This window comes from Poecile atricapillus, chromosome 6 (assembly GCF_030490865.1).
Source record: "Poecile atricapillus isolate bPoeAtr1 chromosome 6, bPoeAtr1.hap1, whole genome shotgun sequence".
In the NCBI taxonomy this organism is placed as follows: domain Eukaryota; kingdom Metazoa; phylum Chordata; class Aves; order Passeriformes; family Paridae; genus Poecile; species Poecile atricapillus.
Genome location: NC_081254.1, coordinates 34,333,314 through 34,400,335, shown reverse-complemented (window position 1 = coordinate 34,400,335; position 67,022 = coordinate 34,333,314). Strand labels below are relative to the sequence as shown.

The 67,022-nt window shown below is 41.5% G+C and overlaps 5 protein-coding genes across 10 annotated transcripts; 2 read left to right on the top strand and 3 right to left on the bottom strand.

Annotated features, from left to right (window-relative positions):
• Window positions 1-10,201: 10,201 nt before the first annotated feature.
• ACADSB (acyl-CoA dehydrogenase short/branched chain) lies at window positions 10,202-25,591 on the bottom strand. The gene is made up of 11 exons (XM_058841346.1): window positions 25,472-25,591; window positions 21,527-21,686; window positions 21,159-21,259; window positions 20,482-20,688; window positions 19,870-20,040; window positions 19,256-19,381; window positions 18,796-18,888; window positions 16,654-16,743; window positions 15,043-15,180; window positions 14,144-14,243; window positions 10,202-13,456 (listed from the first exon to the last, which is right to left on the bottom strand). The coding sequence occupies exons 1-11, from the start codon at window positions 25,511-25,513 to the stop codon at window positions 13,386-13,388; spliced, it is 1,299 nt and encodes a 432-aa protein (XP_058697329.1). The 5' UTR covers window positions 25,514-25,591; the 3' UTR covers window positions 10,202-13,385.
• Window positions 25,592-25,649: 58 nt separating this feature from the next.
• On the top strand, window positions 25,650-34,067 carry IKZF5 (IKAROS family zinc finger 5). 5 transcript variants are annotated; one of them, XM_058841115.1, is made up of 6 exons: window positions 25,650-25,727; window positions 28,140-28,199; window positions 29,053-29,144; window positions 29,442-29,604; window positions 29,884-30,066; window positions 32,815-34,067. In XM_058841115.1, the coding sequence occupies exons 4-6, from the start codon at window positions 29,472-29,474 to the stop codon at window positions 33,756-33,758; spliced, it is 1,260 nt and encodes a 419-aa protein (XP_058697098.1). In that variant the 5' UTR covers window positions 25,650-25,727; window positions 28,140-28,199; window positions 29,053-29,144; window positions 29,442-29,471; the 3' UTR covers window positions 33,759-34,067. The 5 variants fall into 5 exon arrangements, with proteins under 5 accessions (XP_058697098.1, XP_058697101.1, XP_058697099.1 ...); XM_058841118.1 differs by having other exon boundaries at window positions 25,664-25,727; window positions 28,140-28,195; XM_058841116.1 differs by lacking the exon at window positions 25,650-25,727 and adding an exon at window positions 25,754-26,774 and having other exon boundaries at window positions 28,140-28,195.
• Window positions 34,068-37,291: 3,224 nt separating this feature from the next.
• Window positions 37,292-41,760, bottom strand: PSTK (phosphoseryl-tRNA kinase). The gene is made up of 6 exons (XM_058841113.1): window positions 41,260-41,760; window positions 40,818-41,076; window positions 39,891-40,089; window positions 39,417-39,492; window positions 39,184-39,277; window positions 37,292-38,515 (listed from the first exon to the last, which is right to left on the bottom strand). Exons 1-6 carry the CDS (start codon window positions 41,758-41,760, stop codon window positions 38,328-38,330), a joined length of 1,317 nt encoding a protein of 438 aa, XP_058697096.1. The 3' UTR covers window positions 37,292-38,327.
• A 1,257-nt stretch (window positions 41,761-43,017) lies between these two features.
• Window positions 43,018-57,714, bottom strand: LOC131580190 (disintegrin and metalloproteinase domain-containing protein 9-like). The gene is made up of 22 exons (XM_058841112.1): window positions 57,577-57,714; window positions 55,847-55,944; window positions 54,895-54,971; window positions 54,127-54,205; window positions 53,364-53,440; window positions 52,358-52,565; window positions 51,878-51,943; window positions 51,726-51,797; window positions 51,215-51,387; window positions 50,673-50,757; window positions 49,686-49,807; window positions 48,624-48,795; window positions 47,321-47,410; window positions 46,894-47,089; window positions 46,683-46,788; window positions 46,328-46,502; window positions 45,823-45,903; window positions 45,053-45,158; window positions 44,308-44,440; window positions 43,832-43,895; window positions 43,438-43,490; window positions 43,018-43,143 (listed from the first exon to the last, which is right to left on the bottom strand). Exons 1-22 carry the CDS (start codon window positions 57,644-57,646, stop codon window positions 43,065-43,067), a joined length of 2,382 nt encoding a protein of 793 aa, XP_058697095.1. The 5' UTR covers window positions 57,647-57,714; the 3' UTR covers window positions 43,018-43,064.
• A 2,062-nt stretch (window positions 57,715-59,776) lies between these two features.
• Window positions 59,777-66,340, top strand: C6H10orf88 (chromosome 6 C10orf88 homolog). Of its 2 annotated transcripts, none has more exons than XM_058841686.1 (6): window positions 59,777-60,023; window positions 60,117-60,305; window positions 61,335-61,407; window positions 61,961-62,167; window positions 62,843-63,312; window positions 64,247-66,340. In XM_058841686.1, exons 1-6 carry the CDS (start codon window positions 59,869-59,871, stop codon window positions 64,473-64,475), a joined length of 1,323 nt encoding a protein of 440 aa, XP_058697669.1. In that variant the 5' UTR covers window positions 59,777-59,868; the 3' UTR covers window positions 64,476-66,340. The 2 variants fall into 2 exon arrangements, with proteins under 2 accessions (XP_058697669.1, XP_058697668.1); XM_058841685.1 differs by having other exon boundaries at window positions 60,114-60,305.
• Window positions 66,341-67,022: the final 682 nt, after the last annotated feature.

Below are 67,022 nucleotides of genomic sequence, written 5' to 3'. Positions count from 1 at the left end.
GCCAAGGAATGCTCTTTGGCTTTTCCAGACTGGTAAAAGAGGTTAAAGATGGATGCACTGGATATGTCCCTTCGTGCAGCAAGAAGGGACATTTTCACTTTTGTCCAGGTGAAAATAAAGGCTGGAGAATGTGGAGCATTTGTGGGGTTAATTGTAAAATTCCTTTCAGGAAAACATCTGTGAATGTCTCTTTCACCCAAGAGTGGCAGTCAGACATCCTCAGACAGACCCAGGGGGAGGAAGGCAGCAAGGAGGGGCAGGAGCTGACTGCAGAGGATCAGAATTATCCAGAAAATAGGGTGGAAGTGCCACTGGGACATGTGGTCCCATTTCCAAGGGCAGACCCAGCTCACTCCACCAGCAGCCTCGTGCTTTGGGTCGTGGTCACAGCCACAGCTTCTGCCTCAAATCCCATCTGGGATGGATGGGCTCACCACAAGAGCAGGTGACAAAGCAGAATGGCAAAAACTGAAGTGAGGGCATTTTCCAGGGCATTGCACAGCAAGCAAACATTCCTGACATATGAAACCTGGATTATTGTGCTAACTTTCAAAAAGAAACAAACCCACCAAAGGTCTGCTACTGTGCTCTTCCCACTGCTCAGTCCTACTCACCTGTTCTGTTCCAGAGTCATCAAGGATCGCCAGGAAATCTTCTGAAATTCCTCAGCTGCAGTCAAAATTTTGGAGGAGCCTTCCTAAAATGTCCCAGGAATCTTATAAGGAAGCAAAGACGCGCTGCAAGAGAGAAGCTGCAAGAGAGAGCCTGAAAAGCATCCTTTTTATTATTCCCACAGCCTCCACTCCAGCTTTGCTGAACAGAATCCCATCATCAAACAACACAACTTTCTTCTTCCTTAAAGCCCCAGGGATGGTGAAATTGCTCACCCTCCTCTAGCTGGCAGCAGATTTGGGCACTTGCTGGCTGTGGGGACCCTGCAGCTCCTGGGTTTGGTGGCCAGGCCTCCAGGCTGTCCTGTGCTCCCAGGACCTTGCTGGTGGCCTGGTGAGCCCATGGGGCACAGAGCCCCTACAGCAGGATCCCCTGTGTCAGTTTTTGGCCAGCTCAGTCCCAGGATGGATGGGGATGGTGACAGAAGGATTTCTGCCTCCTCTCCAATCTGCCATTCAGATCTACTTGACAACTGGCTGCAAGCCACTATTCCCCCAACTGTTGCTGCTTTCTAAGCCCTACAGCTGCTTTGTGCCATCCTAACCACCTCTCTGATTGCTCATTAGAGACCTGCAATACTCCTGGTTTATTCCATTTACACCTGGATTTAACTAACAGTGGTTTTGTGCCCCATCACCTCTTCATTACGGGGCTGAATCGCTTCCTGAGGACCAAACCATGCAGAGTCTCAGGCGCCTTCTCTTCCCATCCATTTCACTTAGGCACCTGCTCTCTGTGGAAACTGATGCCAGCTCGGGCTGGGTGAGTCCTGAGCTCAGGTTCTGCTCTCAGAATCTTCATTTGCAGCTAACAATGCTGCACGTGGCTGTGTAGGATGCGAGGAAACGCGTGCGTGGCCATCGAGGACCGAAGGGCTAATCAAGGATCAATAATCGCAATGATCGAGGTGACTGCTCTGGAATATTTAATCAGGGGCAACAATTAAGGTTCTTTTAGATGTTGCAGATTCAAAGCCTTGAATCCAAGTCAAGTGTTTACCCTTAAGGATTGCACAAATTTCCCCAAATGATGCCTCCTCCCGCCCCAGCTCAGCTCAGCCGCCTGCAGAGCCAGCACAGAAGCAAAGATCACATGAAATTGAAATGAACTTTTCCTCCTCTGCCAGTTCCTCATCACTTTTAAATAATTCCCAGCTAAGGATAAAATTTATAATTTAACTGGCATGATAGCCAGGCATGAAGTGCTTCCCAAGGAAATTTTTGGATTTTATAAAGCATAAAGGTCTGCCAGAATTCCTCAGTTGAAGTGCTATTGGGTTTTGTGGCTTTATTTCTCTAGATGATATTCACAGTTTGGAAGTGAAGAAGAATATTTGCTTCCTGGTAGCCTGAATTCCACCAAGATACAAATCTGTGTCTCTTTGAGAATGATAAAAGAAGTCAGGCAGGGTATTGTGTACCATCCTGCATTAAGAAAAACTCGGAGGTTTAAGGCCATCTGTATTTAGATCCAAGGACAGATGAGACATTTAAATTTTAGTAGCACTCAGTTATACACCTGACATAGAGAAATGGCTGCAATCCTTTTTATCAGGCTGGAGAATAGGCATTAAATGACAAAATATTAGTCAGGCCATAGATCCCCGAAATGTATAAGATCTGCAGCGGCTTCATTAAATCTGTTTTTTATCAGAGAGGAGAGAAGGGTCTGCTACAACATTGCCAGCATTTGAGGCATTGGGCTTTTAGAGAATCACCACCAGATACTTCATCCATCTGTCTATTTTCATATTTATTGTTTTACCAATCACTTTATTCATCCATCTGTTCATCTGTGTAAACCCATTTTTTTAAATTTTAATTTTTATTTATGGACTGACCTTAATAAACTCCCCTCAAGTACCGCGTGTTTATCACTGTCACGGATGAAAACGTTATTAATGACAGCAGGGCCGCGCAGGGAGGACGGGCGCCCTTTAAATTCCTTTTCAGCTGACTGGGCTGCAGCCACTCAGCTGGGAGGGGGTGGCTGGATCGATAAGGTCAGAGTTCAGGCTCTGGTCCCATCTCCTCCATCATCCCCATCACCGCCAGCTGACGATGCCTGCAGGTGGAGCGGGGACACCTCGGCAGCAAAGGCTTTCCCGCCCCGTAGGAAAAGCTGGGATGGTTATTTTGGAATGTGTGTGAGGGAACACGTGGATGTCAATGCCAGGGAGCAGCCCAGGCTGTTTGGAGGCCGAGGGGTTCAGCTCTTGCAGGGAAATTCCGGCTGAGCGTAAATTAGGGGTGCGCCGGTCGTTAAACGCTCTCCGCAGCCCACGAAGGAACGGGAGCTGAGCTGGTTTTCAGCAGTCTCCAGGGCTGTACTTTCAATCCAGCCACTCAAAACTTCCTCACACCCAGGGCTGATCACCACCACAGGGGCACCTGCAGCAGCCAGGGCTCCGGCACCACACCTGGTTTGGGCACGAGCCACGTGCTGCTCTTCCCAGCGCCGTTCAGAAAGTGCTGCTTGTTACCGCTAATCGTGCCCATCCCTAATTTCCCCCAGCAATGGGGGAGATAATTACATGAAAGGTGCTGAGAGTGCCTCGAGTGCCTCGAAATTACGCACCTATGGATTAAGAGCGTTTCAAATTTATGACAGGCAATAGTCACGAGGTGGCTATAAATGCTTTACGGGTTCACTTGGTTGACATAAAGCCTAACCTTGCCACAAAAATACATTTTTATTCCTCTGGCTTAAAGCAGGTTTGACAAATACTCTCCAGGATAACTCAACCCTCGCGTTTTATCTTTGCTTGGCCCAGGCGCCGGCTGCGACAGAGTTTTGTCATGAAAGATGGAGCTCTGAGGCTGGGGACATTCCCCTCATGGCTTCATCTCACCTCCCAGCTCATTAGAAACCTTGGGCTCCTGCCTGGCATTTTATTTTGACATCAGAGGTGTAAATCAAGTCATAAACATATTTAAACTAATGTTGTCGAAAATCCGTAATTCTGACAGCGAAATGAGCGGCAAAAAGTGAATATAATATTTGGTGACATGTAATTTTAACTTCATCCCGTCCCTTTGCTTTTGAGACATTGTTACCTGCAGGATAAGGCAATAAAATAAGGATGTACAAGAATGTGTCAAATGTAGGGCTTCCCTAAATTACACTCTCAGGCACAGATTAATACATTTAATACATTCCAGTCATGAGTGAAGTACTTATAGCAGAACAACTGCTCCTTCAGTGATATCATTCACTGGAATGAACTACAGCTAACAGTGACAAGCTGGAAAAATGCCCCCACTTTTCAAACTGTACAAATGGCATTTGGACACAGTAACTCAAAACTGGACACTTCATTTCAAGTTTAAAGCTAGTGGTCCAGTCAAAAGCTATTACTCCATCTTCTTTATTTGTAGTCCATGCTTTTGTGCTCTTTAAGAATCAAATAAATACTGGTGTAATGGTTAGCAACTGCCAGTTCAACGAAAAATACTGCTAAATTCGCCAATAAGTCTTTTTTCTACACACACAAATTTATGACATAAGAACTGAACCCATTCCTGTTACAATGTCTGGATAGTTTTTTAATGTAGAGGGGGACTCACTTTAGTGATAAGAGTTTAAACCTCAACTCCTTTTTCCTTCTCTCTGGATCATACATCTGGATAGAGAAGAGCCTGAGACAAACAGTGCCTGTGTGCCAGCTGAGGTGCACTGAGCTGGCCTGTGCTCAGCTCCAGCACAGCTGAGGAAGGAGCTCCCCATGGCTCTGCACTGACTCTTTCCCTTTTAAACCTCCACTGGGATTATTTAAAAGCAAAGAGATCATTTGCACTGAGATTATTTAATTACAGATTTAATTTAAATCTGCCCCCTGTTCCATGTTATTTTAGGAACTGGATGGAGAAGGGAAGGAGACTGAGGAGGGTAAAACCCCACTAAAGCCCTTTCCTTTTCAGTTCTTTATCATCCTCTTTGGTCCACTGTTGACTCTTCCCACCCTGCCCCACCACTGGCTGATGATAATTAGATCCCAGTTTGTGATCAGCACCAGTGTCCTGTTTCTGTGCAAGGGGAGGGAGCAGCACTTCCCTGTGACCGAGGAGGGCTCTGCACAGAAACCAGAGCTTGCCCAAGCACTGGGGCTGCTCCTTTCCATTCACTGTAGCACCATGTGCAGCAGATTTTTGGTTTCTGGTTGATGTACCTATGCAAAATAAGCAATCCTCCACAGGGATCAGGGGCATCACACCTCCAGAGAAATCTCTGCTGCGTCCCCACACAGCCCCTGCACCAGGGGTCATGGGGGGCTGGTGAATTAATGGTTATTCCAGACTATGGCTGTGATAAAAAAATGCATTATTAGGTGCTACATCACACCTAGAAAAGCACTTATAGACTTGGGGGTTACACAGGAACTGTGCTAAACTTCTGCATTTGGCTGATGCGAGACCCAAGTGGGGACAGTGTGATGAAGGGATAAATATTCCCAGTGCCACTGGAATGGTTCCAAGCTCCCCAGCCAGCTTTCTTTACAGTGTGTGGCAGTAAATGCTACATTAGAACAAGAGATGAACAATGGATTTGTCTCTAAAAAGAGAAAAACTCACACCCTGGCACTTTCTCAGAAAAGTACACAAAGGTGCTGCCCCAGACTCGTGAGATTACTTTCAACTTGTTTGAAGGGAGACAAGGAACTAAACCACAAGTTGCTCTGGAATTTGTGAATCTTCTCCAGCTTCCCCAGGTAGTAATTACAGGCCTGCTCTGTTTTGTCACAAATATTTGCAGCCAGAGCCCTCAAAAACGTGGGGCTGTTCTCATGGCTTTTTTCCACCAGTGCAGGCTCTGTGGTGTCCCATCAGTATCTGAAACACTCAAGAAAAACTGTCTGGAAACAGAAATTATTTTCATTTCTAAGAAATGTCTTACATTGTCTTTTATTCAGTTTCTTAAAGCTGGTGAAGAAGGATTTTATGTTCCAAGTAATTTCATTTAGTGTCATAATTACATCTTGATTAATTCTATCCACATTTAAAATTAGGAGGGGTTTTGATTTTGGTTTTATTTTTCTGATCTGCAGAGTAGATTTTAAAGATTTTATATGACTACAAGTAATGTGAACTGGGAAGAACTGTGAAAACCAGTAAACAAAGCACCTTTTGGGACTGAGGGGTAAGTGACAGGTGTGACAGGGGCAGGATTGTCCCTGGGATCTCTCCAGTGACTTTTTGAGGACACAAAGGCTCCGGCAGTTCTTGTGCAGAGAAAAGCATGCTGCTGTTACACACACCTCTGCCACTGCTGGCACCAAAACCACCATGCCTGCTATTATTTCCTTCTAGGAGAGAAGCTCACCAATTTTCCTTAAAAGATAATCTAGACCCTGGTTTGCATTAGTTCATGCCCAGTCCTAACCCAGCTTGGAAACACCTTGGAGCAGAATTCTTTAATTTTTTGGCTTTTACCCACCTGATGGTGGTTTATATGCATCCTATACCACAGCTAGGAATCCTGGATCAATACAAGTAGGAATGAAAAATAACACTGTGTTCTAAGCTGCTGTGACTAATTCCTTGTATTAGAAATATCAAAAAACAATTCAATCCATATTGCAGGATTTTATCTGAGGCCAAGTACTAATTCAAAATTTTACCTGCTTTTCCATGGAATAATAACAAAATGTATCCCCAGATCTGGTTTTGACTCATTAAACCCTGTTGACAAAATGATTTGTTTTGAGAATTAAATGAAAGCCTTTTCAGAAGAACTCTCCTCAAATGGGAACAAGGAAATGAGCCCTCAAATGTGTCACCCTTGCAAAACCCAACAGGACATGGGGAGACCTGGTTCTCCTGCTGCAGTGCCTGTGCAGAACACGGAGCACAGAGTAAACTGACAAAATAATTGGATTATACATGCACAATTCAGACTTTCAGTTACTGGGTGCTTTCTTGCTCCTGGTTTCCACAGAAAAGTCAGGTTTTTGTTCCTTAAGTCCTTGTGCTGCTTATTTACATATGAAAAGGTAAGTTTATAAAAGAGCTTTCCTATTTTACTACACCTAATAGTTAATAATTTAAATCTGTAGCCATTATCATCATATAGATTGACACAAATGGCATATGGATCATTCTGGGGATGAGGGTTAGTTTCTTTTAAGAGAGAATTGTTTTAGTTTTTGCAGGAAATTAATCAGGGGAATGGGCTTTGTGGAGCATGGAGCAAATCTAATCTGTTCTTTGTTCAAATTTGCCTTGCTCCAATTCCTAGCAATTGTAGACAACATGCTCTTTTGTTCAGGAGCCACTTGTTACATGCATAATTAGAGACTGCAGTAGCTGTGTTTAAAGAAAAACTGTTTTCCAATGTAATGTGTGATCTTGATAATAGTATTTTCATCAAAGGTAGCAATTACATTCATTAAGCTGGGACTGGCAAGGCAGCAAGGAAATTAAGTGGAAGGTGAATAAAAAGCTCCCCGTTTCTTTTTAAAATCTCTGCCTCTTTATAAGTTGAAATGCACCACGTTGAGCTGGAAACTGGAAAATACATACTGAATATAAGGGGGAAAAAGAAAGAAAGAATGAAAGGAAAAAATAAAGTCCTCCTTAACCTTTCTAAATAATGATCCAGAAGATATCCTAGGGACACCTACTATAGATGCACTTTTCAAATTAAAGGGCTTTATTCTACATTAATTTCTTATGCAAGTTTTAAACGAGCTCAACATATGATTCAGGTCTTTAAAGGCTCCAGGGCTCTCTAGGATTAATTCACTGTTCTTTTCACACATGAATTAATTGTTTTGTGTTCTCAAAAACAGCAAACAGCACATAAATCAACCAGTTTGCAAAAAGGCACAAGGCTGGTGCCTTTTGCAAATCACTGAAGTTTACTCTTTACACTCCATTATTATAATATGCAACTTTTAAAGGAAAAGCTGGAAAAGTAGGACATATGTTCTTAATTCTAAGTGGATTTCTTGAATGCGAAACTCATTTCAGCAGTCTGATTCCTTGAAAGACCAAAGTTGTGGGGCACTGAAAAGCGGTTCTTCCTGCACGCTAATTGTATTTTCCCCAATTAATAAATCAATTACACGTCACTAATATATTTGCAAACATTCCCACATAAAAAGAGCTAGTTGTGAGGGGTTAATTTTACCCTCTTTTTGCCTTAAGCTTTGGAAGAGTGAAATTTTCAGTTGGAAAAAGGTGAAAATCTAAAGATGCGAGCGCAGAGCCCTGCGAGGGCCGTGCCCAGCCCGTGGGCTCCCCCAGACACTCCTGCTGAGCACACACACAGCAAGCTCATTTTTAACCTCCAAAATCCAATCCTGAGTTTATTCCAGGCACTGTGGGGTTATCCAGTTTTTATCTCAGGCTATTTATCCCAGGCTAAGTGGGGGAAGTGGCTGTCCCCTCATAGCTTTGCCCTGTGTTAACAGCAAGGGCAGGGCACTGCTGCTGGCACTGCTGCTGGCACTGCTGCTTCAGATCAGGGCTGAGGCACGATTTTGCAGGAAAATCCCCCAATTCAGGGTCTCAGGCAGCACCAAGCAAAGCAGGTGACACCTGCAGCAAGGTCAAGTTTAATTTACCAGCACTCAGGACAGGTACTGAGGAGGGTGGGGGCAGGAGCTGTGCTCCCTCCTCAGCAGGGATGTCCCAGCCCAAGGTAAGAGAGAAAACCACAGCCAGAACCCAGCTGCCCATGACTCCAAAAATAACTGTTTCTCCTTCTGCCCTTCCCAGAAATAGAATCTGAAACCACAGCATCTTGGCCAAATTGGAATTTGCATAGTTCTGCGAAGCATTTCCTTCAGTTAGGAATGATTTAATTATTCTTCACTTCCTCTTCTAGAAATCATTCCTGGATAATGAGGTTAGCATAGAGCAGATATGTTTCAGTCAAGGGATAGATGTAATTTAGTGCCAGAAGGCTTTTACAGTTGAAAAAAAAAAGAAAAAAAAAAAGATTTTTGGACACTTCTAAATAGAAGCAGCAGGATAAAGAAGGTTTGCTATTAAATTAGAACAGTCTGAGACACAAGACCATCGGGTGCTTTATCCCAGTGCTGTGTCAGCCCCTGAAGAATCAGAGCACAACCAGCATGCCCCTGCAGCCCAGATTCTTACACAAGGGTAACAAGGCACATTTTAAATAATTATTAAATAATGGCAAGCTGCATTACTGCCAGAGAATTGTTTATCTCTGCAAATTGGATCGCTGAAGTCAAGGCACAGTAGAGCGAAAATTCTTCTAGCATTAAATGGAAGATTCGTTGCTGCACCTTCCTTTGGTCCTTGGAAACTGAATCCTGTGTGGCACTAAAATGTGTTTCATGACAAATATCCTGCTGAATCCAGCTTTTATTATTCAAGCAACAGTCAAAATATGACCTGCCTTATCAATCAAATGTTGGCACTGCTGCAATTAAACCTGGAAAATTATTTTCCTTCTGAAGCCTGGTTGGACAGACATTGAGGGCCAACTTTATCTTCAGCAGTTCCATTGAGCAAACAAGTTCTCTGGAGCTTTTCACTATTTAACTATGCTTCCAGAACCTTAACTTTTATTTGTTAATTATTCCTGGATTATTTTTATGTCAGTTTAGCAAATTTCTTCTACAGAAAACCAAGAAACATCCAGAGAAGCTAATGTCAAACATGTAATTATCATGTCTTTGGGTATGAGCTAAACAAAAGCAGAAAACCTCAGCAAAACAGTATTAAATTAAACCTGCTCTGCTTATACTGAAAAAAAGTGCATTTAATTTGCATATTTAATGCAAATTAGGGAACAGAAGAATTTTACAGGGTGTCCTTGAAAACAATTCAGGCCAAAAACATCCAAGACAATTGCAGCAAACTCAGTGTGATGAGGAGGATCAGAAAATGATCCTGTCATTGTTTGAGACTTGGCTGAATATTCCTGACTGAAGGCATCAAACAGCCCCTCTTTAGCCTCACTAAAGAAGTCACTAAAAACTTGTTTTTAGTTTGTCTAAGTCCTTCAGTGTTAGCAGCTCTACAGTTACTGAGAGAGAATAGTTTCAGAAAGATGTAAATCCAAATGATCTCGAAAGACAAAATATATAAAAATGCTATTACTGTCTAGTGAGACTGCACATATTTTTGATTTATATTTCTAAATATTTCACCAGAAAAAAAATGTTACAGCATACACTGCATGTTCCTTTGAACATTAAACAAGCTATTAGGAAACACACTGGTTATTTCTAGTTACCCTGAATACATTCTGGGGGCTGAGGAAAAGCATTTCTTCAGCTTTTCGTGTATCCAGCACCAGCTCAGGGAAGTCAGACAGCTGCTTTCAAAGCAGACTGGGCTTCCAAGTGAGCTTAGCTTGGTAGAAGAACTTGAAATGTGTCTCACACCAAAACATTTTCAAGTGGAAATGCAATAACATGTTAATTAGAAAAGTCTTTACACAGCAAAAGGCTCCTAAAGAACAATAACTCTGTAGTTCATGTAAGCCTTTTCTAACACAATCTTTACACGGGGAAAAGAAAATATGAAAGAAAGAACAACAGCATAGAAAAGATGATATAAAATGTTGTATTTGAGTATTTCCCGAGTAGTGATGAAACCCTTCAGCTGAAATCTGCTTTGATCACCAACCAGAACAGAACTAGAGACACCTGACATGAAATGACAGAGTCATTCTCCCCTGGTACAAAACCTGCAAGATCTGGTATCCATTTTAAATGACAGATTATTATAGAACCATGAACTGATACACAAGATTAGCATTGTATCTAGTCAAAAATTAAATTCAGGCACTTTTTAATACATTCTCAATACATGTCTTTTCTTCAGGGAAGCTCATATGCAACATTTGATACTGAAGTTGTTGTTCCAGAACAGACGGGATGGACTAAGAGCATAAAAAGGGGAAAGCCACTTAAAAATACATATTGAGTACATAAAGCAGCTTAAAAGCTCAGAAAGCCTCACACTGAGGCTTTGAGCATTGCCCACACCAGCTCTGCAGCCTGTGCCCACAGTGCCTAATGCAGAATTGCCATTTATGACCTTCCACAAATGCCTGTCCCAAACCAGAACAAGAGCTGGGGAGCACAGGCAGCTCTGAACAGCTCCTGGAAAACAGCACAGCACTTCTCATTCCTAACCAAACATCTGAGTTCAGAGCAGCAATGGAGTCAGGCTTGAGGGGAGGAAATAATGCAAGGCTGGATGGGGCTTGGAGCAGCCAGGGACAGGGGAAGGTGTCCCTGCCCATGGCAGGGGTGGCACTGGATGGGCTTTAAGGTCCCTTCCAACCCAAATCATTCTGTGACTCTAAGTTAACTCTCCACAGAATCAGTGTCCAGAGTAGGCAATGCTCCCCACACAGGTACCTGTCCTCTTAAAACAACAAGGAAAGTTGCTCAGGGGTTGTAATTGATTTGTGCACATATTCCTCCACAGAATTTTGTATACAAATACAATACATGATTTATTTCTTTCAAAACTCTGTACAAAATACAGCATAAATAACAAAGACATTAAATATTTACAGCTGTAACATTAGTTAAAGGCTTGAGCTTTCTTTATTGAGAAAAAAAGCTCATCAGCTACTGTTGAATAGCTGATGAGGATGTTCAGGTTGTTTCCTGGACTCAGGCATCCCATATCAGACTGTGAGGAATCACATTCATCTCATTTTCTCCTGGTTATTTTTTCAAATGGATACCTGACACGATTCTACACAAAGAGAGAGTCTTTTTACATAATCCTGGATATCCAGCCCTTAACAGTCCTTCAAAGAGCTCTGCACTTTCCTCCACAAAGGGTTTGCTTCTGGCACTGTATTGAATCAGTTAAGTATTGCCAGTCCTCAGCCTCACACAAAACTGCAGATGCCAAGCTGAGAGTGTCTCAAACCAGATTATAAAACCAAAACTAAACCCTGTTTTCTGTGGACACTCACGTGAGCAAAGCAGATTAAACCTCAGCAGCCAAGGACACGGTGACCAATATTAACTCAAGCATTTTGCAGTGTGGTTATGATTGTTTTTGATTCACAAACAAACTGTGCTGAGAAGAACAACTGTAGTTAAATGTTGTGGTGTCTGTAGTTTTAATTCTAATCTAAATTACCCCAGCTGTTTTAATTCAGCTGAAAGAAAGCCTGCAAGCAAATATGAAATGTATTAATAATGATAATAATTAATAATAATATTGCTAGAAGAAAACTTCAGAAACCATCTAGTCTACCTTCCTACTCTTGTATTTTTGAAAATCCCAAAGCTCTTGCTCAAACTGATATGGGAGGGGCTTTTTTATTGGCATAAGGATAATCACCACAATAATTCTTTGCCCATTAACAGGCAAAGCGTGTATATAGAGGGATTAATTCACTAAAGCAGTTACTTCCCTTTGAAGTCAGAGAACTTTTTAATAGTGCTTTTCATCCTTGCTTGTTTCTTTGTCTAAGGCACTGCTTGTTTTACAAATCCCACTTGTTAAGTGTCACTTGCCCTGGTTTTGCTAGGAAATCCTCTGGGAGTCTCAGCCTATAACATTCTAAGCTCCACTCAGAGTGAATCATCAGTGAAAGGCAAGCTTTAAAAATGAGATTCTTCCAAGTCAGCCAAAACCAGAAAACCAATCCTTCCCTCCCCAAAACACTTGAAACAGATTGCCAATTACAGCAATTAGGATGATTTTTCATATATTAAGCTTCCTGTCTCTTGATTATTAGTTAATTAGCTCTCCAGCACTGAAGAGGTTTCTGCTGTAAATAAAATGTCTAATTTTAGAGTAAACAGAGACAAATAAAAAAAGCAAATACTTCCCAACCCCCTGCCCTTTTTTTCTCTCTTAAAAAAGGAAAAAAACTGTGCTAGAGAACCACTAAGTTCCAGAAGCAAGGAATTCTAGGCTTTAACAGTTGTAACAGTTTAACAGTACCTCCCTTTAAAGTTTGTGAAATGCATTGAATGTGGAAAGGCCACTGTGAGGTAGTATCACACACTCCCATTATCCAGCTTCTATCTGTCCTTTTGCAGAACTACTAGAGCTTTTTTAACCCCATTTCAGAAAGATTTCAACTCAACCTTTTATGAAAGGAGAACTATAAATAGGCTCTTAGATTAAAACCCTTAACAGCTGAGAAGGGAGGTGGATATTATCCACCTTTCAGGAGTACAAATTGGGGCTGCAAGGGCTTAATTACAAAGATATCCTTAAGAACACACTGAGGGCTGCTATAAAAATGACTCCAATTACAGCAGCTCCACAGACATCACTCCACCTGGGAGAGAGGAAACCACCACTTCCCTCTCTTTGCACCCCATGCTAATAATGCAGGCAGCACATCCCAACTGCAGCTCCACGCCACACACCAGCTCTGCTGCACGTGGAGAGTCCCTTCTCCCAGGTGGATTATCGGGAATGCCAGGGATTTGGATTCCTTTGTTTTCACTTCCAAGTCTCCAAGTGGAGATGAACTGCTGGCATGACCTAAGGGAGCTAAATCCACTGCTGGGAAATCTCTCAGGCAGAAAGATGTTTGGATTTGAATGTGGAATTCATGGTTTCACATGAATTACTCACTCTCCTGAAACGGGGAATTCATGGTTTTCCCTATCATTTCACTGTGACGATGTATTCTTATTTATGATGTCATCAATGCCTTCTGTAATTACAAATAAATGGGAAATTCACAATCAGTGTTCAGGGAAATAATTTTCATATAGCATCAAGAAAGTCCTTATGGTTTCAGTACTCCTGTGCTAAGAATTTTGCAATTGTGCTCAACTGGATATTTGAAGTTCCTTCATATATTGTACCTGAAATCAGAAGAAAACAAAAAAAAAACCAAAACAGTGAATTTATGAAGAGAGACCAAAATATCATCCTAAAGTCCAGTTAGAACCTTTACAATTATGAAATGAAGCTTTACTGTGCAAGTGCTAGCACACCACTGTAATTATTTATATAGTATTATAAGCATTCATATTTTATTGCCTGTAACAATTAAAGCACTTTTCTGGCTGGCACCACATAATGCAAAGACATTTTACTGAAAAGCAATTCCTAAATAGCCAACAAAAATGAAGAAGTTCCAAATGCTATTATAAATAAAAACCAAAGGAGAATATTGTAAAAAATATCAAACTGTTGTGTCCAAGGATTATCCTGATAAACAAGAAATCCTTGAAAAGAAAACTCCACATGGATTCAGATCTTAAAGTCAATTGAGGTATTTTCAATTATTTTATTTCTTTTTACAGAAATTTTCTTAACAGAATGGGACACAGCATTTGTGTCTGCATTTTGTTGGTATCTAATGAAATATTTTAACTAGCCTTGCATGTACATACATTTATACCTAAAGTTTTATATCTGAGCCTTTGAGTTAGTGTTGATACAAGTCTCAAGGAAAAAACATCTGGAAAAAAAAAGCCAGCCCTTCTCCTTCAAACTTTATCAGCACTAAAGCTCCAAGAGATACTTGGTAAGAAAGTGTCACTCACCTATCTTGCAGTCACGGTAGTACTTCTCTATTGGGTAATTTTTGGTGAATCCAACACCTCCCATCCATTCAATGCATTTACTGGTTGTCAGTGTTGCAACCTAAGGAGAGAGTTTCAGAGTTACAGCATTCAACTTCATGGCAATGGTGGTGAAACTTAAACTTTGTACCTAACTATTAACAAAACAGGGAATAAAGCAGTGACTTAGAACAAGAAGGAAGAAGGATGGGTGTTTTGGTATTCATCTTCAGCAAGCCATTTTGGAATAAAAACAACAAATCAGAGGACATCAGGAGTTTACTAATTGTTACAGCAACAGTTTCTATGCTGCCCTGTACAAAAGTCCAGCAGTGGTATCCAACACAGCAATTGCAAAGAGGGAGAAGTTATCCAGTTTTGAGTCATTTTAAGACTCACAAATGTGACCAGCAGAGCTGAAATGGTCACAAATGAACTCTTTACAGTGCCATTTCTCATGCCACAATAAGATTTCTGAGAAAATTAAATCTTTCTAGATAAGTGAAAATATTAATTCACTTTCCTCTTTTAGTGTTGCTGGTTGGTTTTAAAAATTTTATTTAGGGGCATGAGCAGCTTATTCACTGGTGACTTACTTTAGATTCTGTGCATTGGACTAAGAAACACAGAATGGTTTGGGCTGGAGGAAATCTTAAAAATTATCTCATTCCACCCCCCCTGCCATGGGCAGGGACATCCTCCACTAGCCCAGGTTGCTCCAAGCCCCATCTGACTTGGCCTTGAACACCTCTAAGGATGTGGCATCCGAGATAAAAGTACATGCAGAGATTTCACAGCAAAGATGAATTAGGAGTTACAGAGTGGGTAACAGGAGCAGCTTCAGCAGCAGTGGAATGAAGGAGTGAGGGAGCTGCAGGTACCTCAGCAGTGAAGTATTTGGCCATGCTGGCCTCCTTGATGGCCGGCCTGCCCGCCTCTGCCAGCCGTGCCGCGTTGTAGGTCAGCAGCCTGGCTGCCTCCAGCTGCGTGGCCACCTGGGCAATCTGGTGCTGCATCCCCTGCAACAGCACCACAGCACTCAGACACAGCCACAGCCCCACTGGAGCAACCAGCAACAGCCACTCTGCTCACCACGGAATGGACCTGCACTCTAAAATAAAAATGTGAAATCCAGGTGGGAGGTAATTCCTTGTTCCTTCTGTGTTTATTGCCAGAGGTTGGGAAAACTCCTGGGACACTCAAGTGCTTCCAGGAACTGCAGTCCCATTTTCCCCTTTCCTGTTCTTGGATTCAGGAGCCCTGGGGTTCCTTTTGCCTGACTGGCTGGAGAGAGGGTTACCTATTTAAACCCAGGAGTATAAAGGAAAATTTTATCTCCATCTCAGCATCCTCCTCAGGATTATAAAGGCATGAGGAAGTCAGAGCTGCGTTTGCATTTTGCAGGTTTGGCTCCCTAAGGAGCTTAACCAAGGAAGACTTGTAAACAAGTATTTCTTGAATAAAGTGGAGAACTAGCAAGGTGACAACTCCTTTCTTTGTCCCAGAGGCACAAGACAAGATTTAGAAGCAGCTTAAAGGTACAGAGGACACGACTGAGGAATGGATTCAAGGGGAAGGAAAGAGGTGATGGAGCTCATATCTGAATGGTATTACAGAAGAATGGGTTTATTTAAGAACACCCAAATATTATGATCATTGAAAATGAACATTTAGTAGTCTAAAACACAATGAAATCTTTCATCTTATTAGAACATTAACACCATTCCCTCAGATCTGCAGAAATATATAGGCAGGTCAAAATACCAAAATGATTTGGCAATTATAAATTCCATTTCCCATTCAAAAGACGTAGTTCCAATCATTTCCTAGGTATCTATGAGTGCTTCCTAAAATTTGCATAAATTATGAGTAGTGCTAATGTTCCTTCTCTTCAGCTGAGATGTAGGTTTCTTTTAACAAGAAAATTACTATAGTAATTACAATTATGTAGCTCCCTTATTAAACTATACATCATTTTTGCAACAAAGAGTCCTTTTTGCTGTAAGAAACAGATATTATAATGAAAACTAAATGTCTTTGTACAACACAGGAAATCTAATAATTCAATCAGTTTTCCTCATCTTTTTATCATTTTTAGTGTCTCCAGAAAAAGCCCTTCCCCTACACCTCATGAAAGAGTATAAAAACTGGAGCACATTCAGTATAATGTGATATTAAAACCAGAAGGGAGTTCCATGTGTATTATTTTCAAAGATGAGTTATCAAGCAAAAGGAATATGTTAATATTTTAAATTTTTCAGTTATCTGTGTGGCACTTGCATAGGCACACAGCACCGAATTGATGGATTTTAAGTGGCAGATGAACGTTCATCCAGAATTTTTTTTTTAAAAATTCTTCTCAAATATTGAGGAGGAGTGACAAGACATGAAGTGGAACATGAATTATGCAAATCATAATACTAATTTTACTCTTTTTTTGTGGTCACTGTTCTTTCCTGGAGGAAACACCCCTTGTGCCCATTAACAAGTACCTGGAAATCAAACACGCTTTTCCCAAACTGGACTCTCTCCTTTGTGTAGGGAACTGTACGGTCAAAACACCCCTGGGCCAGTCCCAACATCTGTGAGGAAAAATAAGGATATGGTCAGAAAAAATGGATTCTTTGAATGCACCTAATGAGATGATAATAACTGGTCATTTTCTGGTCAGGTAGATTGATATCCAAGAGAAAAGTTGTTTTCTTCCTACCCAGATATTGCTAAAACTTCTATAGAGAATTATAGGAGCCAGAATTTTACAGCTATCAGACAAACTGAGGCGAGTTATAATAAAGAAAAGTTTGAGGGAAAAAAAAAATCTATTACATGCCCATTTTTTACCATAGGCAAGTATTTGTGAAAACACTACCACTCATTTTTTGAGCAAAACTTACGGGTCAACTGTAATTGCAAAAATATTAAGCAGGTTTTTTTTGGAATATTCGTAATTGCATAAGAAAATGACTGTAAACTGAAGATCTATAGATCTACATTACCCTATTAAAGGAAAAATAATCTGAATTATTAATCAAAACTATTTTCATAATCAAAATAATTACTCATTTTCTAGAGGACACCAGACTGCCAGAATTAGCAATTTATTTCAGAAGTTAGAAACTTAGTGGAGTGGAAGCAGAGATAACAGTTCTTGCACTATCTTCCAACTCTGCAGAACAATTGTACAAGAATTTAGATCAATTTTGTCTTTCCACAAAGGCACAAGCAGTAGAATGTCACATCAGGCAGCTGAGAAAAACTGCCTTTAATGATGTAGAACAGAAACAAACTGATATATAGGAAAACAATAAAAGAAAATATTGCATTCTGCTGCTAATCAGCCCCATTACCAGATTTGTCATCTCCTCATAGAAATTATAAGGACCAAGCACATCAACTTCAGCACCTGTAATAATATTGCAGCTGCCTTGCACTAAAACCATCTGAAACTCTTTTCAAAGCCACAATTACATTTTATAAGATCTTCATTATCTTTTAAAACTATTACTGCTGCAAAACTAAACTCAATACCACAGGGCTTTAGAGCTGCTGTTCTTGTCAAGTCCATTTCTCTTAATTTGAAGGTGCCAAGAAAGCAGTAACTAAGATATAACAACTACCTGACCTTAACTTTTAATTAAGGTGTAACTTGGAGTAATTAAGAGTAAAATCCAGACCATGTATTTTACTGCCAGAGCCTTTATATTATTTATATCTCTGGGAACAATGGGGCCCACAGCCCTTTTTAAATGCCATATCAGACCAAGTTTAATCAGAGGTAATCTTTAGAAATGACTGAAAAGCCAGCCCAATTATCAGCACAGTGTACTGCCATGTGGAAAATCTCGGCTTCATGAAGATCATTTCTTCTGGTCTGTATGCAAACCAAGGCAAAAGATAAAGGAGATTGGTAGTACAGAAATATGGCACAATAAAGTATAAACAAAGAAAAGATGACTTTCAAAAGTAAATTAAAAATATAAAAACTTATCACAAGTTATTTTATTCTGGGGCTGAACCTGATTTCCACTGAGATCAGCAGCATTCTGACATCCAAACTGACTACAGCAAAATACAACATTTTGAAATAATTTCAAGGTCAGTAAATATTTTCTCTTAAGATGCCATACAGTGCAATTTTCAAACACAACAATGAACTGGATCTGCTAGAGAAAACATTAATTTTAAAAATAAGTTGATTTTTAAAAATAAGTTGTTGGGAAAACATCAGTTAACACTAGGTTACATTTGCCAGCCCCATACAATCTCAGCTGGAAGCATTAATATTATACATTTCAGTGTGTTTAATTTTCCAAAGTTAGTTTTCTTTGTAAAATAAATTTTCATACTGGAAGACAAGAATGTGGACATAATTCAGTATCAAAAAGTTAACGACCAATGACGAGCTAATTGCCATTTAATGTTTTTTTAAGTCTGTTACTTATGTCACTCCAGGAGAATTTTCCCACTGGCAGTTGTTCCCATCCTCACCGTGATTTTGCTACGGGAACAGTGACATCTAGTGGCAGTTGAGCTTTTAATAAAGTATTTTCTAAACTGCTTTAAATATTCCACAAATTTCAGTCCAAACTCAAATTATATCCTGGCTGTGCTCAGTAATAAAGCAAATCACTCACCTGGGCAGCAATCCCTATCCTGCCAGTATTGAGCATTCCAATGGCATATTTATAGCCTTGTCCAACTTGTCCCAGGATATTGCTCTCAGGAACCTAAAAAATAAAACCACCCAATTATTCCTGCTCTATTCTGCTTTGCAAGTACTGAAAGGGTTCACAAGTTTTATCAATTGCTCCTCAAAAGTGAAGGCATAAGACATAAACCACAATTTGATTCCTAGGATACCTGATTAGAGCATTCCCAGATTCACATGGCTATAAACTGATGATTGAGAAAAACATCAAAATTTAAGAAATCCAACCCCTCTCTAGACTTGTATGTGAGGAAAATGTTAAAATATGCCCAACAATCAGTGTGTCTAAGGGAAAAATATAGGGAATTTAGTTAATATTATTTCCTTATGTGTGGTCAGGTTCCAGCTGTGCACAAATTATGCTTCAATAGCTGAACTTTCAATACCTTCACGTTGTCAAAGGTGACTGGGCAGGTGGAAGATGCTCGGATTCCCAGCTTGTCCTCCTTTTTCCCCACGTGAAGCCCCTCTGTGTTGCGATCCACTATGAAGCATGTAATTCCTCTGTATCCCTGGGGGGAATTAAAAACAACCAAAAACTGGTTTTCATACTAATATCACTCAAAATCTACTACCTACATCCAGATTAGGGACAAATCTGATACTTGCCTATTCAGCTGTGCCATTTTTTCCTGGACATACTTTACTATAGAATACTTTCTAGTTTTCCATTTTGCCTTTTAGCAACAGGAACTTGCCAGCTAAGTTAGAAAGGTTGGAAAAACCTAAGTCTGTGAGTCCTGTTACTCAGAGCACCACCAGTGCTCTGCTCTCCATCTAAGCAACCATGATCCTGACATTTTTATTTGCCCTGGTTGGAGGAATTTATTAAATTGCTCACCAAGTTCTCAAGTTTGGTTGGGAAATATTTTTAAAGGTTTGCAGTCAGCTAGGAAAAGGTGCACAGAGTATTAACCTCTACCATCAGATTATTAATATAAAATCCAGTTTCATGTATCAGCAGCTGTCACTGAAATGCAAGAATTCTGTAGCAACTTACTAAGGATGGGTCTGTATTTGCCATGACAAAGAAAACTCCTGCATCTTCTGCTAAGCTAATCCACATCTTTGAGCCATTGATAATGTAGTAGTCTCCTTTCTTTTCAGCTCGAGTCTTCAAGGAAAAAGCATCACTGCCAGACCCAGCCTCCGAAAGACAGAAACTCCCTAGCTGTCAAGGGAAGGGAAAAAGCCAATTTAATTTTCACAAATATAAATAAATCCTACAAGGAAAATACTTGTAAGCCAGCACAAGTCTCTGAAATTCAAACATTTTAACCTATTGCATTAAAGTAACTGAGCTTCAGCTGTGGAGATTAAGAATAGAAACACTGTGTAATTACACATCTCTCAAAGTCAACTGCTTTACAGTTCTTTTCCACAGTAAATTAAATTTTAATGAAACTAATAAGTGCCCTTCCACTTTTACCTCTCAGCTACTGATGACAGGATGTATCTATATCACCACAGATCTCAGCTCTAACCAGAAAGTTCAACACATATTTTCCAGAGCTGCAGACACACATTAGTCACTGAAAAAAAAAAAATCCCTCTAACATTACTAAAAAAAAATATAGTTTTAATAGTTAAGTAAAGTAAGACTTTGACTCACTGTATCTTTAGACACCCTGGGCAGGTAAGTTCTCTTTTGTTCTTCTGTTCCATAGGTGGTAAACAACTTATTTGTTAGGGTGTTTTGGAGTTCACACACAAGAGCCACAGCTGGATCAACTTTGGCCAATTCTTCCACTGCCAATATGATTGAAAAAAATGAAGCTCCAGTTCCTCCATATTCTTCCCCAAGCTCAATACTCATCAGCTGAAATGGAAAAGGTGCAAATATATAAATTTGTTGGTCCTGATAGCTGGAAAGGCTAATTGAATCAAGGAATGAACACCAGCATGTTGGCAATGTAAATCCTCACAGCTGCACAGAGGACTCCTGATTCTCTCCTCCATCAGCACTTGAAGTCATGACCTTTCCAGCATCCAATTATGCTTATCCAACTAAAAAAAAAAAGTGAGGGAGGGAAGACAAGGAACTAAAAGATAAGGTGAAGTATGTGGTACGGGGGAGATTGAAAAAAAAATTACAGTAAAAGATGAAGAGTGATAATGTTGTAAGGAAAGTTGTCATGTGATCGACAACTCCAAAATTTTTAATGATTCATTAGGTCATTTGAATTATATCCCTCAATCTTTTCATCTAAAAATATGAACAAGGCACAGATAGAGATTCATAAAATTATATTACTTTCCAAATAAAAGATTAGGTAAAAGAGTGCAGACCCCTTGCTCAAACAATCCCTGTACAACGGAGTCTTCCATTTTCGCATTCTCGTCCATTTTTTGCACAAAAGGCGCAACTCGTTCCTGGGCAAATTTGGTCACTGCAATGAAGAGAAGAAAGAAAATGTGTAAATATTCCAACAGTCTCCTTGGGGATCAGTATAACAGGAATGTGGTGTTTATGACAGGTTGTGCACATGTTCTGGCTCTCCCAGAAAAGTAAGTAGCCCAAGTAACGCGAGGTGTAAAGCACAACTCCCCCAAAAAATCTCAACATTTGACTAGAAATAATTAAAACAAAATTTTAAGCGAAAATATCCCTTCTACTTAAAACATTTCTGAATTTTAACAACAGAGATAATAGCTACCCATGTCTTTGAGCATGGCCTCCTCCTCAGTGAATGTTTGAAGTGGAGCACAGACAAGCCCATCACTGGCTATGTTTGGCTTAAGTTCTGATTTGGAGGATCTAAAAACACAGGGAGAAACCCTCCAAGGAGCCAAGTGTGCTGGCATGTGTCTTCTCAGCTGTTGGAAACAAACACAGAACATGCAAACAGTTAGATCTGTATGCACACAGCAATATACAACTTCATATTATATAGAGTGCTTTTATTCAGTAAATGATGAGGAGATAAAACTTGCATCTAATGTTCAGCTTGAAAGCTTTGGAGAAAATATAACCTCCCCCTCCCCTGTGTCCTAAAAGAAACATCTTTTAATTACTTCCAGTTTTCTTTCTGGAAGTTTACTAACACAAGGTTATCCTAAAAAGTATAAACAAACCTTTTTTTTTAGTCAATTTTAATGTTTACAGCAAATAAACCCTGCTGACAATATTTATTTTTATAATGATTTTTTGTTGATAGTGTAACTAATAATTAATGTGTCTTATTTGGTTGATTTATTTTAAAAGCATGGGAAGGAACTTAGTGATTTATGCTTATGTTCCCCACTTGTCCACAATATACAACAATGATTCCAAGAAGCATTTGCTATCCAATCAAAAGAGCAGAGGCTGAGCATTTTACTATGGGGAATAATATTAAGAATATGTGGCAAAAGTCACAAAAATAAACAGAACAGTGGCTTTTGGGAAGAAGCTATACACAGTGATTATCAGGACATAGATAATGTGACAGCTTTGTCCCCCAGAGACCTAAAAACTTTTGTGTTCAAAGACTTAATTGTCTCCTATCAGGCTTTAGAAAGTTAAGTTTGGTATGAAGGCCAATACGCTTTCCAAACACAGAATAATTTCTTAGTTTTTTAAAGGAAGCTGGCATAAAGGATCTGGCTCAAAAAGTAATGAGCCAGCAGTAGCTAAAATGTATTCCTGAAAAGCAGCACAGTTTGACTGTGTCTCAAAATCAGCAGGACAGAACAATGGTTCTGCTCTCACAGCTCCCCAAACTGGGGCTGATGTCCACAGATCTGATCTTTGCTACAGATTTCTGTCACTTTTGCTATGCCAGTCTCAAGTGTGGAGACACAAATATCTCACCATGACAACTGCTGACAGAAACCCCCAGGAGAGATACAGCTATGCCATAAAGTATATGAAAACACATGTCTGCCAACACACATTTTTGGCAGCACTCACTCTTAACCCCAGAGTGAGGAAGAGACTGGCTGTGCCCTAAGCAGGCGCCTGTTTAGCTCCCAGAACACAGGGCAATTCCACAACGCACATTGTGATGGCAGCATTCCTCAAAAAACAGCAGAAACTCTGGGGTCAGGAAGTAAAAATTCCTTTGATCCTTCTAATAATTCCCCCTCTTTCATGTTGGCTTTCAACACTTGTCATCTCCCTGGCTGAAGAACTGATGTAAAACACATGGATGAACTCTCGGAGACAACAAGCAGAAGTCTACTGTGATAAGGAAACTCTGATTTTGGCACAAACAGCTGTGTATAAAATAAAAACCAACAACAACAACCAGCCAGAAGTGGTAACAGAGAAGATAAATATTGCTGTGAACATTCAGTGTTTATTCACATTCAATACCCCTGGTGACATAAACAACTACTGGTGAGCTGGGCTAAATTCTGAATTTTTTTGGATGGTCAGCAATAGCTGCAACACTTTCAAATGATGATGGAGTTAATGGAGTCACTGTGGTTCTTCACAGAATAAAGAAAACATTGTTTGAATAGAGATTAAACCCCAGGCAACCATGTTCTGGAAGCAGTCAGCCAGGAATGGATTATTTGCAGAACATGCAGCCATGCTGGGATCACCTGACACTCAGGTGTGCAAACATCCACCTGTGCAAGTCTGTCCTTGGCAAGGTGTGGGAAGGAAAAACCCGAGTATAAACATGCACATTTCTATTTAACACCGTGCTGCTTGCTGAGCAGTGACAGGGCTACAAACCACACAGGCTTCCTGCTCCCTCCACTACTTCATTTCTGAGTACAAAGAAAAGAGGTTTTCCTCCATAATAAATAAGGCATAAATAAGGTGAATCAATGGGAATATAAAGCATAAAATCATAGAGTAGTCTGGGTTGGAAGAGACCTTAAAGCCCATCCAGTGCCACCCCCTGCCATGGGCAGGGACACCTTCCACTATCCCAGGCTGCTCCAAGCCCCATCCAGCCTGGCCTTGGGCACTTCCAGGGATGGGGTGGTCAGAGATTGAGCCCCTGGGAAATCTGTGCCAGGGCCTCCCCACCCTCACAGCAATCTGGGATTACCCGTCCTGAAATCATCCCAGGCTTTCCCTCCTTCCCATCACTTTCCCTGAGAGTGGCAGGGAAAGGTATCCTACCCCAGCAGGGGAAACAAAGGTTCAGACATTGATCAACCATGCTTTGGCACATACTTGTTTGAGACATGGCTGAAACAGTGCTGCAGGAGCAAAGGAATATTCCTAAAAAGGTCCTTGGAAAGTTTTAGAAGCAGTGGGATGCATCCAAAGGATGGGATTAAAGCTGGCAACAGCCACACAAAGAGCAGCAACTCACAGGGGAATTTCCAGTGTGGAAATTATGTTTTAGCTCAACATTTAGATTTAAAAACTAAATAAATAATCAATGTCACTACATTATTGTGGAACTTTTTTTTTTTTTTTAGAGGCCATGTAGTAAGACTAATTTCAAGCAGTTATTTAAAGAGAATGTGCATTACCTAAATCCTTGGATGCTGTTTCCCTGCCTTTTTTTCCTGCTCTTCCTCTGTAGCTAGTGATTTATGCTCCTACCTGATTCGGACTGCTTGCCCTACTAAACACACGTTTTTGAGATTTGGTTGCTGATAACATTGATTTTTCTGTTTATCTCAATTCTTACTTCCACCTCAGCTCTTTAAAAGATCAGTTCTCCTGGCTTCCTCCTGTTTGTTTTACAATCTAAAACAAGATTTTAATGCTGTACCTGGCAGGAGCATTAAGATAAAAACAGAAAAAAAAACAAAAACAAAAACAAAGCAATGTTTTCCTCAGCACACTTTGCTTGCCTTGGTGACTTCTGTATGTATATGGATGTATACTCCTGTATATATCCCAGCTGGTTTCCACACCGCTCTTATTTCCCAGCAGAGCAGCTTCCCAATGGGAAGCCTGCTTTCATTTCTGGGGTTGCTTTTCATTATTTCAATTTATTTCCAGAACCACAACACACCCATGAGCTGCATGAGAAGGTCCCGTGCTCAGCCAAGGCACGTGTGGCAAAACCACGGGGTCTCTGCACGTCTTGATCACACCTCCAGTGCCACAAGCGTGTTGAGAAAAACAAAGAATATTCCGAATTTAAAGGGACTCACAGGATCCTCCAGGGCAGCTCCTGGCCCCAACAATCCCACCTGGGCATCCCTGGGAGTGTTATCCAAACTCCAGGAGCTCCGGCAGCCTCGGGGCTGTGCCCATTCCCTGGGGAGCCTGGGCAGTGCCAGCCCCCTCTGGGCTGAGATCAGCTTTGATCGGCTTTGATCAGCTTTGATCGGCTTTGATCACCTCTGATCACCTTTGATCACCTCTGATCAGCTTCACCTGATACAGAACTGAAGGAGACCTCAAAGCGCCTCTGTTGCCAGGACGGTGCTGCCTCCCCGCAACCATTTCTAAGACTCACAAGAACTTTTCTTAGCACGGACTTGCCCAACACCGCCCCTCCACACACACATTAACAGGGCAGAAGGAGAAAAGGACTTTCCCCCATCACCCCTCACGCCTCGCAGCTGCCCCTGCAGCCTGACAGCTCGCGGCCCCACCGCTGGCACCCGCACCCGACACCAGCAGGCTCGGGAGCGCAGCAGAACTCGGTGTAGTTCTGCCATGCCCCCATTCACCCCGTCCCGCCCTGAAGCGTCACCTTCGCACAGCCCCTCAGCCAAGCTCCCGCCGCCGCCGCCATTTTAGCGCCCGCCCCGTGACGTCAGGACCACCGCCCGCGTGACGTCAGAATCTCCGTCTCGGTGACGTCAGAGACAACACCCCCCTCCAGCGCTCCCGCCGGCGCACGCGGGTCTCGCGAGACTGCGGTGGGCGGGGCCGGGCCGGGCTGGGCCGGGGGGGGGCACAACAAACATGGCGGCGGCGGGAGGCGGGAGCGGCGCGGGGCGGCGGCGGTGAGTGCTGCCTGTCCTCCTCTTCCCCCTTCCCTTTTCTCTTCTACCCTTCCGTCTGTTTCCCTCTCCCTTTCGCTCCTTCCCTCTCCTTCTGGGGCTTCCATATGCCGTGACGGAGCCGGGCGGCGGGGGCGCGGGGCAGCGCTTGGGGAGGGCCGCGCCGCCCCGCCGGCAGCGGGGCCGGGGCAGCGGCGCAGCACCGAGGCTGCTCCCTGGATGTGAAGCCAGGGGACCCAGAAATCAGAGGAAACACAGAAATTACAGAATCACAGAAGTCACGGAATTACTGAAGTCGCAGGATCACTGTAATCATAGAATCACAGAGTGGGTGAGGTTGGAAGGAATCAATCCGGTCCCACCTCCCTGCTCAGGCAGAGCCGCCTCAGAATGCATGGCACAGGTTCTGGGGTATCTCCAGTGAGGGAGACTCCTTCTCTGGGCAGTCTGTTCCAACGCTGTCACCCGCACTGTAAAGAAGTTCTTGCTCATGTTCAGGTGGAACTTGTGCAACAGTCCCTGCCCGTTGCTCTGGTGCCCTGCCCGTTGCTGGGCCCCGCAGCAGAGCCCGGACCCTGCTCTGCCCCTCCCGGCGCCCAGGGACACCCAGGGCCCCTCTCAGCTGAGGCTCCTCTCGAGGCTGAACAGCTCCCTCAGCCTTTCCTGGGCACCGAGATGCGCCAGTCCTTTCAGCATCTTTGCTGCCCTTCACTGGCTGCTCTCCAGAAGCTCCGTGTCTCTTGTCCTGAGGAGCCCAGAACGGGACCCGCGGGTTGCTCGGAGGTTTCCCGTGGCCGTGTCGCTTCCCACTCTGCCGTGGGCCGGGGAAGGAGGTGTGGGATCCACCGGGGGTGTTTGGGGCTCATGACAGGTTATGGGTGGCCACCGACGCTGTGCTTCACTCCCTCTTCCCACCGTCAAACCTCCTTCAGGAGGACCGAGAAGGGCTTGGATGGAGCTTGGAATCCTTCCTGCTTTAATTTATTTGCTACAGAAAAGATTGAGCAGAGAACATCCCCCTTTTTTCCCCCATGGATTCCTTAAAAGAAGGTGGGATGCATACAAATGCTCACAGTTATTTTGTTCTCTTACTGCATACATGTCCTCATGGATATTTTATTCTCTTATAATTACTGCAGGATTAGTTCTGACTGTGTGTGTGTGAAACTGCTGGGTGTACTCTATGAACTACTTTCTTTAGCAACATTATTTAGGCAGAATATTTCATCCTGGCACATTCTTTGACAGCAAACTTAGCTCACCTCAGTGCTGTGACCACTGTTCAGTCCAGCGGTTGTGCCTGGGTAGAAAACGAGTAACCAGTCTTCTGCTCCTGGTTGTGTGAAGCAGGAGAAGGTGTGGTTGTGTCAGCAGAGCTCGGGTAACACCCGGTGTGATCAGCCCATCCCTGGTGTGTGAAACACGAGCTGGGCTGCTCAGTTTCTGATAATTAGAATTGCATTTTCTGGTTTGCAGGAGTGACACAGCAAGGATCAGATGTGCGTTGTTCTCCCCTGAGAAGGAGCGCTGCTGGCTGTATAGCTCTAAAAAATACCACATAAAATCACAGAAGTGTTTGAGCGCACAAATGGGAGCTTTGGGTCATGTTTAAATTGTGGTGACATCCCTACACTGGTGTAAAGAAAAGGATGAGTGTTTTCATGATAAATGAATGAGGTAGAGAAAGGAAGTTTTATGCAGTTGATCCCTAACCTGTTTATGAAATTTTATGTAATTTTCTTTCAAAATTAAATGCTTTTTAAAAGAAATCAGTGCAATCAAGTAAGGCTGAGAGAATTGGGATTGTTCAGCGTGGAGCAGGGAAGGCTTTGAGGTGACCTAATTGTGGCCTTTCAGTACATGAAAGGACACAAAAGAAGGAGAGGGAGAGAGACTATTTACAAGAGCCTGGTGTGACAGGACAAGAGGAATTGGCTTTAAACTCAGAGAGCAGGGTTAGATGGGACATTGAGAAGGAATTCCTCCCTGTGAGGGTGAGGAGGCCCTGGCACAGGTGCCCAGAGCAGCTGTGGCTGCCCCTGGATCCCTGGCAGTGCCCAAGGCCAGGTTGGACGGGGCTTGGAGCAGCCTGGGACAGGGGAAGATGTCCCTGCCCAAGGCAGGGGGTGGCACTGGATGGGATTTAAGGTCCCTTCCAATCCAAACTGATCTGTCATTCTATGAAATAAGTTTTAGTGCCTTACCCAAAGGCACACACAGATTCCCTGATAACACGAACCTTTGATGTTGTTTCAAATGGTTTAATTTCAAATTGTTATTCCTTATTATAATTCATGGAAAGTTAGTGTGGTCGGGACTCTGTGTTACATTGCCCTGTTTTTCTCTTCATATCTTCAATATTAGAGATATCTTTAATATTATAATTCATATCTTGATGTCGTTGTTTTATTGCAGGAGACACCAACAAATGGAACACAAATTAACTTAAGCCTACAGGAGGCTGGAAGAGGGTAGGTAGGTAGATACATAAAGATGTGTTCCAAACTAACTGCATGGTGCTAATTAATGCTGGGAGTTGAGCACACTCAGGTAAACTATGAAAGAACATCCTCATCTGGATGCCAAAAATGAACAAACATCTGTAAGTAGCTTTGGATATGCAGAAGAAGATATTTAAATATGGTCTGTAACTCAGAAATTGAGTTTCTGCAGGTCACCTAAGTACCTATTAAAAATAAAGAATATTCTTATTGAAATGGTAGCATTGTAGATTATTTCTGATTATAATCTGCAGAAATAACGTGACAGACTTGTCTCCTGTCAAATGTATCCCAAGCTCTGTCTTCCCAAATTCATTGTGAATTGAGACTTTATAGAGATTTGTTATTTATACTCTCCAAAACAAGCCTGACCACTATTTTCTGAGGAATATTTTAATCATTTCAGTGCAAAGTAATGGATGGGATTAAGACTTTTACTCAGGATAGGAAAGTAAAATTTTGGGAGAACTTCCCACTGTGAAACAGTCTAAGGCTTCTTTCTAGCTTTGCTAATCACCAACATTCATTTGTTTCCCAACATTGCAGTTCCCATAATTGACTGACCCAAATCTGGGGTTTTTTGGAGCCAGATGTTTATTGGGAAACGGTCAGTGAGTCAGAAGTGCCCTTCATGTGACATCCAGGAAGCAGAGGATGCAGTCAGAAAAGAAAAACTTTTACTGGAAGTGTGATTGTTTTAATAGAATTTAGAGCAGCAGAGTGTTAGAGCCCTGTCTTTCAAACACAAATATTTTTCAGGTTCTTTCTTAAAACTCATGAGGGTTGGGAAGAGTAATGAACTCATGTTTCCTTTTTATTCCTTCTAGGGAAAGTGGAGAAGCTGTGCTCTGCTTTTTATCTGATGTGTTGGGGTACATTTTGGAGCATGTTTGCTACTTAGCAGGGAACTAAAATTCAGGTATTATCCTTTTTTTTTTTTTTTAAGGCAGGCTGATTTTTATTATTATGAATTTTTCTATTGTAAATTTTTAAATACTGTTTTATTATTATGATATTTACCTGTTGCTGTAAGCGATTTCCTCATAAATTGTATTTGGTGATCTTTAATGAGTTAAAAAACCAAAAACCAGCCTTTGACTCATGCTGTGTGATAAAATTCTTCACTTAGAAAAATCAAAATGAAAACTTGAATTTGTTTTAATTAATGCAGCCAAATTAAATGACGCTTGTTTTCTGAAAACATTTTCCCTTCTAGGCACTAGAGGTTTTAAATGAAAAATTCAATATGGGGGAAAAGAAGGCAGAACCATTGGATTTTGTGAAAGATTTTCAGGAATATCTGACCCAGCAGACTCACCATGTCAATATGATTTCTGGATCAGTTACTGGTGACAAGGAACTAGAGACTCTCCAGGGAGGTGAGCTGATTCCAATGCCATTAATTTGATTATTTTGAGAGTGACTTCAGTGTTCACAGTCCAGATAATGGTGCAGCTGTTTGGAAGCATTACTGCTAGTCTTTTTCAGGTCACAAAGGATGTGTATGTACCTTTGTTTTAATCAGGGTATGTTTTTATAATTCTCTATATTTAAAGACCAAGGGCAGAGAGAAGCAAAAGCTGTTTGGCAATTGCTCACAGTGTGACAGATGGTGTCCCACAGATTGTTCATTAAAATCTGTGTTGCATTGTTCACAGCTGGGACAGAAGGTGATCAGAATGGTCTGGATCATCCTTCTGTCGAAGTTTCACTGGATGAAAACTCAGGAATGTTGGTGGATGGGTTTGAAAGGACTTTTGATGGAAAGTTAAAGTGTCGATACTGCAACTACGCCAGCAAAGGAACAGCACGGCTCATAGAGCACATCAGGATTCACACAGGTATGGGATGTTCTGCTCTGCCTGGCTGGGAGGCCTTGGGCTGTTTACTCAGTCTTGGGATTTGCATGTCAGGAGTTGGCAATCTCAAGCAGTGTGAGAGTTCTTAACAATAACTGGATATTGGTGGGATTTTATAGCCTGTTTTTGTAAAGGTGTGCCATGTACCTATTTAAACCGTGCAAATTCCTACTGACATTTATTATTATAAGTAAGTGTATGGGAGTAAAGGTTAGCATTAAGCTTCAATGTAAATTCAAGGGTTCTAAAAATATCTTTTAGTTTTTCTATGCTGATGAGAAAAGTGACAAATGTACATGTTTTTACACAGAGGTTTATAGGGCCTTTCCTTCCTCTGTCATTTAGCTGTGAAAATATTCTTGTTCTGCACAACATTCTAGATGTGGAAGTAGAAAGCATAGTAATAAGAATAAAGTTACTGGTAGAATACTGAAATGTGAGGACATACTGTCAAGTAAGTGACTGTTAGCAGTAGTAAACAGAAAAATTGTCAGCTGTGGCTTGTTAAGGAACATTTGCCACTGTTGGATATATAAACCTGTAAAGCAAAACTCTCATAAAGGTTAGTATATCCTAAACTGTTCTGAAAGTTCCAACTTCATGGCAAATGAGAGAAAACAAAAAAAAATAGGTGCTTGTGAAGTCTGTCAAGTGTATCACACCAATACAGAAGACTTCAGGGTGTCAAGCACAGCAGAAAAAAATTGTGTCCTGCAAAGAATGAAAGTTTTTACAGGTTTTTCAGTCTGGACTGTCCCAAAACTTCCAAGCGTCTCTTCCAGTGGTTTTGGGTAGGTGGTGTTTTGGGACTCACCTGTTGTAACTGGGATGTAATTGTAGCTCTCCTCAGGTACAGTTAGTCAGATTCTCACCTTGCTGGGAGCCATTCCTTCTACACAGAAGCTCCTTGGGTGGATTTTGGGGAAGGTGGCGCTCCTTGCACTGGCCCTGCAGTGTTGGTTTGTTTCAACAGGGCATAATGGGGTAGGAAATGGCAACCAGCCAGAAATCAGAGAGTTCTGAGGTTCAGGTTCTAAAGACCTGATAAATTCTTCTCTTGTGTCTTCCATAACAAGAAAAGAGTTATTTTGGTTTAGTTTTCCTGGTTTGGTTTGTTTTTTCATTCAAGAAAAGAAGATCCAAGGCCTGAGTGTTGTTTTGCTTGGAAGGCTGGCAGAGGGCCAGGAGATGGACTGTTAGTGCTGTGAAGGCTGGGATGAGTCAGCATTGAAATAGGGCAGTGGCAGCTGACTCATAGCCTCAGAGCAGTGTAAATGAACAGGTACAGCATCCTGGACATCTGCCAAAGGAATTGTGACCCAGGCATGAGCATCCAAACACTATTATTATTATTATTATTATTATTATTATTATTATTATTATTATCATTATCATTATCATTATCATTATCATTATCATTATGTGTAGTCTACTGCAGGATTGATTTCATGCTGAGTCTGACAGTCAGTAACACAGCTCACCAGCTGTGTTGTGCTACCTGTGATGCAAAACTTTTATCTCTGTGTAATGAGTTTAGAATGAGATCACATTGACAAGTTCTCTGTGGATGCAGGGAATTTATCAGTCTTCTCATACCATTTTACCAAGTCTCCAGATCTTTACCCATCCTTGTGTATATATATGAGTACAGGGAGATGCTCATGGAGAAATCATGGTTTTACTTGGTGCAAAGAAGGTACTTAGAGGTAGCACAAAAATTGATTTCTTTCCTCTTGGAGAGCCAGTGATGTAGGAGGAATAAAAGAAATCTACTTGGTATCCCAGACTGTGATTCTAAACTGTGGAATGTTCATCAGTCACATGACAGGGATTAGAAATTGAGCTGACACTCTAGATAGGAAGGCTAAGATGATCTTCCATTTCAGCACCTGAGCACACATCAGATCCTTTAGGCACTTCTGACATTGCAGACCTGGGTCTGTAACTCCTGGAAGATCAGTCTTTCCACAGAAAATCAGAAGTCCTGAAGTGCTGTGTTACAAATGTGTTGGCCTGTTTTTATGTCACAAAGTTTTCTGAGTATTTTTAAAGAAGTTAATGTGAGTATCTATAAATTTCATTTAATAGAAGAGCAAAGTTCTACATGTGCAAAGGAGGTGATGGTCTCCCTGATCATCAGCCCGTTCCCCATCTGGAAGAGCACACATCCCTCCAGGGAATACCTGGCTTTTGTTTTCCTTTAGAACTCTTCAGCCACAGGATCCTTTTTCAAAGCTCAGTTCTTGAGTGGCTGCCTGTGTGCGTGGGTTATTCAGGTGGCAGTTCCAGGATGTTTGGGAGTGGGGATGTTTGGAAGGTCCCAGAAGGATCCCCTCCCTCAGTGTTTAAACAGAGTTATCATGAGGAACAGGAACATTTTGGTGGTACAGACATTCCCGTGTTCCCCTGTGCACTGCTTGGATGAGGGGGAGGTGTGATCCAGTTCAGGGCACCGCACAAACATCACTGCATTCAGTCCTTGGCATTGTTGCTGCAGTTCCCAGGCAGGTTGTGCATTGTGCTGATTCCACTCAGGATTTTTCTGTGTGCTGATGGTCCCTTGGGTGAGGCAGAGCTGTCCCAGTGTTCTCCACTCTCCCAGGATACGCAGCTGAGCTCGAGGCTGGCTGAAGTTTGACGAGCAGCTCACAAAGAGCCGCTCTGTGCTCCACACGAAGCCTTTTCCAGGCGCCCCGAGGTGCTGTGGGCTAATCTGTTCTGATTTTCCAGGGGAGAAGCCGCACAGGTGCCACCTGTGTCCCTTTGCCTCGGCCTACGAGCGTCACCTGGAGGCTCACATGCGGTCCCACACCGGGGAGAAGCCCTACAAGTGTGAGCTGTGCTCCTTCCGCTGCAGCGACCGCAGCAACCTGTCCCACCACCGCCGCCGCAAGCACAAGATGGTGCCCATCAAGGGGACGAGGTCTTCCCTGAGCAGCAAGAAGATGTGGGGGGTTCTGCAGAAGAAGACCAGCAATTTGGGGTACAGCAGAAGAGCATTAATTAATCTGAGTCCTCCTTCCATGGTGGTACAGAAACCAGACTACCTTAATGATTTCACCCATGAAATCCCCAATATCCAGACTGAGGCGTACGAGAGCATGACAAAAACGACTCAGAGCGGTGGCTTGCCAAGGGATCCACAGGACCTCATGGTGGATAATCCTTTAAACCAGCTCTCCACGTTAGCAGGACAGTTGTCCAGCTTGCCACCCGAAAACCAAACTCCAGGCTCTCCTGACGTTGTTTCCTGTCAAGACGAAAAGCCTTTCATGATACAGCAGCCTGCTGCACCTGCAGTAGTTTCAGCTGTATCAGCAAATATTCCTCAGAATTCCTCTCCGACCAGCCCTGATTCCCGGCCCACACACAATCAAAGGAACTACAGTCCCGTGGCGGGGCCCAGCAGTGACCGCAGTGCCCACACCAGCACGCCCAGTATCAGCAACAGCCAGCCGAGTACCCCGGCTCCAGCCCTGCCGGTGCAGGACCCTCAGCTGCTGCACCACTGCCCACACTGTGACATGTACTTTGCGGACAATATCCTTTACACCATCCACATGGGATGCCACGGATTTGAAAATCCTTTCCAGTGTAACATTTGTGGGTGTAAGTGTAAAAACAAGTACGACTTCGCTTGCCACTTCGCAAGAGGCCAACATAATCAACATTGACTGAGAACACGCGTTCGTTTAGTTTTTTAACATATTACAGTCTATTTTTCATACTTGCTGATGGAAAGCTTGCACATTCCCATAAGGAATCTTCACATTAATCGGTTCGACAAAGGAGGCAAATTGATTTCTGTGTTCTTGTAAAACTTGCCAGGGAAGTTTTGTATCTGATTCAGTTGCTGTTTTATATGTAGCCTTTCAAAAAAAGCCAAGAGTGCTGTAAGGGTTGGAATGCATTTACATGCTGTGGTTGCTAAATTTAAGTTGCTTGCACTTAATCCCAATAAACATTCTGCAAGTGGAGAAGCAGAGCGTGTGTCCTGATCCATAGGATGTCATTCCCAGATCGTTTAGTTGGCAAGACAGGATATATTATCCATAAAATACGAAAGCTCAATGCAATGACACATTGTGTAGAGATAGGACAAGGAGGAATGGCTTCATAGTGACAGAGGGCAAGGTTAGATAGGACATTGGGCAGGAATCGTTCCCTGTGAGGGTGGGCAGGGCCTGGCACAGGTGCCCAGAGCAGCTGGGGCTGCCCCTGGATCCCTGGAAGTGCCCAAGGCCAGGCTGGACGTTGGGGCTGGAGCACCTGGGACAGTGGAAGGTGTCCCTCCTTTAAGATCCTTTCCAACCCAAATCATTCTGTGACTGGAGAAATCTTTAAAAACCTATCTACTCAAACAAACAGAAGCAATTTTCACATACAAATTCAATTTGATGTAAAAGTTGCTTTAATCTGATGAAGGTTAATAATAGGTTTTTGTTTAGTATAGTTTAAACTCTTGATGCTAGGACTTACAATTTAACTATTAGCACAAAACTAGAAGATAACAGGTTATTGTGAATAAAACTAAGGTAGGGAAAAAAAAGCTAAAAGCCTGTCATTCATGAATTATAGAAACAAAAAAGTAAGATACCTTATTTTACCTAAACTCTACAAAATTTTACATTGTTTTTCAGAGGAGGCAATTTTTAGAGACAATGTAGAGCCTGTAGAACTAATTTATATTCTGTGAGATTTCTATCTGCCTTAAACCGAGCTGTACAGATATTTAAAATTTGCACAATTCGACTTCTGTCCTGCTGATAGAAGTTCTGATAGAAACAAACAAGAAGTTTACAAATTAAAACTCCTTTGTTCAGTTTTATGTTGGGCCAGGCTTCAGCTGCGAGGTTGCCTGTGTTTTTGAGAGTTGTATAATCCAGTTTATTGGTACCTCTGGCTTTTTCTGGGCTCCAGGCAGGATGCAAAGGAAAACTGGCTGACTATACTGAAGTTGTTTTTAGGAATTGTAGATGCAAATGGTAACTGAAGTTGTTTATTTTGTTTCATAGTGTACACTCATCTTTAGAAGCCCTCAGGCTAAAGGACAGGCACTTTAACATAAACCTGAATAAAACATCTAATTAAAATTAATAATAACTTTATGTGCTAGATACGAATTTGAGACATTAAAAATAAAGGAAGAACTGTTACTTTTCCCATATTTAGACATGCACTTTTACCTTGGTTTGTCCTACTTAAGACAAATTAAAGCTTCCCTTATATATTCTCCTTTTCCTATTAACATACCATGCTTTGTTAAAAGCAAGGATATTTGATTAATGTTCCACAAGTCAGAGGTTGGACTCTGAATAGCAAATGTTTGGTTTATTCAAATTCATATTGTTATGGGAGCTAAAACTTCCTGAAACCAATGGAAAAACAGTGATCAGGATGAGCTCAATGGAGGAAAACCACCTGTGTAAGAATTTTAGCTGTGGAAGTAATTTTGACTTTAATTAAATAGAAATTTGGATACCAGACATGTTTCTGTCTACCTGACTGACCTACTGTTGAATTTCTGTGCATGAGGGACAGGGTTCTTGGCTGTGCAGACTTGTAGTAATGAGGTTGAAAATCTGCCACTGAAGTGGTTTCAGTGTAGTGAAGATGAACAATAACACTGCCACTCTTAAAAATTGTTTAGTTTTCAGGCCTGGTTCAGAATTAATTTTGCTGGATTTGTAAGACAGAATGTTTCTGTTTCACATCATGACACTCTATAATTCCAAAATATTTCATTCTTGCTTTATACATTTTAGATTTATAAGTAAAACTGCAAGTCTGTGTGTAAACATCCTTTATTTTAAGGAGTAGAAGCTGATTGAACTGGAATCGAGTTAGAAGTTACTGCTCCTGGACAGGTTTTGGAATCAAATTTTTTTCCAATCAAAGAGGGCAGGAGCTGCAGCTCTCTTTGGATCGCACATTGAACAATTCTACAATTTAAATTTGGCTCAAATATAATGTTAGAATAAGAGACATTCCTCTTGAAGACTTTACAATTAGAAATTTATGGAAGTGGTTTTCCTTGCCTTTTTGATAGATGATGCCATCTCCTATTCCTAAGCTCTGGCATTTCCAAGGACAGCTGTGGACTGGTGCGTTCCAGGGAACACCTTACAGTACTGAGGGATCACAGCAGCCAAGTTCTGCTTGGTTTGTGGTTTTTTCCTTCTTGGTATCATAGGGAGAGTAATTTCCACGTGCACAGATGTGGTTTCTGACCCACTGGGGCTTCTTGGGGGGTTAACATTGTTACAGGCTTTTCTTTGTCTCATGATTTAGAGAAATGACTCCTGAACCACCATGGCCGTGAGCAAAACTAAGGATAGGTCACTAATGGAGGAGTTGGGAGAAAGAGGAAGCCTGTGAGATCTCATGGAAAAGGGGCCCTTGTTCAGGAGGGGATCCTGTTGTGGGGGAATATATGTTCTTAATAACAGAACTCAGTATGAAAAAATCTATCCCCAAGCCTTGCAAATTGTTGTTTGGAAGGATTTTCCTGCTGCTGCCTGGATACCATTGGTTCTGTTCTTGAGGAACTAAGGGAAAGATTAATTGGGATATCTGTGAACAGTTGATGAATGAAAAATCTCTTTTTCCTATTTGTTTGGGCAAACTCCTCAGTGCAGAGGTTGTTCTTGGGCAGCAGCAGCTTTGGTGCTCATCCCTTGGCTCTGCAGCAGATCCCTGGGGTGGATCCCTGTGTCCTTCCCAGGACTAGGATTGTTCCCTGATCACACCGTGTGCTCAGTAGTGCCAAACAATGCCCTGACATCACTGTCCCCTTCTATCAACTGAGGAGCTTTGGAAGGTGTATTTTCCTATTTTTCATAATTTATACATAGTATTGACTATAATTGAAAGACCAGAGTTGGTACTGGCAAATTCTTTCTAAGTATGATCCCTTGCACAAGCAGGCCTTACCCAGAGTCAGTGAGGGAGACTTGTCCAGGATTCTGGGATTGAGCCCTTAGTTAAAAGAGCTTTTCGTATTGAATCCTCCATGTGCTACACTGCAATTACTTGGTTTGTTTTTCTTTGTTTTTGTTTGTTTGGTTTGGTTTTTTTTAACCCAAATCCTTATATTCTAAGGTAATAGGTGATTAGCATTTTAACTGTTATTAATGGAAGTTTGGGAAGGAGATGGAATTTTTCCATAGCTTGGTTCTGTTAAGTTCTGTAGTTGCAAAACATGAACTTTGTGGGGGTTTTGTTTTTATTGTCATAGCTTATTTTATAGCTTTGTGGACATTTCTAACATGCACTATTTATAGGACTCTTAATACACATTTACTGTTTTGAGACTGAATATTCCAATGGATATTTGAATATTTGAACATCTTTATTATCTCAGTTAAACTGTGAGGGAGGCAATAGAAAAAATAGTTGTTTTTTCACAGACACATTTTTAGATGAAGAGGATTTAGACATAAAATGTTGATTGGCATTTTAATATAAAACTCAGTACTGGGAGACACTTTCCAGCAGTGTTTTCCAACTAAATAATCTGTTACTGTTTGTTTTGTTCCAGAATGTTTTGGGGGTTTATTTTTGTTTCTTTTTGACAAAGGGAATGTAATTTAGAAGTCTTCACTGGCAAGTTTTCTACTAATTTTAAGCATCTTTGAAAATCTAGAGCAAATGGGTGTTCTGCTGCAGGAAATCTCTCTCCTGCTAAAGCATTTTTCATTGAGCAATCATTGTGTATGTTCTTCTAAGTACCTACTTTGTTAATAATATCTATTTCACTGTAAAGAGCAGACTTTATGCAAAAATGAAACCTGTTAAGAGTTGTAAAATAAATTTTAATGTTAGTGAACGTTTTTGAGATGACAAGGTTAATTCTGAAATAACTCCATCTCGTGTAGTTCATGTTGTGAAGCTTTGCTTTTGTAAGATATGAATAAAATAACACTTTCTAATTAGGTCTCATGTCAATTCTTAATTGCATATCCTTCCATAGGTGGAGCTGGTGATTTCCCAAGTGCTTGTCCTGAGTTAACTCTCTGATTCTGTGAAATTTAAATCTCAGGAGGGTTCACTCTTGGCTTTATCTCCACAGCCCAAAACAGCTTGGTTAGACTTGATTAAACTGTTTCTCTTCCATATCCTGGGGAGAAGAGGCATAGGAGCTCCAGAGAAGGGAGATGTACCTCAGATCTCTCAGCAGCAGTGCTCAGAATACTGCATTTGAAATACTTTGGACTCCTAAACACCCAACATTCTCTATGTCATTATTTTAAAATATATTTATTTACTAGACTGGTTGCCTCATGTTGGAATGAAGAAATAACACTTGTAGCAGGGTCAGAATATTGGGTTTTCAAAGTCTTTCCTTGCCTCAAGTCTTCCAAAAATTCTGCTTTCAGTTTGTTGAGTTCCTCTGCCAAGCTCTTCATCTCACTTGGGAGAACGTTTTTACCTAAAAGAAAATTGAAGCTGAACTTTTAACTTCACGCTTACAGAAAAAAATCACAGAACCACAGAATATCCTGAGTTGGAAGGGACCCACAAGGATCCAGTCCAGCTCCTGGCCCTGCCCAGACACCCCAACAATCCCACCTGGGCGTCCCTGGGAGTGTTATCCAAACTCCAGGAGCTCCGGCAGCCTCGGGGCTGTGCCCATTCCCTGGGGAGCCTGGGCAGTGCCAGCCCCCTCTGGGGGAGAACATTTCCCTGAAATCCAACCTAAACCTCTCTGACACAGCTCCAGCTGTCCCCTCCTGTCCCTGGTCACAGAGAGAAGCCTGAACACAGGCACAGAGCTGAGCTCTACAGTTAAGGACACTGAGTTATGAGTAAATCATAGGAGCAGTGCAGACTGCAAAGCCCCTGTCCTTATTGACGTGTCCCAAAACAGTATTAAAATCCCCTAAAATGCTGCTCTGTACTAAATGGGTTTATTAAAGCTGTACTTAATACAGTTAATAAATATTATACTGGTTTTTAAATCAACAAACTTTTACAAATAACACTGATCAGAGTTGTGAAGGTGTTGCTGGGATAGTATTCCTGAACAGTTTACCCCAAGGGAATTTCAGGGACTGTTTCCCACTGTCAGTTAGCACCTAGGAGAGGTAGGAGAGGTACCTTTGGCATCCTGCATTGCCTGAGAGATGATTCTCCTGCACGCCTGGTCAGCCTGATGGACAGCACTGGCTGCACAGATGGCTCGAGCTGCCTCCTGGCCAGGGACACCAGGAAGGAAGAAAACAAGCAAACACTTTGAATTTATTTGACTTTTGAAGTGCTATTTGAAAACAACCCATTAGCAGCACCTCAGTCAGCACCCAAAGCTGTGCCCTGAAGCCCAGCTGTGCTACCTTTTGCTCCGTGTCCTCCTCGTTTGGCCTCTCTGGATTTTCCAAAGCAGTGGTCAGCAAGTTCATGATCTGCTCACTAAGAAAACAAACAAAGAGTAAACCATGGCAATCAAACAGATAAACGTTTTTCTTTTCTAATGATGCCACAGAAAACAAAACAAAAGTTTTCAGTTAAATTTTTTAGGCAATCAGTGAAATAATCTGCAATGAAGAACAGTTACAACTCAAATTATTTCCAGCTTTAGCATTTCAGAGAGTTCAGATTGATTTTCAGTGACAGGGTAGGAATGCTGTGAGTTTTGAGGTTAACTTTGCAGAGGATGGTGGCTGTGAGCCCCCTGGATTCTGTGTAACTGCCTGGCTTCCAAAAATCACCACTGGGATATTTTTTATAGATTGTGTAGATACAATAAGAAGCTTCTACCACTGAAAATAGCACTTAGGGAAAACTCTAGGATCAATCCAGTAACGTACTTGTCCTCTGAGATGCAATCAGAACTGCTCAGAATGAGGCTGTGCTGCTCCCAGGCATTTTTCCTGAGATCTGGCATTTCTATTTTCCTTGCCATTAATTGTATTGTCTGCTCAGGCACAGGATCACTTCTGAGGCGATTCCTCTGCAGGCAGCATTCCAGTGGACACTCTAAAAATAACTGGCAGAAGCCCAGGGAATCTAGAAAGAACAGAATCAGAAAATTTTATCTTTGAACAGTTCAAGTAACAATTTTTGAGAGCAACATGCAGGAGACAGGCTCTACATGAATGAGGAGCTTCTGCACTGGTTCTGAGCCTGACATGAAAACAATAATAATGGGAAACAATAATGGGAACATAATTTTATCTTCAAGGCTGCATAAGTAATGTCTGAGATCAGCACAGAATCATGGAATGGTTTGGGTTGGAAGGAACCTTAAAGCCCATCTCATTCCAGCCTCTGCCATGGGCAGGGACACCTCCCCCTGTCCCAGGCTGCTCCAAGCCCTGTCCAACCTGGCCTTGGACACTTCAATTTCCAACCTGGCCTTGGACACTTGCAGGGATCCAGGGGCCTCCCCACCCTTACAGCCAGGAATTCCTTCCCAATATCCCATCCAGCCCTGCCCTCTGGCACTGGGAAAACATTTCCCTTGCCCTGTCATTCCATGCCCTTGTCCAAAGTCCCTCTCCAGCTCTCTGAGAGCCTCCTTATGTACTGGAAGGTGCTTCAAGGCTCCAGGAAGGGGTCTACATGACCCACCAATTTATAATAGGACAGTAACAAAGTTACATTGATTGCTACTCTATTACAGGTACTCAGCCATCAGAATAACCAACGCTCCAAGAGAGCACTTGAAAGACGGCAGCTGAAGTGCACTGAATTTCCTACAAACACCCTCATGCCGAAGCTGAAGGAATAATTACATTTGCGGGCCAGCTGGTACACCTCGTAGCGCATGCTCTGGTAATAGAAGTTGTCATCCAGCAGGAGGAGAAGCGGCCGGGAGGCGGCTCCGGTGTCACCCTCCGGGGCGGGCAGCAGCCGCTCCCGGCGGCAGCAGCCCAGGAAGCGCTCCCAGCCCGGCTGCGCGGGGCCGGGCAGCGGCGCCCCGGTGAGCAGCGCCCGCAGGAATCCCTCCAGGCACTGCAGCAGCTCGCGGCGGCTCTGCTTCCAGCCGGGCAGCTGTGGAGAGAGAAAGGCGAGCGATCACGGCCCCGCATCGCCGCTGCTGAGCGCTCCCGCCCTCCCCGGGCCCCGCCGTGAGGGGACCCGGCCCGGCCGCGTCCCGTTGCCCGGCAACTGCGGTCGCACGCAGTGACGTAAAAGTGGCGCGCCCGACCGGCCAATGAGCGCAGCCGCACTGACCAATGGGGACGGCTGTGGGGGGCCCGCCCCCGGCGCGCGCGGCCGGAAGGCCTCCGGCGGGATGAGCTCGTCGTATTCGAGCAGAGCGCAGACCCAGCCCCGGCGCTGCGGCAGCCGGCGGCTCAGGGCGCGGGCCAGGGTGGACTTGCCGGCGGCGGGCAGCCCGCACAGCAGGCACAGCCCCACCCGGGCGCCGCCGCCGCTGATGCCCCGCTGCTGCTCCGCCGCCAGCGCTGCCGCTCCCGCCGCTCCCGCCGGCGCTGTGCGCATGCGCCGGGCTTGAGCCGCGGGGCGCCCCCTGGCGGGCTCGGCGCAGCGACACAGGCAGGAGCGGCTCCTTGTACCCGCGTCTGCTTTGAGGCGTTTTTTACTCAGTTCTGGTTTCAGGCATTTTTTACCCAATTCTGGTGTCTCAATCAGCTCGAGAATTCTCTTTAGTGACCCCCGGAGCGTCAAACTCTGAGCCATCCCCGCGTGCCCAGCGACGCCTTTCGTGGTCATCACAAAACAAAGATGCAACCAAGCGTGCTGCCCCTGGATTTATTTGAAATTGTAATAAATAAAATCAATGCCATATTATACTCGAGGGCTAAATGATAGCGATATTTAAAAATAAAAATTTGAGATCCTGAGGGATTAAGGAAGAGGATGCTTCTTTGGAAGACTTTCTGCCGGCAATCTCTTTTGGGTTCTTTTGTCCAGCTCTTCAGTGATGTGGCCACCTGAGGGGTTGGAAATGTTTTCTCGGTGAGGCGATCCTCCAATTGATTCACTCTTTCCCCAGTTTGTACTCGCAGATCTGCCTGAATTCAGCCTGTGTGTCCCCATGGACGGCTGGATCCATATCCACAGCTCTGTTCCTGGCAGAGTTGGTCTCTGCACTGCAGCTGCTTCTCCGTCCTGCTGGAGACTCTTCCTTGGATTTCCTGGATCCATCTCCTACACCGAGACATTTGATGGAGGCCTATTTGGACAAACTGTGTCACTCCATACATCTTTTAAAGCAGTGCTGGTTTCTAACTGTCCCATTTAGAATGACAAAAGTTTATCTGTTGCTTTTGTAGTAGAATCAATTGCTAGGAAAAATGCCAAGCTGCAAAACCCAGTAAACACTGAACCACTGTGGAGCTGCAGAGGTATTTCCCAAAAGCCCGTATTTTCTGTAACAACAGGGTTCTTTCAGACTCAGGGACATGACCTACAGAGTTTCTGGTGTCCCCAGTTGAGGTTACTTTTATAAACTACCTGAAATGGAAGTTGACACGGCTGGTGGGGTGTGAGAGGTGGGCTCTGGGGCCCAGCTTTGGTAGGGCTGATGGCAGGCAGGTGTCAGAGCAGGGCCCAGGGACTGTCCCCAGACCTGGCTCTGCAGGCCCTCGGAGTTCCTGGCAGCATCCTGAGGAGAGGACAGCCCAGGAGGAAAACTGCAGATCTCCCATCTTTGAATTGTCTGTGGATAACTGAATTCACTTCCCTGTGGCCTGAGCGTGAGGCAGCAGCATGGACGAGTCTTGTTCTCTGACACTCACAGGTTCAATCCTGTGCAAGTTGAACTTCAGGTTCTGATTTATAAAACCAAGAAATGAGGTAGAGGAGGCACAAACACAGCCAGCAGCAAGGAGAAAAACATTGGGGTATCACCAAATCTGTGTTCAGTGCCTCTTGGCACCCAGTCCTTCCAGAAGGGACGTGCTTTCCAAAGGTATTTTGGCTGCACAAGGACAGCACTGGAGCATTGAAATCCTTTAATTTGTTTTTCAGGCCAGTTACTTGTCAGAATTGATTGAGGGTTCCCAAGAAACATTTCAGACAACTGGTCTAGGTGGGACTGGGGGTCGTTGAGGTCCTGAGGAAGCTGCAGGAAGCTGGGTTTGGACTGGCTGCCTGAAGGGTGGAGAACACATTATGTTTAATGTTTCATGGCTTGAGACACCTGACATTCCTAAACTGGTTCTTTGCCATTTCTAAACAGTTTCCAGCATTTACACCTAACTTCCTCTCCCTTGCTTCATTTACCTGTGTTTATGCCAACATTTTTCCTTCAAGCCTTTAATCTATTACAGCTCATGATGCTGCATGAAAAATCCCCTTAAGCAGGACACAAGACATCAATAACTTCACTTACAGCAACATAAACGTGGGAAAGATGAAGTGAAGAAGGTTTTAAATACTACAAACCTTGTACCAGGAAAATGCAATATGGTAAAAATATTGCGACTCGATGAGGCAGGCTGGAAAAAACATCGCAGAAAATCAGGTTAGCAGAAAACACAAAGTGTAGATAATTCTTCAGTATTAAGCTAACATCATTTTAGAACTAGTTCTCATTTGCTGGGACTTTCTTCATATTCTCTTGCAACATTTTGTTTTGATATTTTTTATTCAGTTTTATCAGAACTAGACCCACAGCCTGGCTAAGCAGCATCTCCAGTGTTTGGCCTAAGAAATAATACAGGTGGTTTCAATGTATCAAAAAGTCACAAAATCACGATGGACTGACTGTGTTGGAGGAAAAGCACTGTGCAGTTTGGATTACCCAACATGAAATAATCCAAGTCTGCATCCATTTTACCTGATTATTTCCCGTTTCATGACTTGCTCTGTTTCCTTGCTTTGGTTCCTGCCCACTGTTATTCCTGAAACAGAAAGCACATCATCAGGAAATCCTTCAGGGATGCAGCATTTTCCAAGGACAAAGCTACAGCTCAGAGGTCTGGATTCTGCTTTGAGTCCATCCTGTTCTGGACTTGAGAAGCAATTTCAATATGCTCTGCCCCTGCATCCATACAATACAGTTATCAACAAAAATTAGGAAAGTGCAATGGATTTGGGAGAAAATGCTTGAGAACAGACAACTGGAATGTCTGGATTGCACTTCCAAGCAGCAGGGGATGGAGCTGTTAAACTCCCCAGCCCTGCTTTTAGCAGGGCAGTCTGATATTTTAGGAGGTGTGGAATTTTTTGTGTAGATAAAGCATCCACATGCTTCGCTGCACTGACGTGGAGCACACTCTCATGTTGGAATGGCACCTGTAAGAAGGGAAATACCTGTGCTGTCCTCTGCTTTTCCTGCAAAGTTTTCTCCTTATTGCATCACGCTTAAACACTGCTACTGCAGTGAGGATGGCTACAGGCAGCACAAGGAAGAAGAAAATCAGGAGCCCATCCCGAAGTGATGTATCTAGGGAAAAAGAATTGGAATAATGGAATTTAAAACATTAAAGATTTTTTTTTTGTTTTAAAAAGTACAGCCTTCAAATTGTTGTAGAATCAAATTAATAACTTCACTGAACTTTATGACATGTTACAATCACAAAAGTAGGATTTGGCCTTATGGTATTACAAGTTCTCTCTGCCTTACTCACCCTGTGTATACACAACATTTTTCCTTTTCCATAATTTTTTTCAATAATTCTAAAGCAGACAAACTCATTTTGTATTTGCTTACCACAACTGCTCTGCATGTTTGCTTCACCTTCCTAAACTTTTAATAAATACAAAACACGTTTTCCCTTTCCCAAAGTACAAATTTAGTAAAATTCAATAAAGTTCCACAGAAAGTAACACAGATTTTCCTCAGAAAGCTACGGGTTATGAACTTAGACAAATCTTAGACAATCTCTTAGACATAAAGATTTTGTGTGTAAAGGCCAGCAAAAGCTACTTCAATATCAAATAATAATTTTTGTTCAAGTCCGTGATTTGTGTCTCAGGCAATAGAAAAACAGTTAAAAGAAGCTGTTCTTAGTATTTTCTCAGTCCCTGGGGCAGATTGAGAGTTTCAGTGTCCTACCTGTGTGAGCTGGGCCACTGTCAACACTGCCACCGTAGCCAGACTGGTTGCAGAATGGAGGGGCCCATCCCGGATTGCAGTGGCAATTCCCGTTGTTGTTACACACCTACAGCCCAAACAAGAGGGAGTCATGAGTCAGGCAGGAACAGTTCCCATTGTTGTCACACCCCTACAGCTCAAACACAGGGATTAGTCAAACAACACCTCCCTGAGAGTGGCCACACAAACCTTTGGTATGGATTTGGGGTTCCAGGCATGGAATTGCATGTGGAAACAAGAAATACTGCATAGTAATGCATAGAAATACATTAAATATTAACTGGGAATAAGCTTTGACTCTCCATAAAACCCCAAAGCACTGAGGGATTCTGGTGCTCTGTGGTAATTCTCTCTATGTTAATATTTGTGTTATTTGCCTGCAATAAATCCCAGTCCAGAAACCTTCTTAGTTTTACAACCTTTGGACTCTGTTTTGATTTTTCAGAGAGACATACATAAATCAGGAATTACCAGACTGTCATCCTCAAAGGAATATTTTCCTTTTACAATTCACCAGCTCAGTAATATTAAAAAAATTCCTTTGGGAAATTCAGACAAAATACCTCTCAGTGTTAGTGCTAAGGGGTTTGCAGTGTTCTGGCAACAGGTAAAATAAGTGAATTTAACTTTTAATACAGATCAGGAAAAAGCAAAGCCACCTGCTTGGTTACTGCTTAAATCCAGGGAATTTGCACTGTCCAGAAAGAGAGCACAAAGCACCATCTACTCACCCCATTATTATTACACTTCTGCTTTACATCACAGCTGTAGCCCAGATATCTTGCATCAACACACTCAAAACCTACACAGGCCTGGAACAAGTAATTAGTGTCTTGAAAACACAAAACTTTAAAAAATCCCATCCTTTTATAAATATAAGTGTAAATACAATAAGTGTAAATATTAGTGTATATGTTTACAAGTCTGCAGCTTTCACTTACATGTTAAGAAAAAGGACTGATAAAACATTCAGAATGCCAGAATTTTATAACTTTATTTGTCTAAGGTTTGCTTAACTCTGTGGATGCACTTTGATGGAGTAATTTGGATGACTGAAAATGTAGCAGCCCAACTTTTGAAGAGCTAATTAATTGTTTGTATGTATTGAAAAATACCTTAAATCCAAAGATTTTTATTGTGTTATGGAATATGAACAAAAGAGCCAGGTAATGTTTTTGGAAGTTCAGAACTTTCCACCTGGAATATATTCTGCCATGCTGCTGTGATTCCTCTTACCTTGTTCTCTCCACAGGCTGTCCCATCATGGACTTGAGCAGGATCAGGGATATCTGATCCTAAGTCAAAGTCAGAGGACCAGCATAAAACCCCAGATGCGTTATTGACAACACTCCAGGCTGGAAGGTTTTGAAGGCTGACAGATGTGCACTGGAGCTTCCCACACAGACTGTGCCTGTATGGAATGAAGGACACTCAGAGACAAGGTGAACAGCATCAGTGCAAATCCATTCCAGCTTTTTAGCTTGCATTTTAAAAAAAAATATTCTTTTAAATCTCTCACTTTAAGGCTTTGTAACATATATATTTTTACATTGAAGATTTTAGGGTTAGCTTTGATTTGGTGGTGACTTACTGGACAGGGCATTTCTTGTACACTCCACCTTTCATTCCACAGTTTCCAAACCTATCTCCTTTAATATTTGCTTTTTCAAAGCATATATCAGGTGCTTTTCGTGCCCCTGTACAAAAAAAATACTGAATCTCAGTAAGGTGTCTGAGAAAAATACCAGGAAGAAAAATTGGAAATGTGTATCATGAGCCTACAAATTAAATGTTAACCATACCTTTCCCATAGATAGATTCACACTGTGAATCAAAGCTCTGGCACACCCCGTAGTAGCAATAAGCCTTGCTGTTGCTGCATGGGTGACCATTCATGATGTAAACATCATCTGGGCAGTAGGCAGTGCTTCCATTGCAGTACTCAGGGAGATCACAGACATCTTGTTTTGCTCTGCACTCTGCTCCTGCCACTCTGAACTAGCACCAGAGAGGGAGAACACTTTTAATATTGCAACAGAGGAAAGGCTAGAGTGAAACAAAGACAGCTGGGAACCTTCAGTGATTTTAAGGAAGACAAATTCTCTTCTTACATACTCTCTTACCAGTGAATGTCATTGGAAAATATGTCAAGAGGAGCAGGATGGCTCTTTTCAAACATTAAAAATCTCAGTGAATAGTAGCAATTTAATTTAATAAAGCACTGCCTACCTTGCAGTTTTTGCAGCACAGTCCTTGGGCACATTGTGAGCCAGGTGTGAGCTTGCAGGTTGCAGCATCACAGCAGGGGTTGGAACATTCCTGAGAACATTGAAAGGGGACACCTTTATTTATTTATGTATTTATTTATTTCTATATAAAAATTATATATATATATATATATAAATATATATATTATTGTGGTAGTTTGGCACCACACAACCTCCACAGTTATATATATTTTATGTATTTATACATCTTTATATATTTATATATTAATAATAATATATAATAATATAATATATAACAATTATTATTCAATAGAATACACAATATATAATATATAATATATAATATATAATATATAATATATAATATATAATATATAATATATAATATATAATATATTATATTATATTATATATTTAATATATTATTATTTAATCTTTATAACTATTTATTTATTTTTATTTATTCCTAGCCAGGAAAGTCCTCATCAGTCCACGTGGATGAACAAGCCAAACGTTAAATAACTGTATGTGTCAGATTCTCACATTTTCCTGATGTAAAAAGAACCAGCAGACCCTGTTGCTGTGTTTTATTTGTACAAGTCAGCAGAAAACACCTGTTTTGATGGGTTGTGGCACAGGGATGCCAACAGAACCAGGATTTGCTGGCAGCATTTTGATTTGCTGATGCTTTTTTTGAGACACTTTTACCTTCTGAAGAATGAGAATTACCTTCTGTCCATCCTATTATTGGAGGAACATTTTGACAGTGCAAATGTGACTCTTAAAAGTCATTTTGTATAGGCAAAGTTTAAGGGTTACAGTTAAAAAACCTGTACAGTCTCTGTCATGGAACAGAAATATCCACAATGCTAAAACCAGCACAAAACCCAGTGGTGTTCCCACACACTCTGCTCTGAATTTCACTTCTTTCTCAGCAGTGCCTCAATGTTCTGTGAAGTCCAATAGCCCTTAACTGAGTCCACATCAAAATCAAAGCATGATTTTAAACTTCTACTAAAATTTATTTTGATAATTCTTGCAAAAATGCAAAATTACAAGGAAAACTCCTCAGATAATAATGCATTTAGGCCATTATATCATTAGAATAATGATAAAATATAATAATGATATAATATAATATAATATAATATAATATAATATAATATAATATAATATAATATAATATAATATAATATAATATAATATAATATAATATAATATAATATAATATAATATAATATAATATAATATAATATAATATAATATAATATTCAACAAGTATCCAGCTCAGTTTCATGCATTACCTGTGGTTTGCCACAGTCACATTCTTCATTGTTATCGACCACATTATTACCACAGACAGGTTCTTTGTACACATTACTCGTTTTGGGAGGATTTCTAAGGCAGTTTCCTCCTCCATTCAGAATAAAGGCCTCAAAATCATCAGCGCTACAGGTGCTGAAATTCCTGGATCCACTGGAAAGGATAATATTTTATTATTATAAATATTTTGCTTAGAGGAGAACATACAACTCCATCTCTTAAAATATTGTTGTTCCATAATAAATATTGTATTTCATAATGTTAGGAGAGCATGAAACAGTTAATTTTTATTTTACTTTGCATTAAAATGAAGTACTAGAAGTTTAATATACTATAGTAGTAATATATTATTAATTAAATAATTCCTATTATAATTGGAATGCTTTTAGAAGCCACAGACCATCAGATTATCTATTCTGGTGTCCTGTATGAAATGGGCATTAGAAATTCTATACTGAGTCTCAAAATGTTTGATTAAAAAATATTCTCAGGAAATCATTCATCTTAACTTGGAGTTCCTAAGAAATGAGGAATGCACCTTCCTAGAGTGGTTTTGTCCAGTGTTCAGTTACCCTGATTTATTAATACAGCTGAGGGTAAATAAAATATTATGATCTTTTTCTCTTAAGGGGAAGCCAAAGAAAAAATGAACTGAAGGAAATATAAACCAATAAGTTGGGTGGTTTTTTTAATTAACTGTTAAACAATTTGTTGCATATTTGCACAAACCCAAATGTAAAGCATTCTCAAGAGGGTGAAAAAAACTCAGCAACACACTATTATTAAAAAAAAATAATTAAGTCCAAATAGGACTTATTAGGGATGTTACAAATAAAGAAAGATTGGGTCAGAAAGCAGATTAAATTTCACATAAATTAAAATTATGTCAAATCCTAAGTCAGTGAATCCACATCTGTGATTACATTTTTCAAACAACTTCCCATCCACTAAAGTTCTCCTAGATTCACAGGAGTTTCACAGCTTGCAAGGCATAGTGACTGCAAACAAATAAATGATTAAAGTAAATTAACTGGAAATCGTACTTATCTGTGCTGTGCATGATATAGGATGCAGGACACCTCTTATCATCATGTTTCATCCCAAGATTGTGCCCCAGTTCATGTGCAACTACTGTGGCGTGACGTAACATGTTGTTATGATTCAGCTAATAAAGAGAATCAAGTTCAAAAAAGTGAAACTAATGAAAATACTGATTTACTCTCACCACAAAGCTCTCAGGACTGGGAAGGCAGAACACCAAATTATATTGTAAGGTGAAAGCAGCAAGGACTGACAATTTGTCACTTTACTTTCAGGTAGGGCCAGACTCTGCCACTCCTTCCCTGTGGATCATGTTCTGGATAATAAATTGGCAGCTGCTCTGGATCACCCCTGCAGGTTTTATTCTGTGTGATTCTATTCTACTCTAACACCATTAGACACTGATTTCAAAGGAGTCTTCAACAACAAATGTACTGTGAAAGAACAGAATCTGCTTCTGAGATTACCCACAATGTTGTGGCATCCATACTTTAAGGACAGGAACCTCTGGAATTACTGGTTCTGCCTCAAAGGTGGAGGAAAAAATAGTTTTGTACTAATTATTTAAAAATTTTTGCCTGTTTACAGCCCTATTGTGAGGAATTCTAGACACTTGAGACTACAGTGCATTATGTTCACTTTGTATTTATTTAAAGAGTAAAAAAACCCACTATTATTTTGTAGCTGCATTCCCGTCCCAAAACCTCTGTGGTTAGGAACTTTAATGGTATAAGGATTAGATTATGCAATATTGAGTTTGATGAATCAAAAAAAATAGCCAAAAGTATTCACTGAAGATTAAATGAGCAAAGTGGGCCAGAATTTGACAAAGAAATTGGGAAGTACTTAAAAATAAAAAGGTGTAAAATATACCCAAGTCCTTACAAAAGAAACCCCATGAATGAAATTAGCCAATTCCAAAACCAGGGTGATTTGACGAAGTAGGTGAAGGACCAATTTCTTCCACACCCAAATTTTGATGTACTTACAGTGCTGATTGACCCTCCCTGGACATGTGAGCACACAGTACCCACAAAAGCCATTCCAATGGATCCACTGAAAGAGTTTCTCCCTCTGCAACAAAAACAGTTTGGAGGTGGTGGTAAAGATGGGTTGAAAGTTCGTGATTTCTAATAAAAGACACTGATGAGTTGGAAAGAAATATTGCAAGGCAAAATTTGGTCTTCCTGAAGTCAAGAAGGAATTTATCACCACAGCAGGGTTTCATTCTAATTAATAATGAATATCTGAATAAGAGCTTGAAAATAATGATCAATCACCTAAATCTGCTGTGTCAGTGCACTCAATTACAGAATGGCTAAGGTGGGAAGGGACCTCTGGAGGTCACCCTGTCCCTGGAGTTGATGAACTCTTAAGAATCCATTACAGTTTCTTGTCATTTTTCCAGGTTAAACTATTTTGGAAGTGCAGAGAATTTTACTCTAGGTATATTTTAATTAATATACAAGCCCCAACTCATATACATTAACACTGGCAGCATGGGTGGTTTTCCCACTGAATGCAAACTTACATTATGAGGTGACCAACGTCATTTCTTGAGCGCTTCAGAAGATCTTTCTGTCTCCAAGAAACAAATCTACTCAGCACATCTCCAGCTGAACCATCCATTACAGATATGTGGTTGGCATCTGTCCAAATCTCTAATCCAACCAAAACAATCTGGATGTTTAATGCTCTATACATCTGAAAAAAAAAATTATAATTAATGTCCCTCAACTGTTCTGATGGAATTCTGAAAAATGACTTCATTACTATTGAGTAAACAATAAGCTGAACATAGTGATCAAGTCATAATTGCAGTTTCTTCGAAACTCAATACATGATATTTGTAATTATAAATGAAATATGAAATATTTATAAATTGTAAACTGAAGAAAAATATTTAGAATATAAAATGAAGTATAACTGAAAACAATCTACTTTATGAAAGTACCTAAGCATATATTTTGGAAAGAAAGCTGCTCTTCTGAACACTATGAATAAATAGAAACTACTGAATCCAGGCAATTTATCTGACCTACCCCATCAACATAATTAATCAGCTCCACTGTTTCCTTTTGCACTGCAGCAGGATCAGAATTCTTCATCAAAAACTGTAAAATACCATAACAATGTCAGAGGATAAAAATTAGCAAAACAATAAAATGTATTTAGTATTGGATGATACAATTACCCTGTTGTGATCCACAACCACAAATAATTCTACATAACTTTTCTGGGGCAGGACAGCTCGCTTCTCCTGCAAATGAGAAAGCACAGGAAGTTAAGATAACGAGTTTGCAATGTTGCATTTTGTAATGTGGCCTCAATTTGTGTTAGATTACCACAGAAACTTCTCTGTGCCAGTAATTCACAGCGGGTCAGACACTGGGATGCACGAGCTGAATGGCAGCTTGAGCATTTCATGTGCTACCCACGGCTGTCCTGAGCAGCCTCTGCTCTTCCACTACAGGGCTGCTTCAAGCTACGTGAGATCCCCATTGTGCTGATCTTCTGTTCCAGGATTTCCTCAGCAGGGCTCCCACCAGCTTGGTGTCCAGAAAATGAAGGCCACAAGGAAATGTCCTGCCAGGTCAATCCCAGCTGCAGCCAGAGCAGGAGCCCTGCAGATGCCTTGGACTGCAGCTCAAGGGAGAAACAGAAATGTATTTACCCTCAGGAGGCTGTCCCTGCTGGAGGAGCTGTTTGATGAAAATGTGTATTTCACAGACTGCTTCTCATGCTCCAGGCTGCCATTCAGCACCCCACAGTGGAAGGGGATACCCTGCACATCTTCCAGTTCATAAAGAACATGTTCAAATGTGCTGGATGTGTTGAGGGGCTCCATTCCGTACCATCTGCCTCCAATGTAGAGAATTCCCCTAACAATCATAATAGAATTAAACATTATTTCATCATTTTTCCCTCGTGGTTATGACTAGATGAATGAATAACAGCTGGATGCTTAGACACTATGTTGAAATAAATTATTTTATATTATATTAATACAGGGGTAAGTTCAAGTGCCCAATAAAAGACAAACCAGAATTTATTTTAAATACTCAACAAGTGTGGATTTACTGAATTTAGACAAGAAAGTAAAAACAGAAAATGAAGCCAAATTGTTAGTAAATGAGTCTGGATTGTGGGTACAGAGCTGATGCAAAGGGTCCCTTTCAGCCCTTATCTCTATTCATTTAAAGGACTGCCAGGATATGTCCTGATTTACTGTTAGTGACATCTCTCTGTGAAACTTCACCTGAAAGAAGGTAGATGGGTGAATTTTATCCCATTTGTAATTTTACTGTATTTGAAACACAAAATATCGGTTCCAATTTGGACAAAATTCTTTTCATGGAAATGGTTTGTCTTTTGAAATGTGTCCATTCATAAGACAAAGTTGTTGCAGGAGTGTTTTAAGTTCAACAAAAGCTTCATCAAGGTAAGATTTTATTTCTACAAAAGTGTCTCTGGTCACAACATTCACATCAAGTACAAGAAGCCAAGATTCTGCCTGTATTTATTAGTTTCTCTCATATTTTTCTCATATCTTTTCTTTCTGTGAAATAATTTTGGAAAGGGGGAAAAAAGCAGGAGTTGAGGGAAACTATAAAACCTATAATGAGTTTCAGCTTCATCAAAAGGTGAAATATATAAAAAAAAATAGGAAGAGGAAATACCTAAGGCCATCACATATGCTAAGAGCAAGTGTGGAGTCAGCAATTCCTTCAACAGTGCCATGATAATAACAGTGTGTCTGAAATGCAACAAACCCACATGATTAGTGACACAACAAGGGGGTTGCCTTCAACTGCAAACTTATTTTCTAACTAACCATATTATTTGCATGACATCAGGGCTGGCTCTTAGAAATTTACAGAGATCCCTGCTTGGAAAGTAATCCTGATCTTCTTGGAGGAGAATATCCCTTGACATGAGTACAGCCAGCTTTTTAGTTTAACCCATCACCATCTTTTATAAAAGTATTTTAATCTACATTGCTCATCCTGTTCTTAGAGTCCACTCAAAGGCTGCTCTGAGATCTTTCAATTAAGTCTCACTGAGCTCATGTGCAGTTTAGAGCTGAAATTAAATTTAGAAGTATTTCTAAGGCTTGTTTGATACCAGATTTAAAACTATACAGCTTTGATGCTACCATTGCACCTTAAATTGCATATTATGCAAAGGTGGCTCAAATTCAAGCTTGGCATAAACTCCTGGGAAATCCTTTCCTACCTTGGGGAACAGGGGTGCTGCATCCCACAAACAGCCCAGTCCCTCATGCACCTCATGTTTAGATCACTGGTAACTGTTAAACAGAAATGCTCCACTGAGAAAACTCACAAAAATCTTATTCCCAGCAAATATATTCTTTTTTGGCTTCTTTGGTTTTTCAGAGAAAATTCTGACACAAAGGCTAAGTTTATTTATTATGCACAATACCTCATTTTTGGATGGTGTTGCCTGCAGTTTCCCATTTTCCCCATATGTGTACAGCTTAAAGTCGTCACTGAGAAGTTTTCTGGAAACAAAAATAAACTACTGCTCATTTAATGGTCTAGAAACAAGAAATAAGTCAAGAGTCCTGGTAAGTGCTACATTCTGTTAGCAGCACACTCAATGCTAAATTATTATTAAAATCCAAGCACATGAAACAAAATACTTTAAAATGAGCTGGAAAATATTTGGAAAATATTTTGGAAAATATTTTTAAATTATTTGGGAAATAAGTTGTTTTGAAACTTATTGTTATTTGTTTTAACTAAAATATCCATAGAGAGGAATCTAAGCAGACTCAGTTGCATAAAGACCTGGCCTATTACAGGCTCAGGAGTGAGGAACAAGAGAAACAGAAAAATTTCTTCAAATTCAACACAGCTAAAACTCCTCTGCCCTGCTTATAAAAAAACTAATGTTGAACTGAATTCATATTTTCCATAAGGATTTTCTGAAATGTTCTATCTTGCACTGTTAATAAAAAAAATAATCAAAATAAATTTCTTCACAGCTAGAAAAACTATTGCCTTCTATTTGCAAGGTATTACCATAACAGAGACGCTATATTTAACATTATTTAATAGAGTTGTTTTGTAGTTGCTACAATCTGCCATTTAAATGGTTTCTTCTGAATTTTTTCAGTATAAAAATGCTTGTCTGTATGCAACTAACCCCCTGAAACAAGACAATTCCTTAGAACACTCTATCACATACTTATTTTTCTTCAGTTTTAGGAGGTATGTTCCATTTCTGGTTTTAACTGAGTAAGAAAGATTGTCATCTGAATGCTCCTGAAAACAGAACAAAAGATGTCACTTAATTAGGTGATTTTTCTATTCAGTTTTGTTAATTCCACGTTTTTCTTGACAAGAGAGGCCCAACTACTGTGCATGTTTTAAGTAAAAAAACACAGATTCCTACCCCTCTTCCTTTCATATTTCAAACTCTCAGCAGCAAACTGAACACGCTTTCCAAGGTAAAGTTTAAATTCAATGAATCTATATTTTCATTTAAACAGGAGGGCACAGCCCATGAGTGCACTCTTTGCTAAGTACCACATCATATTTGTGACACTCCTTGTGTAAATCAGATGAATGACTCCCAGTCTTTTATCCCCTAATTGGTTTGCACAAAGATGACTAATGCTGTTTCATTAACAGTTACTTCAGTAAATTAACTCTGTATCTGGCACAAAGGTAAGTTACCTCAGAACTGAAGAATTAAGGCTCAGCTTTCTCTTTTACCTGATCTTTTAACCTGTGCCCCCCTGTGGGACCATTTTTATCCTTTGGGTGCTACATGGCTGAAATCCTCTGGTTATTATGCACAGACCAGAACACAGACAGCATGGATGTTAGCTCAAGCTCAACATCTAATCTGACTCAGAAGAAATGAAAATATTCTTCAAGTTCCTTCTCACTTCTGTCTTACAAGGTCATTAACAGGATTAGAAGTTTGGAAGGCACTCAGAGTACAATCACAGAGTTTGTGGGAAAAAATTTACTTAAAGCTAGTTGAAAACACTAAGAATCAGAAGAGAGAGTGTGAGGCACATTTCATTACTAAAATCTATATATACCATCCACTGTAGGTGTGTGTAATGTAGGATAATGTTTTGAAAAATAGCAACAATCAGAAGAAAAGAAAATTAGATAGAATAACAAACCTCATGAGAAAATGGGGGATGTTTCTCTCTGCCTGTCAGACTTCGAGGAATGATTATTTCTAATGTAGAAAGTCTGGACTTCTGTTCAGAGGAGACAGCTGAAAATAAAGTTTGAAATTGGTAAAGAATCAGAAAGGATAGGGCATTATGTTGGCACCTCCACAGTGGTGATAGACAAAAGCCTCCTCTGATCCAGCCAGAAACGGAGAAATACTTCAGGAATGATCAAACAGACTTTAAAACAAGTTACTTTATATTAAAGCTGGGGTCTCTTCTGGAGCACACAAATTAAAACTACCAAATCATTGAAATAAAATCTTAATTCTCTCATATTCTGGATTATTAACTTTGTGACTTTGTCACTTTTTCTTCCATGACTGACACTTTTAACCTGATGTACCACAGAAAACTGGTGCAACTGGCCTTCTCCTTTCTCCATTGTCCTGAATAAGGAATACTTTTAGTTGTCCTCTGGATGCAATTTGTCCTCCTCCTGTGTGGAAGAAAACGTGGCTCACCAGGCTGCCTCCTGCCATTGCCTAATCTTGCATTTTGTTTGTTCTAGCAACAGTCAGATCTTTGCAAAAGGTTTGTAGCCTTTTACATGATATCAGAATTATCTCCAGAACAACATGCTAATGCAGGAAACTAAAGATAAGAAGCCTGCCAAGTATCTGGTTTCAGGTAAATGGTTTTAGAAAGACAAAAACAATCTCCAGTGACTTTTTAAAAAACTGTGTGAAGTTGAATTAATCTACCTTTTTCTTGTCTGCTCATCAACTGCTTTGATCAACAGAGACACAACCATTGCTTTTAAACAGAATCAACAATAACCTAAGTTTTAACAATGGAAGTGGTCCCTTCCTTATTAAATTGTTCTTTTATAAAGAAACAAAGAGATTTCTTCACATTTGTAGCAGCACAAAGTCACCCTCAGCCTCCCACATTCCTGTGAAATTAATTTATAATTGCAAAAAAGTCACACAACCAGCCATTCAAAGTGAGGAGGGTTCTCCAGTGTAATGATGATCTCTACCTGTTAGATAGCATCAGGATTTTTAAAAGCTAGGTGCAGGTAGGATATGTTTAACAGTACAGGCTGCAATTGCAATCAAAATATGGAAGCTGATATTAGCAAACCAGTCTGAAAAGAGTATCAGCACTTGATATTGTGATTTTGCTCTTAATCTTCAATAATTTTATCTAAATCACAAAATCCATTCTCTTCCATGAGTCAAGTGTATGTTGAACTAACCATGGAGATGCTCTTTTAACAATTCAGACTTTGACACCTGAAAGCAGGAAACCATCTTTTATGCATGTCATAAAAATACCACTTTCTAAGAAACATTTCAGGTGTTAAATCTAAAATGCGAAGCCAAATCATAAATTGAGATGAGTTAATGAAAAATTACAATGAAATCGTAGGAATTTCACTCACATTAATGAAGAAGAAATGTTTTTCTACAGTCTCTACTATTGATGAGAGTGACAGCAACTGCAGTTGTCACAACCAGTGTCCTGCACAGAAAATTATGTATTTATATACCTACAACATCCAGGTGGGGAAAAAACCCACAAAGAACTCAATTATGAAAAGTTTCAAGCTGTAATCTTTCCCAAGATTCTCTCAATGAGCAGGGCTGCACAGGGAGAGCTGTGCATCATTACAATCAGGGTCCAAGCAGACTTGGAGAAACTTTCTAAATATGTAAAAAAAGAAAGCTTACCTTTTATCCAGAAAGGGTTTCCAGTAAATATTAGTCCAAAAGTGAAGAAAAATAGGCTGTGCATTAACATGACTTCCCAGAGAAACTACTCCAGCATCCGAGCTGGCTCTGGCTGCTCTGCAGGGAACCAGAAGAACGAGAACCGTCTGCTCCAAAGGTAAACAACAGAAAAAGCTCTCCAATACTGCATCTCTGCTGAGGAAATGGGAAGTAAAATTTAATCCACTAGGCTTGCGAGAAAACTGGTCAGACAGCCTAATGCAAATAAAAAGCAGCACATTCTTAAATGCTGATTGGAGAAAGAGCGTGTCCCGTGTCGGGGTTAAACTGGTTTGTTCTAAAGGACTTTCATCCCACGGTGAGATCATATGAGATTAGAAATATAAAATATTGCTACTGAAAAATACAGTGTTTAGGATGTTTATCCTGGCTACTGTCAGCTCAATAAAAAACTAGCGTGAATCAATTAATTCTTCGAAATTTCATCTTCTTGTCTTCCATTTTTTCATCTTTATTTTAAAATATAGTGCATATGAACACAAGAAAATCCCCAAAACAGAGGTTCTACCCAGTCCCTTCTATGTTAAACACAATTATCCTCACCAAAAGTCCGTAATTTTGTGCAGATCATTGTTCTTCAAGGATGAGAGTAATCTTCCACACAACCACGTTGTCACCAAAAGCAGAAAATAAACGCTGCTAAAACTGGATGAGTTTGCAGTGCATTTCAGAAGTACCAAGTGTATTTAGAAACACAAAAATGAGACTGAAACAACACACTCAAACATTTACATTAATTAATTTTAATTAATTCCCTGATTAAAGGAGTGAAAATTCAGTTTTCCTTTGCTGGTAAGTCCAATAAAACAATGCCTTAAGTGACAGAAAGCAGAATGCTGGCTGTATTTGCAGCATTATTTGTCAGAGCCCGTTCAGGTCCATTTCCCGAGAGTCAAGGACGGAAAACACCCTGAACATTCCTGCACTGAGCACTGGGTGGAAGCAGAACTTGATACCCTCATTCCCCGGGCGTGTGTCTGCCACAGCCTCAGGAGCAGCATTCCCCAACTCCTGAAGGTGAGATCCTACTGAAAATTAAATGAACCCCATCTTTTATTTATGGCCTCTTTTATTCATAGCCTCTCTCCTGTGCCATGCACTATCAGGACACAACTCGGGAGAACCCCGCTGCTCCAGGTTTTGACATAATAGCAAGTTTCACAGAATCCAAGAATCATTTCAGTTGGAGAAGCCCTTTGAGATGTTGAGTCCAACAGGGGAGCCTGTTCAGTGCTGGATCCCCACACTGTGGGGGAAGAACCTTCTCCTAAGCTCCACCCTAGAGCCTGGCACCGCTTCTGGGCCAGTCTCTTCTCCCAAGCAAGCAGTGACAGGACAAGAGGATATCCACCTAAGCTGCACCACACGTTTAGGGTGAATATTACGAGGAATTTCTTATCGGGAGTGATTAGACATTGGAATGGGCTGCCCAGGGAGGTGTGGGAGTCAGAGATGTTTAAGGAACGACTGGACGTAGCGCTCGGTGCCAAGGTACGGTTTGCACGGCGCTGTTGGGTCCTGTATTGGACTATTATTGTAATCTCAGAGGTGTTTTCCACACCTAACTCCAGGTCTCTGCGCCCTCCGCCACCTCCGGGCCGTGGGGGCGATTCCCCGGGCTCTGGGTACCACTCCGCCGGCTCTGGGTGTCTCTCCCCGGGCTCTGGGTGTCTCTCTCCGGGCTCTGGGTATCCCTCCCCGGGCTCTGGGTGTCTCTCTCCGGGCTCTGCGTGTCTCTCCCCGGGCTCTGGGAGTCGCTCCCCGGGCTCTGGGTAGCTGTCCCCGGGCTCTGGGAGTCGCTCCCCGGGCTCTGGGTGTCTCTCCCCGGGCTCTGGGAGTCGCTCCCCGGGCTCTGGGAGTCGCTCCCCGGGCTCTGAGTAGCTCTCCCCGGGCTCTGGGTATCGCTCCCCGGGCTCTGGGTATCTCTCCCCGGGCTCTGGGTAGCTCTCCCCGGGCTCTGGGTATCTCTCCCCGGGCTCTGGGTAGCTCTCCCCGGGCTCTGGGAGTCGCTCCCCGGGCTCTGGGTGTCTCTCCCCGGGCTCTGGGTAGCTCTCCCCGGGCCGTGGGCGCCTCTGCCGCCCCGGGCTCTCCCTCGGGCGGTTCCCGCCGCTGCCCAGGGCGCACGCGCGGGGCCCTCGCGCAGGCGCGTCCCGGCCGCGGCGGCCGCTGAGGGTCGGGCGGTGCCGCTCCCCCGGCCGGGTGTCCCCGTCGGGCGCTCCCCGCGGCTCCGCCATGTCCAGCGGCTGCGTGGCGGAGGAGGAGGAAGAAGAAGGAGGAGGCCGAGAGCCGCGCTGTGTGTCGGCGCGGTGCTCCTGGCCCTGCGCGCCGCCGGGCGGCCTGGCCCGGGCGCTGTGCCTGCGGCGGGGTGCGGGGGACGGCGAGCCCGGGTGAGGGCGGCGGGCGGCGAGAGGGAACGCCGGGCTGGGCCGGGCGGGAGCGGGGCTGGACGGACAACGCGTGTCGCTTCCCCCCCGCAGCAGCGAGGCCGTGGTGGCGGAGCGGCGGGCGGGCGGCGAGGAGCCCTGCGAGCTGCGGCTGCAGTGCCGGCCCGGCGCCGAGATGGTGTCCGTGGGGATCGTGAGCCAGGCCCGGAACATGGAGGTGTACGTGGGCGAGGAGTACTGCGGCACCGGCCGGGGACAGAACCGGGGCACCCGCCCGGGCCTGGGGTGAGTGCTGAGCACGGGCGGGGCTGGATCCCGCACACGCTCGGGCAGCCTTGCGCTCTGTGTGTGCTCTGAGGTGCTCCTGTGGTTAGAGACCTGAGCTCTGTAACAAGGCTGAGGGAATTGAGGTTGTTCAGCCTGGTGTAGAGGAGGCGCCTGGGGAGACCCTGGAGCCATTTCCATTGCCTAAAAGGGTTTCGAGAGAGCTGGAGAGGGACTTTGGACAAGGGCTGGGAGAGATAGGACTGGGGGGAATGGCTGCTCACTGACAGAGGGCAGGGTTAGGTGGGATTAGGAAGAAATTCCTCCCTGTGAGGGTGGGAAGGCTCTGGCACAGGTTGCCAGAGAAACTGTGGCTGCCCTTGGATCCCTGGAAGTGTCCAAGGCCAAGCTGGACGGGGCTTGGAGCAGCCTGGGACAGTGGAAGGTGTCCCTGCCCATGGCAGGGGATGGGTGACTTTTAAAGTTCCTTCCAACCCAACGCATGCTTGGGTTCTATGAAAGATCTGTTGTCTCTTTGATAAGTAGTCATCTCACACTTCAAAGCACAAGAGAGAAGATTTGAAAAAGACGGTTTTATTTTCACTTTCAATACTTCCTTCCATGCTTTGCCGGGGGAAATAAAGCAATATTTCTGTTTTGTTTTGAAGTCATTACATGGCACATCTGCTGCTTAATTAGCTAAACAGAAACCAGTCGACTGAGAGCCTCAGGGAGGATGTGTGAATAATGTACTGAACCTCAAAAACTTCTCTAGTGCACAGTGCATGCACACATACAAGTAATTTTTTACATAAATATTTGATAAGATTCATTACAAGTTGCATATAAGCATTAAAACTGCTCTTAGAAAATAAAATCTGCTAAAAACAAGAAACTGAAACTGCTGTTGGAAACCATAAATCTGCATTAGAAATGTGTTCCAGTCAGTCTTGTTTCTTATCTAAATATGTACCAGTATAGTGTATTTCTACAACAGAAAACAAGTTCTTTGTATATTTATGTCACAGCTTATTTATTTTATTTTTCTAGTGAAACTGATGAGGCTACTTTATACCACAAGTACCTTAAGTTTGAATGCCCTGCAGCCTCCTGTAGAATTAAGGTAAGGAGTTGAACAGCATTGCTTTATTGTTCTTTTACCTTTTTAATCATTTAATCGACTAAATTGCATTGCTCTTAGTAAAATTATTGGTTTTATACACTTCATCTGTTCACATAATCACGTAAAAATCTGTTGGCTGGTACTTTGTCTTGGCAGAGTGCTCCTTTTAAAATGGTATCTCAGTTTTCTTTCCATGAAGACTTTTTATAATATAGATAATTGACTCTTACAGAAAATAAACATGAATCAGATAAACTGCAAATCTGTGATTAGAACTGTCAGCTCTGGGGTTAAATAAACTTGTGAAAATCGTGTGGCCACAACTCTTAAATGCTTAGAAAATCTTTATTTATCTTTGGGGCACTCAGGTACTGTTCCAGTCAGAATTTTATGGGATATAATAACAAGGAGAAATTGGCTTAATTTCCCTGGAAAAAGAGTTCAGCATGGTTTTTCCCAAGACTCAAAGATCAATGCATTGTCCCCTATGTACAAAGAAAACACAAATTGTTTCTTTCCCTAACCAAAGTATTTTTTTTCCTTCTTGCGATAGCTGCTCTCCTTTGGTGAGAAACACAGAGTACTCATCAGTAAAATAATTCTAGAAGTGAAAGCAGTGTCTGCAAAACTAGCAACTGATTTTCCTTCACTAGGATCAAGCATAGATCTAGACAGAGTGCAAAGTATAATGGAATCCATGGGATCTAAGTTATCTCCAGGTGCTCAGCAGCTCATGGACATGGTCCGGTGTCAGCAGAAAGTAAGTCACTTTTCCACAAACACAAACTGGCACTTTACCAGTTAAGAATGTTCTAAAAAGATGTTTGGGGTTTTTTAATCTGCACTTTCTGCCATTTTCATCCTGATTTACCTGTTGGCACTCGAATGAGTGCAGATTGTGTACTCCAGGATTATTATTATTATTATTGTTGTTGTTGTTACTATTGTTATTATTTGCACTGTTATAATTTTAAGCTTCACTGCCACCCTGCTCTCCTTTTGCCTGTTTCCACTATCAGTGCTAGACAAGGATGGTGGGCATTTTCTCTAGAATGTTTGGGGTGTAGATAGATGGGCTGGTTTGTCTCTTTAATGGTCATTATAACCATGTCACCTTCAACTGAAAGGAACGTGCTCTCAGAGAAAATTTACTTTAGATCCTAATCCTGCAAGGTGGGCTGTATCAACAGACTCCTGAATCCATCTGATGTTAATCATTCAGTGTTGGAGACACAGCATGGTAAAAATCAAGTCAGTAAAGTTCTTTTCTTACTTAGACACTGACAAGATAATTAACACTTCATACTTACAAGGATTGTAGTTCAATACTTTTCAAATCTTTACTAGTAGAATGCTGGGTTATAAAGTATCCATGGTTACTCCTGTCTAATTTCCAGTCTATTTGAATACTCAAATGGGTTTTTCTCTCCATCAGAACAATTTCCCTCTTGGAGACAAACTCAGTTGGATCTTGGGGAACAATTCCAACTTTGGGAGTGACCGTGCAATAGATGGATTGCGCAGTGCAGCTCTTCAGTCATCACTGAGTCCATCAGCCACTGAACCTTTGCCTGTTAAAAATCATTTAACAAGTGAAGCAGTGTATAAAGATCTAAAAATAACTCGTGATCTGAACTCAGAGGTACCTGAAAGAGGGAATACTTTGGATTCTGAAAGACTTCCTACTCAGCAAAATGCAGTTGACCTCAGGAATGACTTGAAAGTCGGGGGATCTTTGCAGGTGCAGCAACAAGCAGGTGAAACCCCAAACGTGGCCAACCCACAGGTGCTTCTTCCTTTTCTTCAAAACTTGTGCACTCAGGTGAATCACCTTCGGCTCAAGGATGGAGAGAGGCACCTCGGGAAGAGTGCAGTGGCTAAAGAGGAAGGTGTTCAGAGTGCTGGGTGAGTTAAATCTGGTCAATCTCTCAATAGTGTTGACTGCTCATTGACAAGTTTAAACAAAATGCATAATGTAAGCATTTTCTTCTCATTAGCAGCACTAGTGAGTCTTAGAGTATGTGGTTTTAAAGGCTGTGTGGTGATGAGCATTACAGTTTTTCAGATGAGCTGCTTGAATGTAGGAATTTTTCAGAAGAAAGCACATCATTTGTTGTTACTAAACTGTTTAATTTAAAAAGGATGTTTCTTCATACACATTTAGCTTGTCTTTCTCATCTACTGTATTTTCATTACGATTACTTTTACCCCTAAATTCCTACATCATCCCTTTTTCACACAATGTGGTACAATCTTTCTGCTGTACTTGGTGTGTATCATCCCATTGATTTTCCTGTTCCTCCTCACTTGTTGGCATTTACAGTGCAGGTGTCACAGTTACACAGTTTGGTACCTCATGAACAATACTGGAACTCCTGAGATGTAGGAATCAGGATTTAATGGAGACTGAATATCTCAGCTCCAGTATTTCTAAAGAATGCAGATGTAAACCCAGAAAGTTGTCTAGTTTGGATAACTTTTGAATAATTTTTGGTGACAAGGACAGTCTGCTGTGCTGACAGAATACAAATGTGTATATTGTTGACTTTTGTGGATTTTGTTTTATGTAACTAAGCTCTCTAATGCATAATTGAGCCTTTGAAAAAACAAGGTTGAAAGAAGATGATTATATACAATAGCATGTTTATGAAAAAAAAATAGAGATTTAATGTGGCAGGGAGGGTATTTTTCTCATGCTAAAAACCTAATGTCTTCCAAAGTTCAGTGCCTAATCAATGAAATGTTACATTTAAAAGATGTTCAGGTGCCCAGATCTCTGTATTGCCCCTTGTCATTAAGAAATAGGTTATTCTTATTCTTATATTTGCTCTTCTTACAGAGTGGAACAACAGCCTATTTGCTCCTATTTGGAAAAGATCATTTCGAAAAACCTGGATCTGATGGAGAAGAAACTAATGGACTATATTGACTGCCAAATCCAGGCTCTTCAGACACACATAGACAATAAAATGTTTCTCTTGATGGACTTGGTTCAGAACTCAAAGCCAAACAAAATCTCCCAAGCACACTATGATTCTAATGAGGGGTTTTCTAATGGAGAGAGGTAGAGGGATTCAGAAGCAGGGTTTCAATGTGAACACTTTAAGAGTAATTACACTTTACAAAGCTTAGTATTTATGCAGTTAAAGCTATAAAGAACCTCAGTGTTGTTAACTTGCATTTTGTTACTGTAATTCTATCCACTGTTGTACACACTTGCTAGTTTTATGAAAGATCTTAAGACTATGTGCTTTTTCCTAAATATGAGAGTTTTGTATGCCCTTTGTGGCTTATTTATTTAAAGAACATTGCTAGAAGATGTATGAACAGTTCCCCAGTTCCAGTTTGAATAATGGAGTACTCTAAATAAACTGAGTTACTGCTTACCTTTTTACCTACATGTAATCAGTTCACTTTTTTGGGTTGTATTAATTTTTGTTGTGAAATGTATTATCAGTAGTACAGAATGTAGTTTGTGCTTTTGTTGAAGATGTTCGAGCTCTGAGAGGAAGGTTGGATTGTCACTTCCTGATTTGGGCAGTTTAAGGAGCTGTCTTTAGAGAGCTGGGGAAACCTGAACTCAGCCTGGGTTCTTTGGAAGCTTTGTTGGCTGTACAGGCACCTAAATTAGGAATCCAGGCTCCTTAAGAGATACCTAAAACAAGCCTCTGATACCTTTTTCCTTCCTAAACTACCCAAGCGTGCAGGAACAAGTGAAATGAATGCTTACTCAGCAGTCTTTGTCCAGGTTTCATTATCCTAAGAAGTGCAAGTACTTCACTGATGGTTCCTCTCAAGTGGATGTTGTTCTCAGACTGGATGTGCTGGGGTAGCTCCAGAAGACCAGAGGAGTTTTCCTTACTGCATCACACTTCCTTTAACCTGTTGGGGTCAGTTTTGCTGTCATTTGGGGAGGTAGGAATGTGACTCCAAATCCCTCTTCTGTGGAAGGCTGAGTTTCAAACTCCATTCTATTTGTTGCTCTTGGATTCTGGGGTGCACCATTTAAATTGGAGGGTGTAGGGACTTTATGGTAAACCCCTCAGTTGGGTGCACAAACATTTTTGACAGAAGCTATTGTTGGGGAAGCAGGTGTTGACTCAAAAGCAGCATAAGCATGTACGAGCCAGTGTCCTTATTTACCCTGCCTGATATTTTCTTCTCCAGGAAAACTCATATTTTTTGAAGACTGTCAGATCCTGATGGTAGTAAACCCAGAGAAGTAGATTTGGAAGAGAGGATAATCTGCTTTGAAAAGACTTCTTGCAGTTGTCCCTGATTTTAACTCCTACCAGTTTTGGGTTTTTTTAAAACAAAAGGATCTTGTACTTCATACCTGTAAAGGCATAAAGTCTATCCTCAGGTAGACACACTCTTTTTCAACTCAGTGACTTGAGATAGAGTACTAAGATGAGCGGTTTTTGGGCTTGGATTTTTTATTTACTAACAAAAGAAGTTGAAATAGATTTCTGAGTGTCGTTGAGTTCCAGTGCTGTTAATTTAATGATTTTTTATTTTTTCTCTCTTCCCTTCTCTGGGTGACAAATATGAATAGCAGCTGACACTAAATAGAAATCTCTAGAGTTAGTTAAAATGAGCTCTGGACATTTTGATAGCTGTATCCTACCTGGTGTCTGTGATGTTTTAGTATCACAGCTACCACAATGAGGACATTTGAGATTAAAACCACAAATCCCAGAGTGTAGAAGTTGTATTGTTGCAGGTTTGGTGTTTTTTCAGTTTCCACTTCAGTGAGGGATTCTGTGTAGAGAGAAAAATGAAGTGTTAAAAGTTTAGAATACTATATGATTTAACTGGGAATTAAACTTTTTTTCAGATATTTTCATTTGACATGACCCACACAGAGTGCAAATCCTGAATATGTAGTACTGAAGAGTTGTAAAAATTGGTAATAAAACAATCCTGCAGAACACCACGATGTTCAGTTCTTTGGTATTGCTGCAGCCAGGCTTCTGCCAAGGAGTGCTGTCACCATGAGAGAGATTTGAGACAAAGCTGGGCAAAGCTGGGCAAAAAAAAGCAGCTTGGGGTTCTGGTGGTTTTCTACCTGCTCCTCAGTAAAACTCATTCTGTTTTATAATACCTTGTGTGTTCTGTTTGCACTTGAATCCTTTTCACATTACAGATGTGTCCACTTCCACATGTATGGATGCAAAATCTTTCACTATTCAAATAAATGGGAACATACCTAAAATGTTGCTAGAGTTTAGAAAGTTTAATAATTTTAAAAAATTGTTCTAAGTACTATTATGAGCAAGATTAATACTAAATATTTCCTAGATGTGATACCTGAAAGCAAGTGGCCCAATTGCTTTTCTCAGGTGGAGCTTTGGGCTCTATAAATGTGAGAGCAACAAGCACAGTGGGAGTAGCAATTCAAGTTTTTAAAAACAGCTTTTCCATATTTTGTAGTTTCTATTTGCTCTCTGTACCTGACCACTGTAGATCAGAGTGCAAATGGCACCAAAGCTGAGCTGTCTTACAAACACCTCTGCAGCTCTAATTTAAAGGCTTGGTTTCTGCTCCCAGGACTTTATAGAGACACCACTATAAATAAATAAAGACACTTTATTCCTGTTCTGGCCAGTGCATGC

Coding starts and splice junctions, on each gene's coding strand:
- ACADSB (XM_058841346.1), bottom strand. CDS start 25,513: ATGGCGGCGGCGGCGGGAGCTTGGCTGAGGGGCTGTGCGAAG. Junction 20,689..21,158: donor AGGGATTGTTTGAGCAAGGG/GTCTGCACTCTT, acceptor TTTCCATTTCAG/CTGATGAGTATTGAGCTTGG. Junction 16,744..18,795: donor GGATAGGGATTGCTGCCCAG/GTGAGTGATTTG, acceptor TTTTCCTCACAG/ATGTTGGGACTGGCCCAGGG.
- IKZF5 (XM_058841115.1), top strand. CDS start 29,472: ATGGGGGAAAAGAAGGCAGAACCATTGGATTTTGTGAAAGATTTTCAG. Junction 29,605..29,883: donor ACTAGAGACTCTCCAGGGAG/GTGAGCTGATTC, acceptor CATTGTTCACAG/CTGGGACAGAAGGTGATCAG. Junction 30,067..32,814: donor GCACATCAGGATTCACACAG/GTATGGGATGTT, acceptor CTGATTTTCCAG/GGGAGAAGCCGCACAGGTGC.
- PSTK (XM_058841113.1), bottom strand. CDS start 41,760: ATGACCACGAAAGGCGTCGCTGGGCACGCGGGGATGGCTCAGAGTTTG. Junction 40,090..40,817: donor GTACCAGCTGGCCCGCAAAT/GTAATTATTCCT, acceptor TGTTCTTTCTAG/ATTCCCTGGGCTTCTGCCAG. Junction 39,493..39,890: donor GATTGCATCTCAGAGGACAA/GTACGTTACTGG, acceptor TTGTTTTCTTAG/TGAGCAGATCATGAACTTGC.
- LOC131580190 (XM_058841112.1), bottom strand. CDS start 57,646: ATGTTAATGCACAGCCTATTTTTCTTCACTTTTGGACTAATATTTACT. Junction 55,945..57,576: donor AAACCCTTTCTGGATAAAAG/GTAAGCTTTCTT, acceptor CTTTATTTTCAG/CTGTCTCCTCTGAACAGAAG. Junction 51,798..51,877: donor TGGTTGTGGATCACAACAGG/GTAATTGTATCA, acceptor GGTATTTTACAG/TTTTTGATGAAGAATTCTGA.
- C6H10orf88 (XM_058841685.1), top strand. CDS start 59,869: ATGTCCAGCGGCTGCGTGGCGGAGGAGGAGGAAGAAGAAGGAGGAGGC. Junction 60,024..60,113: donor GCGGGGGACGGCGAGCCCGG/GTGAGGGCGGCG, acceptor TCCCCCCCGCAG/CAGCGAGGCCGTGGTGGCGG. Junction 63,313..64,246: donor GAAGGTGTTCAGAGTGCTGG/GTGAGTTAAATC, acceptor CTCTTCTTACAG/AGTGGAACAACAGCCTATTT.